The sequence below is a fragment of the Callorhinus ursinus genome, unplaced genomic scaffold (genome assembly GCF_003265705.2).
Source record: "Callorhinus ursinus isolate GAN/ISIS: 27379988/994484 unplaced genomic scaffold, GSC_fseal_2.0 scaffold20, whole genome shotgun sequence".
NCBI lineage: Eukaryota > Metazoa > Chordata > Mammalia > Carnivora > Otariidae > Callorhinus > Callorhinus ursinus.
In genome coordinates this window covers 33289234-33350636 of record NW_027397082.1, presented here as the reverse complement: position 1 = coordinate 33350636, position 61403 = coordinate 33289234, and the positions used below count along the sequence as shown (strand labels likewise).

Here is a 61403-nt window from a genome sequence, read left to right as displayed (position 1 = left end):
GGAGCAGTCTGTCCACTTCCTGCTTGTCCTGGAGTCAGGCATGAGAGTGCTGTCTCCATGCACTGACATCACCACTCTGTGGCTCCTGGCTTCTCTCCACGGATCTGAATGGCAGCTCTGGGCTACATATCCTGGGGCCCATCTCGTCCTAATGCTTAATCTCTCTTTGATGCTTCACCCTCTCTAAATTAGGTTTCAGTCATTTGTGTCCATGAGAATCTTAACCTTCATAATTTCCCACTTTCAGACCTTTGGGCAAACTGCTGGGCCCACCATGGCCTACCTAGGATGCAGGCATGTCATGCCTCCCTCAAACGCCTTATCCCAGCCTGTGTTCAGAACCCCACTCATGGGCTCCCTTGTCTCAGACCCAAAAGGAATCAAAATCCCCTCCACTGAAAACATCAATACTTCAATGCTGCCCATCCCTTCCTCCCTGGGACTGATCTGTCTCCCATCCACCCCTCCTCCCACACTGGACCAGGGCAGAGAGTGACACAAAACACAGGTCACTGTTCATAAAGGACCTGCACATCTGCTCCATACAATCCTGGGAGTCCTCACATATAGCCCATTCTAAGAAAATCAAAGAGTGTGGAGGGAAGAACTCAGGACAGCTGTAGGTCAGGGCTTAGAGGGGCGGAGATGGTCTAGCAGCATATAGTCTGCCAATGTCAGTGCAGCCAGGGCTCAGAGAGGGCTAGGGAGCCAGATCTGGGGGTCAGGGTGCACAATGAGTGGAGGTCAAGCCAGCTCAGCCTGCACTCCATTGGCCTTCCCAATGTGGTTTCAGGGAACTCTTCAGCTTCCTGGCTCTCCCTGAGACTTGGCTCTTCTGTGTCTGCCATGGGGGATCAAATCAGTGCTTACCTGTCTGAGGTGAGCTTCATAAGGGTGTGGCCCTGTGTGGAGTAGGTGATGAAGGACATCCGCATTTTTCAAGCTGGGGAGGGAGCACGTGCTTGTGAGAAGCCATCAACACAGGCTTAAAATGATGCCAATAAAGCTCAAAAAAACAGGGTTCACTGCAGCCAGTGAGGGGGGTCTATGTCATTTTCCACACTTTCCACTACAACTCTTCTACTTTCAGTCTCATTTCCCAAACACTGGAAGTTCCCATAAATGTAGTGAAAAATTCTGAGGCCTGTAAGATGTGTGACCTCCTTAGAATAGAAAGCCAAGATGGCATCCTGCTCCATTCTTTAATTCTTAAAGAATGCATTCCAAAAGATACACACACACACACACACACACACACACACACACACACACACACACAGAAACACACACAGAGGTATATGCACAGTACATCACAAAGAAATAAACACCTTCACATTCCTGTATGAGGGGCTCACCCCTGGCCTCTCTTCTACTGTAACATTCTTTGGACCTTCATTCCCTTTCCTCCTAAATCCTTCCTCACCTCATTCTCTTGTCAAAAAAATTATTCTCTTTCTTGGCAGCCATTTATATGTATCCCTTCCTTTCCATCCTCTGGCTACTGTCATCTGGTCTGCTGACCCTCAGTATCATTGAGATAAATTGTTACAATAGGTCCCTAGCTGAGCTCTTTGCTCTTGGCTCTTCCTCCAACTCATTTTATCCACTTATTAACAGACTTATTTTCCTGAAGCACATCCTTAATCATGTGAGACCCCTACTCAAGAATTCTATACCTCTTTATAGCTCCCAGTAGGAAATTCAAATCCTGTGGCCTGGCATTAAGAGCCCATATATTATTGGCTCCACGTTGACTTGTCCAGCCTCATCTCCCAGTCTTCTCCTGACTATACCCACTCTACCACCAAACAGACCATTCACTCCACAAGAAGTCTCTTTGATGGTTCCTGTTACCCTGTCTTTCCCCATTCTTCAAGGCCTAGTTCAAATTTCCACATCTTCTAGGTAATTATCCTTGACTTTTTCTCTAGGAATTCTTGTTTTTTCCTTTATATTGCCATGCAAGACTTTTGTCCCTTTCTCTTGGCCATTGGCATCATTTAACCAGGTGTTCAGTTACTGAGTTACTGGTCAGCATGCTTTAACTTCCTTTCCAAGCTGGTATGGTTCTCAGAAGCAGACTGTATCCCCTTTAATGTGGCCTGATTCTCAGGCAAGAGCCAGCAAATGCTGCTGAGAACCAATGGGACAATTTGACTTTCCTTCTTTCCTGCTTCAGAACACCATTGTGGGCACTGTGCTTCTGGCCTGAGGGACTCCCAGGCCCACTGAATCTAAGCAGCTGTGTATCTTCCTGTCAGAGGAAAACATCCTGTAGCATGGAGAGCCTTACTTTGGAAACTCCTTCACCACATCATCCACAAATGCGTAAATGTCCTTCCAATTGTTCACACTGTCTGACCTAAAACAAAGACTTGAGTCAGAGGGATGAGGCATATACACTGGGTGGGAAGTTTCTGCCCCCTACCTCCCATAGTCCCTTTAGCAAGCTCCTCCTTATCCCACATAACTGAAGTCTGCCACACACCCTCGGGTCACTCTGGTGGTGACTTTCATCAGTGTGAATGGTGGGAAGGTTGAATAACCAGACCCATATGCTTGGGACCAAGTGACTTCCAGGGAGGAAGGACTTTAAGTGGCAAACCAGGGTGGTTGGTTTGGTTATGGTGGGTGGTTATGGTAGGTGGACAAGAAATGAAGGAGGATGCATTTGTTGGAAAACACATTTTGATTCTGATATGTTGGCTCTCTTAGTCCTCCACTTTCCTTTGGAATAGCCATTAACAGCTGTCTGCTCCTCTTCTACTCTTTAAAGATGTATAGTGGAGTGCAAGACAGGGCTTTTGGCACCACATTCCATTACATACCTCTTGGAAGCAACAGATCCAGCCTCAGAGAGTGACCCAAGCCAGTCCTGTAATCTTCTGCTGAACTCTGGATTCTTAGGCATCAGACTATCCTGACATACCTCCTTAGGTTGGGATCCATTTGTAAGCCTAAGTCAGATCTGCCAACCATCCCTCATGACACACAAAAGTTCTGCTCACACCTTCATGTTTTCCAGCACTCACAGAGCAGGAAGAGACATTCCCAATAGGAGCCTGCACCTCAGGCCCGGAAGGATGTGCTACTCAGACTATTTTATTTCCCTTCATCCTTCAAAGCTGAGCCACTCTAGACATGAAAGGCCTATTCCAGCACCACTGCAAGGGGAGAGATAGGAACAGACCTGGGACACTGATGTTCTGTTGCCATCATGGCCTGACCAGCAAGGAAAGCCACAGATCCTTCCTCTCCCTATTTTTAGTTTCTTACTCATTGGCTCACTTTAGTTCCTGGATGGTAAAGATGCTGAAGGGGGCTGGAGGCTTATGATGTCCCCTTCTGTCTAGATGGGAAGCCCTTAAATGTGCCCTACCAATCCAGGGTTCAAAGATCTTTGCAATCCAACATCTCTATAGTTCTGTACTAATTCAAGTTTGTGATTGGCAAATGTGAGGTTCACTAAGTGTCTTGGTCAAGATCCTGCTGATGTTAGGGGTGAAACAGTCTGATGCCCTAGCCTGGACTCTTTTTCTGGATCTATGACAGTTCATGTCTTTCCTGTCTCATATGAATTTGAGGAACCCACAAAGAGGCCCTTCCTCTTTCCTCCAGTGATGATTATGTCAATAAACATCCTAAACATCATGTTTATATGTATGATTCTCACATACCCAAGAGCATCCTTCTCCTCTCTACCATTCTTACTGCCTCTTCTAAGTTTCATCTAAAATTATCAACAGATGGTAAGGAAATTAAGGATAGATGATTCCAACTATGTCAGGATTATCATTCATGGGGCACATATATATGAAGCACTTTATATGCATGATTTCCAATTCTGAATCAACCCAATGATATTAGCATTATTCCCATTTTACAGATGAAAAAGTAGGCTCTCACAGGTCAAGGAATTTGGCACAATTTTCATGGGTAGCATGGATCTGAACCCAAATCTAGCTGTAAATCCCATGCTCTCCCCATTGGACTTGGGGGACTGGGGTGATACTGCTGTGCCAACAATTGCTAGGAGTATAGCAATAGACTCTGACAACTTACCCACAATACCAACTTTCTCACAGAAGCGCCATGCTAAATTGCAAGGAAGACAATCCCTTTCTTAACTAATGGTAACACTTCCCACTTTCCTTCTCATTACTACTCTCCCCTGCTTTCCCCCAGAGTGAAGAGGATCTTCCAAAGAAGATTCACAGGAAACAAGAGTCTTCAACCCACCTTACCTGCCCTGGGAAAGTTTCTAGCTTATGATTATTTGAAGGAATGTCTAGCCTCTAGAACACAGAAGAATGTGAGTGCTTGTGGGCAGTGGGAAGAACCACAGGGACCTACAGGTCCTTAGGAGAGAGGCAGTATGGAACACGAGTATGGAACAACTACATGGAGTTCCAGCTCCAATCATGTTTTAGCATCCCACACTTAAATGAGAACGGAGAGATGGAAATCACCAGACATTTGAGGGCATCTCTACTGCTGAAGCTTGAGTCCAAAATATCTTAGTGATATCACTATGCTGGGGGAATGGAAAAGGTGGGCAAGATTCAAGTAGGACAGCTGAACTATAAGAAAGCTAAATTCTCTTCTTTCATAGTCAGAAGTCAATAGAAAATGAGGAAACCTCAAACAGCAAGAAGCAGCAACTGTATTAGCATGTTATTATAAATTAATTTATAACTAATTTAATTAACTAAATTAATTTAATTTAGAATTGATTTCTAATTAAAATGAGAAAAATCTGGAAGATTTGTAATGGCTGTTTCTGAGAAATGGGATCAAATGTGGGGAGGAGGGATGCAGGATCCTCAAGTTTTTGTTGTGAAGTTTGCAATATGTTTGGTTTTAAACTTATGTTCAAGAATTTCTTGACAAATGAAAAAAATGAAAGTACAAATAAAAACTAGTAGCATGGAGGATGTCAACAAAAGGGCAGATTCTGAAACTCCAAGCCTTCTTTGCCAGTAGTAACATCAAAACAAAACAAAACAACAGAAGCTTTCTGTACCAACTTTCTGCTCTGTAGGAGCTCTACAAAATAATCAAAGGTTTATAGCAATAAAGTAAATGCCCAATCAAGAAACAGCCATCTTCAAAATGATAGGTAAGGTTTGTGGCATTTTTAATCACACTTCCCTCACTCTCCTTCTAGCCTGGTGGCAGTTTTGGTCTTGATTAATAGCCCAGTTCCAAGCTGTCCTTGAACCAGAGAAAGCAGTGCAGACCTTACAATTATTGTGCACATCTCTTCTAACCTGTCTGGGTCAATCTGACCCCTGGCTGGGGTCAATTAGAGGGTTCAAAAACAGTTGTGGACACAGGTACATTTAAAAAGCCACAGGGGCACCTGAGTGGTGCAGTCAGTTTAGTGTCTGACTCTTGGTTTTGGCTCAGGTCATGATCTCAGGGTCGTGAGATCAAGCCCTGCGTTGGGTTCTGCACTCAGCATGGAGTTTGCTTGAGTTTCTCTCCCCTCTCCCTCTGCTCCTCCCCCACTGTGGTCTCTCCATCTCTCTCTCAAATAAATAATCTTAAAAAAAAAAAAAAGCCTGTCTGAAGCATGCTTAGAAAAATCCCCAAGAAACCTTAAGCTTTCACTTTGGACTGATCTCTAGGCTCTGAGCAAACCTAACTAAGTGGTAAAGGAATGCCCAGCAAAGAACCATTTGCAAACGCTGGTTGATGTGTTTGTTTTCTGTGTTTTGTTTTAAATTTTTGTGCTGTTTTATGTTTGTTCTAGCTCCTGGCATTCAAGGAAATCTCTGTCAAAACCTTAGCTGAATATAAGCTAAAGGAACAAAAATTCCAGTAATCACATACAACAAGGATATTCTTATATTCTTTGCAAAAAACTGTTTGTAAAGCCCTCAAAAGAAATGGAAATCTACACACTTCTACAATAGATAAAAAAAGCAAAAGCAGCCCAGTACCCATGGGGAATTCTGATTTCTAGACTATCACATTAAAATATCAAAACACCCAATTTTCAACAAAAGTAAATCACAAAACATACAAAAAACTAGGAGAACATGGGTCTTTCAAAGGAACTAAATATAAATTTACAGAAACCATTCCTGAGGAAGCCAGGGCATCAGACTGAGTAGACAAAGGCTTAAAGCGACTACCTTAAATATGCTCAGAGGTAAGAGAAAAATAAGGACTAAGAAATAAAGGGAATCAGGAAAATGATATATGAAAAAAATGAGGACACCAACAAAAAACTAATTATTAAAAACCCCCAGAAATCTGAAGGTGAAATGTGCAATAATTTTATTGAAAAATTTATTAGAGTGATTCAATAGCAGATTTGAGCATACACAGCAAAATGTCAGGGAAGCTGAGGATAGGATAATTAAAATTTTTAAGTGTCAGAAGTGGAAAGAAAAAAGAATGAAAAGTGATCAGCATCTTTGGGACCTATATGAAACCATCAAGCAGAACAACATATACATTGTGGGAATCCGAGAAAGAGCTAAGAGAAAAGAGCAGAAACATTTTTTGAAGAAATAGCAGCAACACATGTCCCAAATTGAATATTATTCAGCCATAAAAAACACTGAAATCTTGCCACTTGCAACAATATAGATAGATCTAGAGAGTATGATGCTAAGTGAAATAAGTCAGTCAGAGAAAGAAAAATAGCATATGATTTCATTCATATGTGGAATTGAAGAAACAAACAAACAAAGGAAAAGGAGAGTCAAACCAAAAAACAGAATCTTAACTATAGAGAATAAACAGATGATTACCAGAGGGGAGGTGGGTGGGGGTATGGGTGAAATAGGTGAAGGGGATTAAAAGTACACTTATTTTGATGAACACTGAATAAAGTATAGAATTGTTGAATCACTATATTGTACACCTGCATCTAATATAACACTGTATGTTAACTATACTGGAACTAAATTTTTTTTAAAATCCAAGATTAGATAAAATATATAAACCAACAAATCCAAGAACTTTGACTAACTTCAATTGTGATAAATTAAAGACCCATTCTAAGACACATTATAATAAAACTGTTGAAAGACAAAGACAACAAGAGAATCCTGAGCAGGAAGAAAGACTTGTAACATACAAGTAGTCTTCAGTAAGGTTGTTTCTCATCAGATACCTGTGAGGTCAGAAGGTAGTAGAGGAAATATTTAGAGTGCTGAAAGAAAAAGAAAGTCAAGTGAGAATGCCAAATTCTATAAAACTCCATAGGTGAGGGAGAAATTTAGACATTCACAGATAAACAAAAGCTAAGGGAGTTCATTTCCATTGAACCTGCCCCACACCTACAGTTAAAGGAGTCATACAAATTAAAATAGAAGGACACTAAATAATAACTTGAAGTCATATGAACATAAAAAGATCAAGATTTATCTTTCTGGTAAAGATAAATACAAGAGCAAATATAAAAGCTAGCATTATGAGTGAAATAAGTCAATCAGAGAAAGACATGTATCATATGACCTCGCTGATATGAGGAATTCTTAACCTCAGGAAACAAACTGAGGGTTGCTGGAGTGGTGGGGGGTGGGAGGGATGGGGTGGCTGGGTGATAGACATTGGGGAGGGTATGTGCTATGGTGAACGCTGTGAATTGTGCAAGACTGTTGAATCACAGATCGGTACTTCTGAAACAAAAATATTGCAATATATGTTAAGAAAAAAAAAAGAAGAAGATAGCAGGAGGGGAAGAATGAAGGGGAGTAAGTCGGAGGGGGAGACGAACCATAAGAGACGATGGACTCTGAAAAACAAACTGAGGTTTTTAGAGGGGAGGGGGTGGGGGGATGGGTTAGCCTGGTGATGGGTATTAAAGAGGGCATGTTCAGTGTGGAGCACTGGGTGTTATGCACAAACAATGAATCACGGAACACTACATCAAAAACTAATGATGTATGGTGATTAACATAACAATAAAAAATTAAAAAAAGAGAGAAAATAAAATTTTAAGAATGGTGAAAAAAATAAAAGCTAGCATTATTATAATCTTGGTTTGTAACTGAACATTTATTCTCTTCAGAATTCAAAAGAAATGCATTAAAGTCATGATAAATCTATGTTATTGGGCACACAATGTACAAAGATGCAATTTGTGACATTGACACAAGGGGGGGTTGCAGCAGTAAAGAAGCAGAGTTCTTGTGTGTGATTAAAGTTAAGATGGCATTAATTAGAATTAGATTGTTATAGCTTTAGCACGTTACAGTTAATGCTCATGTAATCATAGAGAAAATATCTATAATAGAATATTCACAAAGGAAATAAGAAGGGAATCAAAAATTGATTATTTTATTTTGTAGTAATAAGTTTTGGTTCCCTTCTCAGAAGTGGGCAGAAAAGGAGAAAATAAGAAGCAAAAATCTAGAAAACATACATAAAGTAAATAGCAAAATGGCAGAAGTCCTTCTATATAATAATTATTTTAAATGTAAATGGATTAAACTATCCAGACCAAAGGGATAGATTGGCAGAATAGATGAAAGAAAGATCTAAGTATATGCTGTCTACAAGAGACTCACTTTAGATGTAAGGACACAAACAGGTTGAAAGTGAAAGTACAGAAAGATATTCAAGGCAAACAGAAACCCAAAGAGAGCTAGAATAACTATATTAGACAAAAGAGACATTAAGTAAGAAACTGTTATAAATGGCAAAGAAGGACATTGTATATTCATAAAAGGGCAAAATATTCAAGAAAATAAAACATTTATAAACAGATATGCACAAAACATCAGAGCTCCAAAAGTTATGAGGCTAACACTGACAGAATTTAAGAGGGAATTAGAAATCTCTACAATAGAAGTTGAAGACTTCAATATTCTACTTTCAAAAATGGATAGAAAAACTGGACAAAATATAAGGAAATAGATAAATAAGGGAACCAAAGATGTGAACAACAGTGTAAACTAGTTGTACCTAACAGATATGTAGAGAACACTCTATGTGACAAGAGCAAAATGCATTTTCCTCAAGTGTTTGTGTAATATTCTCCAAGGCAGATTACATGTTAAGCCACAAAACAAGTCTTAACAAATTTAAAACGATGGAAATAATTCAACAAAGAAATAGAAACCATAAAAATATACAGAAATCCTAGAGCTAAAGAATACAATGACTGAACTGAAGTATTCAACAGAGGAGTTCAGTAACAGACTCAAAGAAGCAGAAAAAAACAGTCAGTGAACTAGAAGATAGGGCATTTGAAGTTATCCAGTCACAGGAGCAAAAAAAAAAAAAGAATGGAAATGCTCATAGAGGAGCAAGATGGCGGAGGAGTAGGAGACCTGGATTTTGTCTGGCCCCAGGAATTCAGCTGGATAGGGTTCAAACCATTCTGAACACCTACTAACTCGACAGATCGAAGAAAGGAATAGCAACAACTATCTGAACAGAAAACTGACCACTTTCTAAAAGGTCTTTTCTGATTTGTTTAATGTATTTTTTCTGGGGACATTGTTACCCCGTTAGCATTTTGTTCTCTCATTCATCTATTCTCCTCAGGACAAAATGACAAGATGGAAAAATTCACCTCAACAAAAAGAACAAGAGGCCAGTACCGACTGCCAGGGACCTAATCAATATGGACATTAGTAAGATGTCAGAACTAGAGTTCAGAATGATGATTTTAAAGATACTAGCTGGACTTGAAAAAAGCATGGAAGATATTAGAGAAACCCTTTCTGGAGAAATAAAAGAACTAAAATGTGACCAAGTCGAAATCAAAAAGGCTACTAATGAGGTGCAATCAAAAATGGAGGCTCTAACTGCTACAGTAAATGAGGCAGAAGAGGGAATTAGTGATATAGAAGACCAAATGATGGAAAATAAAGAAGCTGAGAAAAAGAGAGATAAACAACTACTGGATTACGAGGGCAGAATTTGAGAGATAGGCGATTCCATAAGATGAAACAATATTAGAATAATTGGGATCCCAGAGGAAGAAGAAAGAGAGAGAGGGGCAGAAGGTATATTGGAGCAAATTATAGCAGAGAACTTCACTAAAGTGGGGAAGGAAACAGGCATCAAAATCCAGGAGGCACAGAGAACCCCTCTCAAAATCAATAAAAATAGGTCAACTCCCTGACATCTAATAGTAAAACTTATGAGACTCAGAGACAAAGAGAAAATCCTGAAAGCAGCTCAGGAGAAGAGATCTGTAACCTACAATGGTAGAAACATTAGATTGGCAACAGACCTATCCACAGAGACCTGGCAGGTCAGAAAGGACTGGCAAGATCTATTCAGAGCAATAAATGAGAAAAATATGCAGCCAAGAATACTATATCCAGCTAGGCTCTCATGGAAAATAGAAGGAGACATAAAAAGCTTCCAGGACAAACAAAAACTAAAGGAATCTGCAAACACGAAACCAGCCCTCCAAGAAATATTGAAAGGGGTCCTCTAAGCAAAGAGAGAGCCTAAAAGTAACATAGACCAGAAAGGAACAAAGACAATATACAGTAACAGTCACCTGACAGGCAATACAATGGCACTAAATTCATATCTTTCAATAGTTACCCTGAATGTAAATGGGTTAAATGCCCCAATCAAAAGACACAGGCTATCAGACTGGAGAAAAAAACAAGACCCATCGATATGCTGTCTGCAAGAGACTTATTTTAGACCCAAAGACACCTCCACATTGAAAGTGAAGGGATGAAAAACCATTTACCGTGCTAACGGACACCAAAAGAAAGCTGGGGTGGCAATCCTTATATCAGACAAATTAGATTTTAAAACAAAGACTGTAATAAGAGATAAGGAAGGACACTATATCCTACTTAAAGGGTTTATTCAACAAGATCTAACAATTGTAAATATCTATGCCCCTAACATGGGAGCAGCCAATTAGATAAGGCAATTAATAACAAAAGGAAAGAAACACATTGACAACAATACAATAATAGTGGGGCACTTTAACACCCCCCTGACTGAAATGGACAGATAATCGAAGCAAAAGATCAACAAGGAAATAAAGACTTTAAATGATACACTGGACCAAATGGACTTCATAGACATATTCAGAACATTCCATCCCAAAGCAACGGAATACACATTCTTCTCTAGTGCTCATGGAACATTCTCCAGAATAGATCACATCCTAGGTCACAAATCAGGTCTCAACTGGTACCAAAAGATTGGGATTATTCTCTGCATATTTTCAGACCACAGTGCTTTGAAACTAGAACTCAATCACAAGTGGAAAGTCAGAAAGAACTCAAATACATGGAGGCTAAAGAGCATCCTACTAAAGAATGAATGGGTCAACCAGAAAATTAAAGGAGAATTAAAAATATTCATGGAAATCAATGAAAATGAAAACACAACTGTTCAAAATCTTAGGGATGCAGCAAAGGCAGTCCTGAGAGGAAAGTATATAGCAATACAAGCCTTTCTCAAGAAACAAGAGAGGTCTCAAATACACAACCTAACCCTACACCTAAAGGAGCTGGAGAAAGAACAGCAAAAAAAGCCTAAACCCAGCAAGAGAAGAGAAATAATAAAGATCAGAGCAGAAATCAATGAAATAGAAACCAAAAGAACAGTAGAACAGTTCAACGAAACAGGGAGTTGGTTCTTTGAAAGAATTAATAAGATTGATAAACCCCTGGCCAGACTGATCAAAAAGAAAAGAGAAATGACCCAAATCAACAAAATCATGAATGAAAGAGGAGAGATCACAACCAACACTAAGGAAATACAAACAATTATAAGAACATATTATGAGCAACTCTATGCCAGCAAATTAGATAATCTGGAAGAAATGGATGCTTTCCTAGAGATGTATCAACTACCAAAATTGAACCAAGAAGAAAAAGAAAACCTGAACAGACCTATAACCACTAAGGAAACTGAAGCAGTCATCAAAAATCTCCCAACAAACAAAAGCCCAGGGCCAGATGGCTTCCCAGGGGAATTCTACCAAACATTTAAACAAGAATTAATACTTATTCTCCTGAAACTGTTCCAAAAAATAGAAATGGAAGGAAAACTTCCAAACTCATTTTATGATGCCACCATTACCTTGATCTCCAAAACAAAGACCCCATCAAAAAGGAGAATTAGAGACCAATATCCTTGATGAACATGGATGCAAAAATTCTCATCAAAATACTAGCCAGTAGGATCCAACAGTACATTAAAAGCATTATTCATCATGACCAAGTGGGATTTATCCCTGGGCTGCAAGGTTGGTTCAACATCCGCAAATCAGTCAACGTGATACAATATATTAACAAAAGAAAGAACAAGAATCATATGATCCTCTCAACAGATGCAGAAAAAGGATTTGACAAAGTACAGCATCCTTTCTTGATCAAAACTCTTCAGAGTATAGGGATAGAGGGTACCTACCTCAATATCATAAAAGCCATCTATGAAAAACCTACAGCGAATATCCTTCTCAATGGGGAAAAACTGAGACCTTTCCCCCTAAGGTCAGGAACGCGGCAGGGATGTCCACTATCACCACTGCCATTCAACACAGTATTAGAAGTCCTAGCCACAGCAACCAGACAACAAAAAGAAATCAAAGGCATCCAAATCTGCAAGGAGGAAGTCAAACTCTCACTGTTTGCAGATGATATGATACTTTATGTGGAAAACCCAAAAGACTCCACCCCAAAACTGCTAGAACTCATACAGGAATTCAGTAAACTGGCAGGATATAAAATCAATGCACAGAAATCAGTGGCATTCATATACACCAACAACAAGACAGAAGAGAGGGAAATTAAGGAGTCGATGCCATTTACAATGCACCCAAAACCATAAGATGCCTAAGAATAAATCTAATCAAAGAGGGAAAGGATCTGTACTCAAAACTATAAAATACTTGTGAAAGAAATTGAGGAAGACACAAAGAAATGGAAAAATGTTCCATGCTCATGGATTGGAAGAACAAACATTGTGAAGATGTCAACGCTACCTAGAGCAATCTACACATTCAATGCAATCCCCATCAAAATACCATCCACTTTTTTCAAAGAAATGGAACAAATAATCCTAAAATTTGTATGGAACCAGAAAAGACCCTGAATAGCGGGAGAAATGTTGAAAAAGAAAAGCAAAGCTGGCGGCATCACAATTCCGGACTTCCAGCTCTATTACAAACCTGTCATCATCAAGACAGTATGGTACTGGCACAAAAACAGACACATAGATCAATGGAACAGAGTAGAGAGCCCAGAAATGTCCCCTCAACTCTCTGGTCAACTAGTCTTCGACAAAGCACATGGAGAAGAATCAAACTGGACCATTTCCTTACACCACACACAAAAATAGACTCCAATGGTTGAAAGACCTCAACGTGAGACAGGAGTCCACCAACATCCTAAAGGAGAACACAGGCAGCAACCTGTTCAACCTCAGCTGCAGCAACTTCTTCCTAGAAACATCGCCAAAGGCAAGGGAAGCCAGGGCAAAAATGAACTATTGGGACTTCATCAAGATAAAAAGCTTCTGCACAGCGAAAGAAACAGTCAACAAAACCAAAAGACAACAGACAGAATGGGAGAAGATATTTGCAAATGACATATCAGATAAAGGGCTAGTATCCAAAATCTATAAAGAACTTATCAAACTCAACACCCAAAGAACAAATGATCCAATCAAGAAATGGGCAGAAGACAAGAACAGAGATTTTTCCAAAGAAGACATCAAATGGCCAACAGACACATGAAAAAGTGCTCAACATTGCTCGGCATCAGGGAAATCCAAATCAAAACCTCAATGAGATATCACCTCACACCAGTCAGAATGGCTACAATTAACAAGTCAGGAAACGACAGATGTTGGCGGGGATGCGGAGAAAGGGGAACCCTCCTACACTGTTGGTGGGAATGCAAGCTGGTGCAACCACTGTGGAAAACAGTATGGAGGTTCCTTAAAAAGTTGAAAATAGAGCTACCATAGGACCTAACGTGCACTACTGGGTATTTACCCCAAAGATACAAATGTAGGGATCTGAAGGGGTATGTGCACCCTGATGTTTATAGCGGCAATGTCCACAATAGGTAAACTGTGAAAAGAGCCAAGATGTCCACTGACAGATGAATGGATAAAGAAGATATGGTATATATATACACAATGGAATATTATGCACCCATCAAAAGGAATGAGAGCTTGCCATTTGCAATGATGTGGATGGAACTGGAGGCTATTATTCTGAGCGAAATAAGTCAGAGAAAGACATGTATCATATGACCTCACTGATATGAGGAATTCTTAATCTTAGGAATCAAACTGAGGGTTGCTGCAGTGGTGGGTTGTGGGAGGGATGGGGTGTCTAGGTGATAGACATGGGGCAGGGTAGGTGCTATGGTGAGCGTTGTGAATTGTGTAAGACTGATGAATCACAGATCTGTACCTCTGATACAAATAATACATTATATGTTAAAAAAGAAAGAAGATAGCAGGAGGGGAAGAATGAAGGGGGGGACATCGGAGGGGAGACGAACCATGAGAGACTATGGACTCTGAGAAACAAACGGAGGGTTCTAGAGGGGAGGGGTGTGGGGGGATGGGTTAGCCTGGTGATGGGTATTAAAGAGGACATGTTCTGCATGGAGCACCTGGTGTTATACGCAAACAATGAATCATGGAACACTACATCACAAACTAATGATGTTTAAGATAACTAAAAAAAAGAGCTCCAGGGGGAGGTAATAATAATAATAATAAAAAGATTGGGAAGACTGCCTTGTTTTACAATCAATTTCATTAGAAGATTATCTATATTAATAATCTTAGAGCTTTTGGTTTTGTTTTACTACTTTACTATTTTTTTGTATTTATTATTTCTCTAAAATATTCTCCCTTTCATTTTCTTTGGGTTTCATTTTATTATTCTTTTAAAAATATTTTTAGGTTAATTATTAACTCATTTATTTTTACCAATTTTCCCCCATAAGATAACCATTTGTGGCCACAAATTTTCCTCTAATCTTCTCTTTCACTAAAGTTGTATAAATGCTCACATTAGGGATTTGATGTCTCATTTCCATATTCACCAAAAGAAAAGTTTTGCTTTGTGGATCTTCTAATGTATGTTCTGAATCAGCTTCTCCCCCCTCAGATTTGCCATAATTCTTTTTCTTTACAATCTTACTTGTGTAATAGATGCTCCAAAACCTGGGGAAAAGCACGGAGACTGTCACCTTCTGTCCCTGCATCCCCTGCCCCCCAAGGGCTGGTTTCCCTTTCAGTCCCTCAGGGATCTCCCTTCTTCAGTCTAATGGGCTCTGCACTCCCTCTGTGCTCCAACAATGTGACCCTCTCATCTGGCTGCCTTCGCAACAATTCTGGTGACCGGACCCACTTCTCCCATCTCTTCTCACCTGTCACTACGAGCTCATTCGAGTCCTGTCATGAATGTCGCCCACTCAGAAGCCATTCCCTCCCGCCGCTCAGCCCTTCTTCGGACCCTAGTCCGTCCCACTTTCCGTGGGTAGTTAGGTTCCCTGACACCTTTGCTTTCTGTGAGGTCACAGAACTCACCATGGTCTGGCGCAGTGCTGCCATCTCCCGGCTGAGGAGCCAGCGAGGCAGAGGGACAGTTCCACGGAAGTTTGGGCGATTGTCGCGGCGCCGCAAAGATGCAGTTTGCGCGGCGGCTCAGCGAGCAGGGGTAAGAACTGCCCGGACGCCGCGGGGATCTCGCACTAACACCCGGGCCTCGGCGAGAAGTCTCGGCGTCTAGGGCGGGTGAGCAGCGGCAGGGGCGCCTCCGCTGTGGCCCAGGCGCCACCTCCCAAGGCACGGGAGATTTTCGCCCGGTGGGGCGGCCAGCGCCGGGACGCTCCCCCTCAGCCCAGCTGCTGCGAGGCGCGGGGCAGAGGCCGAATCACCTGGCGGCGGGCCGGGGTTTGCCGAGCCGAGCGCGCCGGGTTTGCACCCAGCTCACCTCTGAGCAGGTCGCGTCGACGCGCAGGCCCCTCCCGGAAGGGGCCGTGGGGGTGGGCTGCCCGAGGCCCCGCCCCGGAGGTGGGAGCAGTCCGGGGGGGCGGGGCCCGGCCGGCCCCCGGGGTTCGCGCGCCAGGTTCCGACTCCTGTGCGGTGCGGTCGGACTTGGAAGCGGTCTGGGCTGCCAGCGCCTCTCCAGCGCCCAGCGCCGCGGGAGAGCCGAGGTGAGACGCACCGTCCTGCACCTGGGACAGGCGGCGAGTGGACGTGGGGGGCGCGATTCATCCCACTTCTGCTGGCCTTTCCCCAGGGCAGAGTGCGCAGTCCTGCCCTTGACTGCCCTGTTCTTTCCTCCCCTCGGGCGCCAGCTTCCTTCATCTCGCCCCCCTACCCCTTTTTTCTCCTCGTTCCCCCCAGTCCCTGCCTTCTGCCTCTGTCTTTTGTCTCCTTGTCTCTTCCTGTTTCTCTCCGTCGTCTATCTCACTTTTTCTTGTCTGCCTCTTCTTCATTACCTATTTTCCCTGCCCTACCCCTTCTCTTTTTCCTTCTCTCTCTTGGTCTTTCCCTTCGCCCCCCCCCCCACCCCCCGCCCCAGGAATTCTGCCTTTTGATGTTTTTTTCTTTCTCCTAGGATGACTCTCATTCTTCCATCTATCCATCCACCCATCCTCTCTCATCCTGTGCTGCTCTGTTATACTCAGCCGGAGCTTGTGCTCGGCACTAGGGTAATAATGGTGCATCTGTCCCAGATCCTTTCTCCAAAAGATTACATCCAAAGGGGGCATTCAAGTGCCTGTTTTGGGAAAAATACATAAATGATCTAGTTATAAATATCTGAGATTTAGGGTGAGCCGGAAGAAAATACTTGGTTTTAGAGACAAGGCATTGATTGAGTCGTTTTCTTGACATTTGCCTGTAGTAACAGGCACAGACAGCACACCAGGAAGCTAAATCCTGCAGAAACATTGAGGGGACACTGGGGCCCACACCATCCTTCCTTGGAAATAGTGTAAGGCCAGGTTGATAGGGAGGGAAGGGGTGGAATTCAGAGCTTACTTGTGGGAAGACAATAGAGAGGTCAGGGCTTTTCATGTGAAACCATTAAGTGAGAGTTAAAATATGAAATTAACTGTGTATTTCTAAAATAGATACTTGCCAGTGCTGCTGATGTGCAGAATTTAAGTTCCATAATTATGCTGAATCAGACAGGCATTTTATAGCAATTATTGTGGCATTTAAGATTAATGTTTTTGTGTACATTAGGTAGGACCACAGTTGAAAATACCCTCATCTTAGTATCAAGGATTGTCTTAGACACATACTAAGTGAAGAAATCTAGAAAAACAAATCCGATTAATTTGGGGGGAATAAAGTAGAAGTATTGCATATTAAAGCAATGTTTGCTTCTTGTTAAAAATGTGATTTTCCCAGTGAGACGTGATTTCATTGCTTTATGATATTTTTATGACATATAGCTGTATGTTCAAACACATACACACACACCATATATATATAAACTTGTTTGTTTTTAAAGCTATTAATTACCACCTAACACAGAAGTTTTTTTCTAATCAAGAATTTAACCTTTTGGTTTATTATGATTTTTAATGATATTTCAGTTCATTTGACTTTTCAGTTGTTATGGGAAAGGAAATGTGATATTACATAAATCACACAAACAAAAATGAAATATGACCGAAGAGGATTGCAATGTGTTTATTGAAAGAATTTTTTCATTTTAAATCAAAGAATGTTGGACAAATTCTTAAGTATATGCATGGAACTTTGATTCGGGAGGTTGTTTTCTGCATTTAAGAGTCAAATTGACTTTTAAATCATTGTACCGCTGACTTCCACTGTATCAGAACTCTGGAGGGGTGGGATGAAAGGGATGCTTTGCAAATGATTTAAAACCATCATGTCTGCTTTGCTTAGCAGATTTCTTTTTCAGAAAGCCAAGAAGTGACAACTTTTCTTTAAAACAGATAATCACAATAAAAAGATTTTTTCAAGGTTTTGTGTTGAGCTGCAATGCTTTTTAAATTTCCTTTCCTTCTTTGAGTAGGCTGTATCTCTCCTTTCTAGTAGATAATGATGCTATTATTGGCATCAGGTAGAGTCTGGCTGAGCAGTTTGATATACAAGCCATGGACTTTCCCCGGAAGGCTGCCACTGGGCTTGGTCTACATGGCCAAGTTGTGTTAGGACTCCAGCAGACTGCATTATGGGCCTGGTGTCTGTCTGCATTCTGGGAATCCTGCATTTGGTTTTGCTTGAACACAGGAGGCATTGCTGCTGAAGGGGTATAGGCGGACATAGAGCCTGTGGGGATTGGCTAGGAAGACCTCTTCTCTCCCAGCTCCATGGCATCACCAACCAGCCTCCAGGAAAGCCTGGATAGCTCTCCAGTTTTAATTTTCTCAGGGTTCCAGAGCTAGGAGGATGCATGTGTATTTCCCATTCAGGAAAACCCAGGATGTCACAATCCATATGTAGAAGAGGTGGATAGATAATTATCCCCTGGAACCTTCCAGAATGGTCTGAGAAGCATCTCCAAAGTCTAGGGAAACCAAAGGATTAGAGCACAGGAGATATTATCTGCTCTTGTTTGTTTTAGCTAAAGAGGAAGCCAGACACAGGAGACACTAGTTGGTGGTATGCATGGTATCACTGAATAAGATCCAGTTTCTGAGTAAGATGCAGCTTGGATAGGCTGGAGGCTGGCCAGCTGACAGAGGTTGGAGAGTACCTTCAGATACCTCAGGAAAAAGAGGTCACCTGGTTGTTGACTAAAAGTTCTTTCTTCTGTGAATGAAGGGGGAAGGAGGAAAACAGGCAGGCCATTTGGTCACTCATTACACACTACTGTGCACGGGTTCCTGGGAGCACATGAGTAGAGGAAAGTGAGCCAGGTGGTTGACTCTTGCCCTTTGCACTAGTGTGATACTAATGAATAAATTAATGCTACCTAACATTTATTGAGCCCGGCTCTTTAACACTTCAGATACCTTAATCCGTCTAATCTTTACCAACCACTGGATGAAGTAGGCATCAAGGTGATCCTTTTTTTTAGAAAGAAAGGGTCCTTTTTTGGATGAGGAAATAGGCAGAGAGAGGATCAACACCTTGCCCGTGGTCACAGGATTGGTAAGAGCAGAGTTGGGTTTGGTCGAGGCATCCGATGTGAGAGCCCACGCACTTATCCTCTATGTGATACACGGCTTGATGATAACATGAGATGGCCTGGCCATAGCATGAACAGAACGTGGCCAGGTGAAAGAATGATCAGAGTCTGCACTCGGTGCCCTGGAAATGGGTAATAAACAAAGATACATGTGCTTGTAACACTGTGAAGTGAGTAAGGCTTCATTTCCAAGAATGTAGCCCTTCTTGTGTTTGTTGGAGGAATCCTCACTGGTGGCCCAGGAAGGTTGAGAGCCTGAGGGAGAAGTATCCTAAATGATAAGGAAGGATGGATCTGGTCAGACACCACGTAAACTTGGGGAGCACAGACTCAGAAGGTCTCAAAGGTCACTTATAATCCCATGATCTAAGGGCTCAGAAATGTTGGAGAGTCTGGGATTGAAATCAGGTCCTTTAAATAGGAAGACCATGGGGTGTTACTGAAAGATGTCTGTGTGGCTCAGGGAGTTCCTTGCTAAGCTCAGACTGAAAAGATCCAAGGAGGATAAGAGAACCCTTATCAGGACACACACAACAGAGTGAGGAGGATGAGCAGATCGTGTCAGGGGGTGAGAGCTCAGAATGAATTGAGGCTATTGAGGAGAGTGGAGGGACAGCAAAGGGTCCCTTAACATTGCATGGGAGCAAGGAGAACAAGGGCTGCATAGATTCACCGGAATGTCTGGCAGAGAACCATCCTCCAATTGCAAAGGGCATTAGTCGGTCCACATAGGAAGAAGGAGCAAGGCAGCACCGAGCAGCTGTGCGTGCAGTCTCCTGACCCAGAACTCACTGGCCAGGGCATGATGTGACCCCAGAGATGACATCATGCATCTGCACAGGTCATCTGAGAGGTGGATCACAGGAGAGGTGCATGAAGCCTGGAGCTCAATGAGACCCAGAGTCTGATGTTGACCGTGGGTAAGGGCCTGTGAGTCGTTTGACAGGAAGAGATGGGCATCAGGAGCTGGCACAGGCTCACTTGGGACAGGCCACGTCAGACACACATCATTTTCCTCTTTGAGAGGCTTCCATCTGGCAATGTCACAGACAGAGTGGACCGGTTAGATGGAGCCCCAGACAGAGTGTTGTAGGACATTATTTGCACTTGCCTGAGTGACCTTAGCCCAGCAGTGCTGATGCATGGGAGAGAGGTGAGCCTCAGGGAGCTTGGTCATACCAAAGGTCCCCACTCAGTTCAGTACCCTCGTCACCTTCTTTTCTTCTCTTTCTCATTATTATTATTATTATTATTATTATTATTATTATTATTTTATTATTATTTTATCTCCCTTTCTTTCTCCTCCTCCTGTTGGTCCCATTATTATTATTAAGATTTGAATAATAAAATTGATGGAACATGGAGTTGGATGGATATCTAATATAGTGATTGGCAGAATTCAGACCCACAATGGTCTCAAGAAGCTGGAAGGCAGCGCTGCATTTAGCAATGTGGCATTTAGCAGGTTGGAGATGAACGCCCTTGGGTTGAATCGTGCGGCTTCCCTCGTGTGGTTACTGTGAAAATTCCACGCAATAAGGCATATGACGCCTCTGGCATCTCTGGCATGTGTTCACCTACATACTCTATAAACGGTCACTTCTATGTTTACGTGATGAAGCATCCCTGGTAGTAAAGATTTCATCCTGCAGTAAGATCCCATGTTCCAGATTTGAATGCTGAAAACAGAGTTGTCACATCTGTGGCTCAGGGCACTCTGGACATTTCTGATGACTGGGTCTACATGGCTGTGGTTGGCAGAGGTTGCCCGAGCTGAGAAGACAGCCCAGTGGGCCTGTCTGCAGAGGGGTGCAGGGTGCAGCAGGGCCCGGAGGGCAGTAGCATGGGTGCCTGCCCAGGCTTGGGAAAGACATCCTGTGGTTCTAAATTGTCATCTGGAGGGCTGCCTGAGGAAGAGCTGGGGGAGAAAGCGATGGATTGGGGGGAAATATGTGTGTGTGTGTGTGTGTGTGTATTTAAGTGTGAGTGTATGTGTGTGTATGAGTGTGTATATGTGAGTATATGTATGTGTGTCTATGTGTTTGTTTCTGTAAGTGTATGTGTATTTGAGTGGGTGAGCAAAGATGTGTGTGTATGTGTGCATGTGAGTCTGGTTCAGCCAGTGCTGCTCACCAGCTGGGGGAGAGTGGGCAGGGGGAGGCCTGAAGATGGGTGTCCTAGCTTCAAGAATTGGCTGGTGGAGTTGATTAGGGAAGGGCAGGGAGGAAAGCTTCCCCAGCAGGGCTGATGGCACTCTCTCCTCCTCAGTGCCACCTCACATATGGCCGTGAGTGTCTTTCCTCCAAGACTTGAGCACCTCCAGGGCAAAGTGGAGGCTGGTCTACCTGAGTAGGTCCAGCAGGTTGGCACAAGAGGACAGTTGACAGGTGAGCAGAGGAGAAGGAAATGGATTAATGTCTGAGGAGAACCAAGTGTGGGCACTCTGGTGAGTGGATGCGGGGCAGACCCACGCTTGCTCCAGGGGCAGGGCCAGGTGGAGAAGAGGGGGCTGCCCCCCAGGAGTGGGAGTGGGGCCCAGACCCACCCTGCCATGCCTGGGCATTTTATTGTCCAGCCTTTACCCTCTGGCCACCTGTGCTGCAGGAGCTCCGCTCCCAGGTGCTCGGTGTCCTGTCATGTCTGATTCTGTGGAAGAAAAATGGACACACTGAGCTGCAAGACTACTCTAAACAATGAAAACGTTCATAAATCAGGGTGCAAACACGTTAGATTTGTCAACTGGGTCGGAACGGCCTGGTGGACACGTCATGTGCTATGGGAACACAGCAGCTCCTGCCTCGATGCTGGCAGGTGCAGGGGCAGTGCTGAGCCTCACCCTTGGGTGGCAGGGTCACGTGGCATGGTCCTTCCTCCCTGATGGAGTCCTGGAGGTGAAAGCAGGTGGCACAGTGCTCCAAGTCAGGGTGAGCTGCTGCATCCGTAGTAGTCAGGCTTCTTTGGATGCACACAGCAAAGATGAGGAGCGCATGTCTCACTGCTGTTGCTTCCTCTCTGTGCAGTGTCCTGTGGTCCAAGTGTGCTGGCGCAGCCAACAGGGGAGCGCTCCAGTCTCACGGCTCCTCCCTGGGTCAAGCCCTCCGGAACACCAAAGCCCCTGAAGACTGACAGCTGTTGGAGCATCCACCTTGGCAGCTGGCTCACACCCTGCTGGTTAGCATGGCTGCTGGGAAGGGTGCTGTGCGGAGCTCTTCAGCTGAAAACAGTTGGCGGCTTAGTGAAGCCGACCATGGCAGGGGTTGCAAGCCAGTGCTGCTGGAGAAAACCAACCACCTGGGCTCTGAGGCTGCCACAGGTGGTGGGGGCCAGCATGAGGCCTGTGCTGAGCTGGTGCTGTCAGCAACCCCAGGCAAACTCAGACTGGGAAAGCCAATGGCCCAGAAGGTGTCCTGGGAACAGGGGCAGAGTGCCTTCACGGAGGTGCCTCAGCTCAAGAAGAGGCTGGAGGGTACACAGGCCAAGGAGAGGGAGCATGGTAACCCCACAGGACAGCCTGTCCCCCAGCAGCTGACACAGGAGATCCCCAGGGATCCAGCTGGCAGCAAGGTCTTCTCTTGGCCCAGCGGAGCCCAAGGGGAACCGAGAAGCGCCTTCAGCAAACCAGCCAGGTGTCCAACAGGGAGACCTGGGCCAACCTCTGTCTTCCAGGCAGAGGGACACGCAGATGCCCTTGGGGAGCTGTTGGGACTCATCAACACGGTAGATGTCCCTTGTTGGGGTCAACTTTCAAATTCTAAGTTTTTGGTGGGTGATTTCTGGAACCTGCAAATGTTGCCACAAAATGTTCCCATCTGTAGTGCTTTCATGGGTGCCCCCACACTGTGGCTAAAGCATGCCACTGGCCAGATACCCACACCCTCATCATCCTCCTCTCCTGCCTCCTGGGCTCTGCTGCGACCCACGTTCACCTCCCTGGGCCTGTCCACCCAGAACTGGTGTGCAAAGTGCAACCTGTCCTTTCGCCTGACCTCCGACCTGGTCTTCCACATGCGGTCCCACCACAAAAAGGAGCATGCAGGGCCTGACCTACATTCTAAGAAGCTGAGGGAAGAGGCCCTCACATGTCCCATTTGCCATGAATACTTCCGGGAGCGCCACCATCTGTCTCGGCACATGACTTCTCACAGTTAGCCGGTGACCGTGGAGCAAACCTGTAGGGGCAGCTTCTAAGATTTGGCAATGAGCCGGAGATGGCTTGCCGGTATTTCCTTTGAAAAAGCTGGTCAGAGTTGTCTGCAGGGCTGTCTGCATTGGAGTTCATACACGAGCACCTTGGTCATCATTTGAAAAAGAGAGCCCTCAGCTGTGATGTGTTTTGATGGAAATAAAGTCATGCAATAAAATGATATGCTTTGTTAACCTAGGGCATTGGGACTATGAAGCATGAAGTGGAGGCCCTGCTCCTGTCACCATTCTGTTTGTTCTTGTGGAGACAAGTTTGGCACACAGCATGAGCTTTGGAGGCAAACAAACCTGGATTCAAATCTTTCACATATTAGCCCTGACCTTGGACACATTGCTTTAATCGTCTGAGCACCAGTGTTCTTATCTGTAAATGGGGAAGGTGACACTTGTGTCTTAGGGATGTTGTCAGGGTTACGTGGGAAGGTGTGTGGAAAATAGCCAGCATAACACTTGGCACAGTGTGATCACTGAGGAAATGATATTATTGTCCAGATCAGTCAGGTGTTGTTAAATAACAAAATCTCAGTGGCAGACAACTCAAAGCATCTATTTCTCACTCGAGGGTCTATGGGTTGGCTGGGTTGAGTTGGTCTTGGCTGGGCTTGGCTCCGATCACAAACTATCTTTAAGTTCATCTTTTACTCTAGGACTGATGGGCTTCCCAGATAATACTTCTCTCATGTTTATGCCAAGAGCCCAAGAAGGAAAATCCAAATACACAAGCAAGCCTCAGGTTTCTGCTTGAGTCACTTTTTCTTTCTTTCTTTCTTTTTTTTTTTTTTGAGAGAGAGAGAGAGTGTGAGAGTGTGGGGGGAGGGGCAGAGAGAAAGAATCTTGAGCAGGTTCCATGCTCGGCGTGGAGCCCGACATGGGGCTTGATCTCAAGATCCTGAGATCATGGCCTGAGCTGATACCAAGAGCCAGATGCTTAACCGAATGAGCCATCCAGGCGTCCCTTGGGTCAATTCTACTAACATCCTCTCAGCCAAAGCAAGTCAATGGCCAAGCCCAAAGTAAATGGGTGATATGTGCATGCTGCCCACAGTGAAGCCATGATGAGGGAGCGAATGTGAAATCCTCCTGCAGGGGCATGAAGAATTGGGACCAATAATTCAACCAACACTTCTTCACATTCTGAATTCATGAAAGGGGGCAAAAGGAACAACACACCCACCCACCCACACACCCCTTAGCTCTCAGGAAGTGATCGTGTACAACGGCTTAGGCTTAAAACACTGTGAGAATTAAGAGAGTTCTGGCTACCAATATCTACTGCATGTTGTGTTTCTCTCAGTAACTGTTCTGTTTATCTGCATTTGTCCTTGCAAACCTCAGGTCATAAACTCTGATATAACTCAGGCCAGTTTGTGTGAAGGCCATCAGCTGGGAGTTCTTTCGAGTCAGTGAGTTCTTTTGACTGGTTTCCACTTCCCTTTCGGGACATGCTCATTTGATCTGCAATTTGGAACCCTCTGGTGGGGCCTCTGGCACAGAGCTCAGGCTGTGGTTGGGAAGGAGCTGGTGGGGGCGTTCAGACAGCGGCCAGTGAGCCATCCAAACAGCCCCCAAACTCGACCTCTTCTCTCCCTCTCCATGTGCCAACCTGGTGCAGGCAGCAGCAGGTCCCACCTGGCCCACCCTACCCCCATCCCCCTGATTCACCCTCCCCTCACCTTCCACCCACACACCCATCCATTCTCCACCCATAGCCAGCCATTTATTCACTCATTTATTAACCTCCCCAGGCACCCTGCTGTGTCAGGCTTGGTGCCAGGCCCTGGGGGGAGGCCCCTGAATTCTGCCCATGGTCCTTGTTCAGGGTACGCAGCCTAGCGTACAGTGTGACAGATGCCAAACAGAGGCCTGTGTGGGGCACCAGGCACATGGGACCAGGCCCACATCAGACCTGTGGGAGGGGAGGACAGTGCTCCCAGAGTCCTCCTGAGGAGTGGGGAGAAGAGCAGATCATCAAAGTCCAGCAGGTGCTGGAGGTTCAGATGGAGGGCGGTGGCTGGGGAGGAGGGGCCCAGAGCTACAGTGCTGTAGGATGCTACAAGGCCTGTGTGAGAACCGAGTGAGATGGTGGCCCTCTGAGATGGAGATGGAGGAAGGCTTCCAAGGACAGGAGTCTGGCCCAGGACACAGGAAGCCTGGGTCTGAGAGGCACTTTGAGGAATCCTCTGGCTGCAGAAGGCAGGGTGGGCTGGAGGAGAGGAGAGGACCCCCTGAAGGAGCCTCTGCATCTGGAAGGAGCCAGCAGTGCTCGCGGCAGGCACCAACAGAGCACCTCCATTCTTGCAGGGAGGTTTGGAAGCCCCCTCCCTGAGAGAGACATGGGACGCTTTGTAGGATGGTCCCTTTCCCCACAGAAGGGGGCTGAAGCTTTGAGGAGCCTCCTTCCCCTGCCATCCCACGTGGGTAAGGAAAGGGTGCTCCCTGGAGTGTGAACCTGAAGCTCCACATGATGCACTGACGTACATCGTTGAATCTGCCTGACGTGCACAGGAGGTAGATTTTTAATTCCCATGTTACTGCAGAAGAAACTAAGCTCCAAGAGGTGAAGCGTCTTTTCTAAGATCATAGGTTTAGGAGAAATGGTGCAAGAATAAGGTCCCAGGACCACCCAACTGTGAGCTCACATCCTTCCCAGCCTGCCATGCATTTGCTCAGCATGTGGTTACATGGCATCATGGATGGTTTAAAAATAGGATCTAGGGTCAGGCACTGACCCCTTCTAAAATTGCGCCTTGCATCCTGCATACACTCCCACATTTCCTATCACCCTTTCCTTGAACATTTTTCTATTATCTTGTATGCTACACCAGTTTACTGATTTGTCTTATTTACTGTGTCTCTCCCATTACTGGAGCATAAGCTCCACGAGGGATTTTTGGTTTTGTCCACTGCTGTATCCCCAGCAGGAAGAACAATGCAGGAATGTAGTAGATGTTAACAGACATTTGTTGAATGAAGGAATGAATGAATGAATGAGATGCCTGGTTCCAGTCTCACCCCTGACAAACCCTGAATCAGCTGCTCATAAGTGTTTTGACATCGATCAGATGGTGTGCACAGCTGTCCTCTTCTGGCTTATTGGATTGGTCCATATTTCTGTGAAATCACTTTGAAAGGCACAAGTGCACTATACTAAGAATTGAAATTTGGGATGGAAGGGGACTCTAGAGTTCTCCTGCATCCTCTCACTTTATAGCGATGAGCACTGAGGTCCACTGGTGATCAGACCTGCAAAGTGATGCAGGGCAAGTGGCAGTGAGGTCAAGGCCAGAACCCCTGAAATGTCAGCCTGGGCATCTTCCCTGACCTGCCCACACGCCTCTAAGACCATTGTCTGTAGCCACACGCAGAATTACTACTAGCAGTGACCCCATCATTTTCAAGCAAGAGAGACATTTTGAGAAATAATAAAGCTAACCAAATAAAAGTTATGAAGAAGTGTAATGGAACGTCTTACCCCAACTTTTTTATTTTAATAAAACTAATGGACATGCAAGTTGCTTGGCAGCCATTGAAATCGACAAACTCCAAGATGACTTATGGAAACGATGACTTACAGTTTATGAACATGGCAGCTCCTATTTGTCACCAGGCTGGGTTCCCAAAGTCCCCTTGGGGGTCAAATCCTGCCCCATCCTTTCTTCTCTCCTGCCCTTCCAGAGTAGTCACTCTGAATCATGACTTTGCCCAATCTCCGTCTGCCACCTTCCATACTAGTTAAGAGTTGGCTGGTGATGTCACCACAAAACATCAATCACATCAGCAGGTGAGAACTTTCCTCTTTAAGTCTGGGGTAAGAATGATCACATTCCTTAAATTCTCTATATCTAATTAAATCTACTCTGCACCCCGATCCTGTGGTTCTGGTAAGATATGCAGTCTGTCATTTTCAAATTCCTCCCCTGTCTTTCAAATTCACAGAAAGTTCCCCCAATGTGCCCTGCCTATGAAGGTGGCCTCCCTGAGAGTCACTTAGTCTCCCCATGGGGCACTGGTGTCTTTGTCTCTGTCCTCCAATGTGTTCAGGCTCCTCCCCTCTTCCAGATCTTGGGCCTTGGTGCTTTGCTGGCCACGTTGTCATTACAGATGTCACACAGAAACCACCGAGTCAATGAACAGAAAGGCTTGGCTAATTTCTTGGACTAGGCGAGGGAAAATCCCTTCTGGTGGCTGGGACAATGGCAATGTCTATCTTAATCTCCCAAGCAGCAGCCATTCAATTAAGATTTATAAGAGTCCCCAAAATGTGCTAATGAGGCTGAAATAAGACATTTTGAATTCAGGTCCATTTAGTTCTCAATTATAACCAAAATCTGCTCCCCCCCTCCCCCGCCACCCACTTTTATCTGGAGAAGTAAAACCCTAACAAGGCCAGGATCCTGGATTTCAGCTTCTGGCCAGTTCCTAAATCTTACACTGTAAAGACAGGGCATCCTACTCAAATGACTCTATAATTAGATTAATGAACGTGAGTGAAGTCCACTGGGCTTAGGGACAGGGAGAAGAGGAGGGAGGGTGGGTCTGACACCTAGAATTCCTGTGTCCTGGGTGAGGGAAGTCTCTTTAGTGCCAGGCTGAATGCAGGCCTCAAGAGAGGCTAGAAATTCTCAATGGGGAAAAGCTGAGAGCTTTTCCCCTAAGGTCAGGAACGCGGCAGGGATGTCCACTATCACCACTGCTATTCAACATAGTATAAAAAAAAAAAAAGAAACTGTAAAAAAGAAAAAGGGGGAGAGAGAGGCTAGAAATCAGTACTGTATGTGAAATTAGTGATTCAGTTGGTTTTTAAAAGCTGATGGCCAGAATAGCATGGACTTAAAGAAGCACATTAGTGGTGATGGTGATGGTGAGGGGGAGGAGCGACCCGCTGGAGACCCCTGAATCTATTATGTATCCAGACTTGGAAGAGGCTGGGTGCTGGGCCCAGCCCTGCTAACCTCACACAAACTGCCCTATTCTTCTGGGCACAAGAAGAGAACCTCCCACAGAGGGCTGAACCTCACCAGTTGTTCCAAGGTGAAGGGTGCATCCTCCTTTTCCTTGAAAGGTGCTGGCGCCCCCTGGAGGCAGCGGGCCTCCCCTGCAGGCCACTTCTCTTGAGAGAAGGTTTTATATACCCTGGTTAATTGCATAATTTTGTTTTTGTTTTTGTTTTTGTAGTAGAAGTCATGAGAGAGGACTAAAAATCATATAGTAAGAGATGAATCCCATAGGAAAAAAATGTTTTATTTTTTAAAATAAATTATGCTCCCCAGGGTAGCATTTTGATTTGCGCCACTTCCTAGGAGAGAATTTCCAGAAACCTATTTTGAATGGGGGCTGGGGAGGCAGTACATTCTGGGAGGAGGGTTGGGGTTCCTTAAATTTAACATTTTCTTCCCTGGCTGTCGTGTTTTCCTGGGGCAGGAGACAGGAAGTCAGTGGCCTCTGATACCCTTGCTATTCTAAGCCGCTTGCATTAGCAAGCTATTTTCACTGACAGCTACCCTCACCAGCAAGGAGGCAAGGAGGTCCTCAGGTCAGATGGCCGCTAATCCTATAGGACCCAGGAGGTGTGAGACGGGTGCCCTCCAGTGGGAATCACCTTAGGCAGGTTTCTTTGCCCACAAGTGTGATTGGGGTTGCATCCTTTTATTCTGAGCCTTGTTCTCTCATTGCATTCAAGCTGTGTGGATAACCAAGGCCCTCACTGACAGGCAAACATGCAAACACGGCTGCGTGTTGGGCTGTGTGGGCAAGCAGGAGGGTGAGATGGAAGGAGAGCTGGGGTCTTCCCCTCTGATGCTCCATTGTGGTCCCTGGCTCCTGCTGGACCTTGGACTTTGGACAAGTCTCCAGCAAGGATCCTGATGGTGAAGGTCCAGGCTGTTTGTGGGCTGGGATTACCTTGGGAGATGGGGAGGACAGGCTGGCCCCAGCACCTCTCACTGCAGGTCAGTGGGTGCCTTGGGGGCAGTGGGCCTCAAGCAGGGGGAGACCTGAGAAGGTTGCATGGCAGAGCAGTGGCCCTGACTCCAGGCTGGGCCACAGAAATGGGGGTAGGACTCTGTGGTGGGGATTTAAGAACCAAGCCAGGACCCCAAAATAAGGGAGGGGGAATGGCAGGTGGGCCCAGAGCAGAGTGCAATTAACTCAGACAACTCATTATCCTGGTGATTGTGTGGACACAGTGGGGTGGGGGTAGAGAGGAGGGATTTGGGGTTAGCTCTCAGATCTCTGCTCTAATTTCAGGAGGGAGGTGTGGCTTTGCACAAGATGGGGCCTTGGGGACAGAAGCAGGCCTTGGCCAGGCAAGGTGAGAGAAGGTAGAGGTGATGAGCTCATACTGGGACATCAAGAGCTCAAGGGGTCTGTAGTCTATTGGAGCAGAGGCTCCTAGGCAGCTGTGGGTCACCTGGCTCTGCCACCGGAAGAGAGACCTGGTGGGATTTTGTTTTCCTTTTCCTCTTTCTCCAGTCTTCTGTCTCCAAGCAGGTAACAATGCAAGGAAACCACCTCAGAAACACTGACCCTTTCTCTTTGGTCTGAACAGGACCCTTTTGGTCTACTTCTCCCACTTCAGGCCCTCTTCCCAGGGCCTCTTCATGATGTGGTAGAAACAGCAGGGTCTTTGGAGCCAGACAGATATGGGTTCAAAGCTCACCTGTCCCCTAGCCCAGCTGCAACAGACAGTGCAGTTTGTTGTAAAAAAAAAAAAAAAAAAAAAAAAGTCTGTGGTTGATGGAAGCAGAAGAGGATGACTTGAGAGGAGCCTGGCCTGCACCCAGCGTTGGATAGGCAGGCTGAGGGCTCAGGGTGGACAGTGGGCAGGAAAAACGAGCTACTCAGCAGGACCTCAGCCACGGTCAGGCAGGGGGACCGGCTCCGGAGGACGTTGCTGCCACCCCTGCTGAGTGGGGTCATGACTCCGCGGCCCTGCACACTAGGCATCTGACCACTGCTGCTGCCCAGCTCCCACTTGCTTAAACATTTAACTTGCTTAAACAGATGAAATATTCTGCACAGGAACCTCTGATTGGCCCAGGAAGGACATCGTGCCCATACCCTGGTGACCAGGGTGCTGGGAAAGTGAACTTCCGGTGTGTCCAGCTTGACGGCGGGGGAAACGGTGTCAGATGACATTGGCTGGACACTGGATTAGCTCATTTCATCTTCATAGCCCTGAAAGTGCTATTATGTCTCTCATTGTCCAGATGAAAAAACCAAGGCCCAGAGAGGTGAAGCAACTTGCCCAGGGTTGCGCAGCTGGGAAGTGGCTGGCCTGGCCTGGCCTTTCCCCCGGGACAGGTTCAAGATGGAACCTGGGCTCCCAAACACCTCACTGCTCTTAGTGAGTCTGTTTCCCACAGGTTCATATGGGGAGCGCTTCTCCGAACACTCAAAGGGGGTGCATATGTTGGGTGGCCTAAAGGAGGACACGTGTCCATTGTGCTACCTGTATGACCTCCTGTGAATTTGTGAGCTTAACTGAGTGTCAGCTGACTCCTGCAGAAATGGTAAGAATGGTTGTCCATTGTTCGTCTCGGCAGCACATCCACACAAATCACAGTGATACAGAGATTATCATGGCCCCTGCGCAAGGATGACACACAAATTCATGATGTGTTCCATTAAAAAAAAAATTGTTGTCCATGCACTGTGAGGCTCAGAAGAGAACTATGTATGTCATCCACCCTAAGAGCTGCCCCACCCCTTCCCCTATTTAAGACCCATGGAGATCTGTGCCGTCAGCTGACCCCCAGCACCTAGCCTGACACCTTAGACAAAATCAACTGTCAATAAATGTCAGTTGTGTAAATCAAGGAAATCCAAATGATATCAAAGGAAAACCCTTGGAAAAAAATAAGCAGTCACTAGTGATCACTAAGGTATGGTTAGTGACTCAAGATATAATTTGTTTTATTTATTTCATTTTTGGAATAATGACTGCTGCATTTGAAAATTATGATCTATGCTTATTATAAGGGTTTAAGAAAAAAAGAAAAGTATAAAGAGAAAAAAAAGTTAAAATATGACCCCTGATTCTACCACCTAGAGGAACCATTGTTTGATTTAGGTGATCATCAGATAGCTGTGTGTGGGGAAGGGTGGGAAGGAAGAGGGAGGAGAGAGAACCTCTAGAATGTAAGCATGTAGGGGCGTCACACATCTGCCCCGATGTTAATAGGTCTAATGAAGAAAAGGGTGAGATCCCAGTATCTGTGCCACTGCTAACATTCGATCGTCCACTTAATCTTAGTTGAATTTAGCAGAAGGAAGAGGAACTGGAAGGCTTTCTATCAGAGCTTTCCTATTTAGACAGGGTTGGTTCAAGGTTTTCCAGGTGGCGAAATCCCTAGATATTGCTGGTGACCCAGGGGTATGCTTAGTCTCCACAACTCTCTGGGACCGGGGGAGGGGGCTGGTGAAGTCAGGGTTGTGTAGTGAAGTCGGCCCGGTGCCCTGCGGGACGTCGCCTGTGGCAGCTCCAGGCCGGACCCCCCAGACATCAAGGCCAGATGGCACCAGGACTTCATCCTCACTCAGACATTTTGGGGCCCCGGGCCCGGAGAGCACTAACTGGGGGCTGTGCTCACTATTCCAGCTTCATCCCCACCATGACTTTGGGCAGGGGCCTGGAAGTCTCTCACTTTAGGGTCCCTGGTGATTTCCAGCAGAGTAAGTTTGCGTGGCTCCCAGGGCCAGCCAGGGGCCTCATTCCTCCAAGTCACCCCCAAGCTCCTCATCTCCTCCTAGGGCTTGCTCAGTTCTGGAGGAGGTCTTGGCGTCTGCCAGCTTCTCACCCTATTAGGGTTGGGCTTGGTACCGGAGCCAGCACAGTGATAGGCTGCACTAAGCCAAGAGGAGCAGGCACCCAGACCACCGTCCAGGGCCACTCTCCCCTCAAGTTGCAACCCTGTGTGTCCAAAGGCTGCACAGCACTAGAGCCCCCTTTTGGGTCCCTGACAGAAGCTGGAGAACAAGGCCAAGGGAGGAACATATGAAGGGAAGGCAGACTTGCCATATAGAATTGGACTGGGAGGATTCCAAGTGAAACTGGACCTGTCTTCAAGGTCCAGAAGGCCTAGAAGAAAACAGACTTGCTGCCAGTTACTCATGTGTGTTCCTTGGGCACCAGGTGCTGTGCTAAGTGGCGGGCAGTAGGAGACCAGGGTGAGTAGGATGGCTGTTGCTCCCGAGAAGCATGATGGGAACAGGAACCATCCCAGGGCAGGAGGGAGAGGTGCTTTAAGGGGGAAGATGCAGATGCAGGGAGGGCAGAGCGGGGACAGTGTGCTGGGGAATTGCGGTGCCCGGCCTCTGGGCCTGCGCTGTCCCACATGGGATCCACCAGCTGCGGGCAGCCACGAGCATGGGATGTGTGTGTGAGAAAGGGGATGCACTGTAAGTGCAGACTACATACCAGATTTCAAAGGCTCCCTGCAAAAACATCTCATTCATAATAATTTTTATACTGCTGAAATGATACTACTGTGGATATAGTTGGTTAACTAAATTACACTGTGAAAATAAATATTACCTGTTTCTTTTTACTACTAGAAGATGTCGAGTGGCGCATATGCTGGTATCTGCGGCTCGCGTCGTAACTCTATTGGATAGAGCTGCTCTTGGACCAGGGGTCGGCAATTAAGAAGCATGGGCGGGGGTGCCTCTGGACTTCACCTCCCCAAAAACCTACTATGGATGGGCTTGCCTCTGAGGGGTGAGCTCCCTGTCCCTAGATGTTCAAACAGAGATGTTGGCTGTGGTGAAGAGACCATTGGATGAACTCCAAGGGTACCACCAACTCTAACTCTATCGGAGCTCAGCAAGCCCCTTTGCTGCCCCTTGGGGCCTCAGGCAGGACCACGTGCTGGAGTGCCCTTTGTATGTGGCCTGGAGGTCCCGCCCATCCCGGGGCTCCTTCTCGCCCTCAGCAGAGTGTGCTGGAGCATCTCTTTGGCTCTGGCGAGGGCTGCCTCAGCAGGGACAGTCACATGGGGCATCACACCCACCCCTTCCCAGGAGCTGCCATCAGCAGCCCCCACTGAACGGGCCGTGGGGATGGTGATGTAGAGATGGGTGCCATCTACGTGATAGGTTTGCGGTGGCTGGCAGCCCCCACTGGTCACCTCCCCGATGACCAGTGCCCGGCCCAGCCTCTTCATGATGTAGGTAAATTCCTCCGCGGCACCGGCTGTCAGGGCGCTGGTCAGAATGGCCACATTTTTCTTGGAGCCATAGCGTTCACCTGGAAAATAGAAGGTCCTTCAAGATGGCAAGTCCAGCCCCCACCCCGGGACACCTGCCTTTTCCATACTGTCTGGCCCCACAAAGAGGAAGGCCTGGACTTTAGTTCTGTGGCCTTGTGTCCACATGCAAGTCACTCCTTCCTGAACCCCAGTTCTGCATCTATAAAATGGAGATAAGAATGTGCGCCCAGAAAAAGGATGCTCTTCCTCTTTGTGAATAATGAGAATGCCTAAACTGACCAGTCTCACTTTTCACTTTGGACCCCGGAAGGAGCCAAACGTGTGACTTCACAGCAACAACCCTCTAGGACAGCAACGTCTGATAGAAATGCAACAGGATGTGAGCCAGAATGTGAGCCTCAGGTGTCACTGTAAGCTTTCTAGGAGTCACGTTAAACAAGTAAAAAGGAACAGATGAAATGAATCCTAATAATGTTTTATTTAACTCAATATAGCTGAAAAATGTAATCAATAAAAATTATTGAGCAATTTTACATCCTTATCTTTCCATAAAAAAGCCTTCCAAATCTGGTGTGCACTTTATACACTTTTTACATCTCAGTTCATATGAGCCCCATTTCAATGCTTGGTGGCCACGTGTGGCGTGCAGCTCCCGGGTTAGACACCACAATTCTAGGATCCCATGATCTGCAGATTTGAGTCTATTTGTTCCTCTTGGTTTTGAATGTCTATTTGAATTTACAATTCACCTGGTTCTAATTTTTATTTACATTTTACAATATTTTTGCATGTATGTCTTGAAGCTCCCCTCAAATCCTCGTGTGATAAGGAAGTGTAAAAAGTGTGAATTGTGGGGTGATTTTCTGGTCATATGCACCCCCCCACCATTGGTCCCCCAGCCCCTCGTCAGATGGGAGTGTAGTTTCATTGGTTTGTTGTGCTGAGCAAGGGAGTCGGAGTGAGCCTGTCACCCACAATGGGGCCGTGAGAGCCCTGGGCCTGCATTTGCTCCTCAGGCCACTGCTCTGGGTCCAGAGCCACAAACTTTCTTCAAGCAAGTATGCTGAGCTGCTGCTGGGAGCTCAGGCAGGATGGGCGCCAGACACCCTGTGTGGTTTGGCGATGGGCAGGGGGATCCTTCTAGTTTTGCATTTGTCTTGTAGGCTGATGGTTGTAGTGGTGAGAATGGAGGGCATTTTGGTTTTAGACAAACCAGTGTTCAAATTCTGACTCTTTCACTTGCTAGTTGGGTGATGTTAGATATGATACTCAACCTAGTTAAGACTCATTTTTCTCCTCTAGAAATTAAGTATAATGGGGCGCCTGGGTAGCTCAGTTGGTTAAGCAACTGCCTTCGGCTCAGGTCATGATCCTGGAGTCCCGGGATCAAGTCCCGCATCGGGCTCCCTGCTCAGCAGGGAGTCTGCTTCTCCCTCTGACCCTCCCCTCTCTCATGCTCTCTCTCTCTCTCTCATTCTCTCTCTCAAATAAATAAAGTCTTAAAAAAAGAAATTATGTATAATGGTAGCATTTTGCAGGGATTAAGGATCATCTGTAAAAACGCACAGCATAGGGCAGGGTCTTTACATTCCCATTTACTATTATTTTTCCCAGAACCCAAGCTATCTTTCCTTTCCCTGATTTTCCAGAAGCTTCTAGAATGAGAACAGGAAAGGGAAGGCTTCTGCACATACCTGCAAGCCGGGAGTGGGTCCAGAGCTCACTGACAGAGTCATTGGGCCGGCTGTAGATTTTGTCCAGCAGAATTGGAGGGCCTTCATCGAAGAAGTAGGAGCACAAGGCAGAGATGGAGGAGGTGGGGCCGCCAATGTTGAACCTGAGGGAAGGGAAGTGGGAGCCACTGGGAAGGAGTTCACAGGGAGGCCCTCTGTTCCCCTCTGGGAGCCTGGGACATTTGTCCTGAGGAGGACACTAATTCCAGGCAGCCTCAGTGCCTCATCCTAGTGCTCCATCTTCCTCCTGCAGAATTCCTTATTTGGCATTTCCCAGCATACAAGTCTCTTGAGAACAAGAGACTTTATGGTCAAATTTGTGTAGAAAATATTCAATGCCATACCTGCCCCTTCTGATCACATATTAATACATTATGTGATACGTATTGTATAAATTACATTAAAGGCTCTAACAAGTCCTGTAGTCATGAAATTGTTGATAAATTTTCCCCACTTACTCACCATGGACTTCTCTCCTGCACCCCTACTGCCTGATAGTTCACTGCCTTCCCCAGCTGCATTCTCCATGATCCCATAAAACCCACTGGACATTTTTGTTGGTGTGTCCTCATGGGGAACTTAGTGTAGCAGAGTGCTCAGAATTGTGGAACTACATTGGGTGGGGGGTGGGGGAGACACGGGAGGAGTGGAGAGCCTGTGCCTGTCCTAGGACAGGCACAGGGTAAACTACTTGGGCCCCTGTCTCCTTATCTGTGAACAAGAAGTGTGGGCTGGTGATATGTGAGGAGTGTCTTCTGGTTGATGGTCTAGGATGGCCCAACGGGGTTTAGGGCTTGTGACCTCAGCGTCTGAACCTCCCCCAGCCTCTGGTTGGAAGGGTCTTTAAGCAAAGCATACCTATACGCTGGGCCAATTCCTCTTACAAATGTGGCTACATGGTTAAGTAGAAAGGGACTTAGCATGAGCATCATCTGCACTGTTCAATAAGTGTTTGAAGGATAAAATCTTCAGGGGTATGACAGGAGCCCTCAAGCACAAGTTCTGGCAACACACACACACACACACACACCCCTGGGAGATGTTTCCTCTTCCAGGGAGAACAAGCCTCTGAGATCCAGACCGCCCCCCCTTGTGAGGACCAAGAACTATGGCTGAGCTGCAGGTCATGACTTGGCCAATTCTGGCAGCCTCTCTCCTGCAGCTGGGGGGTTGGGGTTCCGCCTCCGGGGGGGGGGCAGCCTGCCCCTCTCTGTGCCCACGCAGGGTGCCCAGAGCAGTCAGGGGTTCCTGGGCCTGGTCGCTGCAGGCGGGGAAGTTGCTCTTCCACCCTTCTCCAGGAGGGAGGTCTCTAGCTGAAAGCATCCCGCCAACAGTCTTTTTGCGAGGCAAAGAATTCTTTTTGCAACAATAGTGGCTAATTTGCAAATTCTCTCTGGAACTCTGGCTTTCTTTCTTTTTTTTCTTTTCTTTCTTTCTTTCTTTCTTTCTTTCTTTCTTTCTTTCTTTCTTTCTTTCTTTCTTTCTTTCTTTCTCTTTCTCTTTCTTTCTTTTTTGAAAATTTTATTTAAATTCAATTAGCCAGCCAACATATGGGCCTCTGGCTTTCTAATTCTTATGGCCGGAGTGGTCATGGGCTGATTTTGTATAACGTGAGATTGATTGATGGTCAGAATCACCTGGGATGATGCCTTTCAAGTACACAGATGACAAAGCCTCACCCCTGGAGCTCTGGATTCAGTAGGGTGCCCTGGAATCTGTTCTTAATGTCTCCCTTTCCCCCTCTCTCTCCACTGAATCCTATGACCAGGCAAGTTTGGGAGCCAAGGAGTAGCCCAGTGATTCTCAGCCTGGAATAAACACTGGGATCATCTGATGAGCTTAAAAAGACCACCAGTGCTGGGGCTCCCTGCAGCCGATCAAGCCAGAACCCCCAGGGCCAGAGACCTCTGTCCGCCCCCTCCCCTCCTCCCCTGACCACTGACCTCATGTCGATAATCATGGCGTCCGTGTGCACGATCTTCTTCCAGACATGCTCCACCAGCAGCTCTGACACCTGGGTGAGCAGCTCACAGTCCCCAAACATGTCAAACCTCAGGTAGCCAAGGTTGTCCTCAAACACATTAGTATGAAAGGAGAACTTGATCAGGTCCTCAAAGACTTCAGGGGAAGGGATCTGAAAGATGGGGGAGGGGTCCAGCTCAGTGTCAGCAAAGGAGCAGATTAGCAGATTTTACAGCTCAGGAAAGTGGTCACCGTAGTTCTCCTTTACACATGAACAATACTGAGGGATGGGAGGGGACTAACGTTTCTGAAGGAGGTAGTAGGTGCCAGGACCTTTTCCAGTGGAGCATCTAGGAGGTTATGTGGGTGGTGGGCCTGGGATGTGGACCCAAGGTTGGCAAGATGTGGTTGGCAGACTCCTTACAGAGAACACTCATGTGTGCCAAACCCACACCATGGGCCATGGGGTCCAGAGCTGCAAGGCCCAGGTGTGGTCTCCACTCTGACTCCTCCCCTCCCCTCCCCCACATCACCAGACCCTTCCTGATGTCTCTGCGTTCATCTTCCTTTCCTTCCCTGGGGCACAGAGGGAAGACATTAGCTAGCTACTGGGCCTCTACGTCTTCAGTAGGGGTTTGGCCCTGTGCTGAGCACATTGCAGCCCTTACCATCACCCTCAGGGCACCCCGTAGCATCCCCCTCCTTTCAGTGAGGAAACTGAAGCACAGAGTGATTCAGTAACTTGCTCACGGTCACACAGTCAGTAAGTGCTGGAGCCAGAAGCTGAATCCACATGTGACTCCAAATTCATGAACCCTGGCTACCCTAGAAAGGAGTGAGTCTTCAGTTTGGAATCTGGTGGCCCTGTGAGCCTAGCGCAGTGCTGGCACATCTGAGGCTCCCCCAACATGCCTTGTGCCTCCTCTTCTCTCTTCAAGACTGCTAGAAGGACACGGGCTCTGTGGGCTGGAATGAGAACAAGCTGCGCGCAGGGAGTTAACTGGGACGCCCGGCCTCCAGGGCCTGCCCTGCCCTCAGTCACAAGCTCTTTGGCCATTGGCCACTCTCCTCTACACCCCTCTGGGCTTCCATTTATTTTTTTGTAAAACGGGGATGGCGATTCTGCAGTAGATGCTTCTCGTGCCCTTAGCCCTCCTCTGACTCTGGCTGCCATGGACCTTGGCTGCCAGGGCCTGCCTCCAGCACACCCCACGTCTTTCCACCCGCTCCTTTAGGACCTTCTCCAAGCTGCCTCAGAGTCTGAGAGAGTTCATGTCCACAGAGGGACCTTCAGCCAATGAAGGACAGGAGCTGCCGGGTCCCATCTGCAGATGGACAGCTCTGGGAGGCATTCCCCTCACTTGTTAGGGTCCCACTGGAATCTTCAGAAGCAACAGCCTCAATAATGCACCCACCTGTCCCCACCTGTCCACTTCCCTCCTTCCCTCGTTCCCACTCTCTCTGCTCCTGCACTCCTGCTTCAGAGATTGCCTCCCCCATGAACTGCCTGCATCCAAGACCTGCTTTCCAGGGAACCGGAGACAAATGCTGCCCTGCCTACTCAAGACTACACAGTGAAATAATGGATGATAAACCACGTGGAGAGATGTTGTAAATGCTGCATTTTGATGAGGCTCCTAGCTGATGGGAGTGCTTGGTGAACCCTTGGCTTTATCAGGGCCACGGGTCTGGAGAACTTTCTCCTCAACCACCCAGCAGCAGAACTCTTAAACCTTGATTTACCTTTTCAGTGTTTCCCCAAACATCACTGCTGGCTTCAAATAAACTGACCACAGTCGCCTTGCTCAGAATTTCCCATCCAACTGGCCCTCGGTTCAGAGCACACCCACTGAGTGAGCGCCTTCTGGACGCAGTAGAAGTACAATGACATGCATGGTGGGAGGGGAGGAGAAGGCAGGGGGGCCTCACCACTGCCGTGGTCCTCTGGGCTGTGCGCGGCACCCCTGACCACACCCCAGCCCGTGTCCAGGCTCCATGCTTTAGCTCTGAGGCAACTGTGAGGTTGAGACCTCTGCCTGCTTCTCTCTTCGCACCCCCTCAACTCATTCACACAAACTGCAGCGCCCCACCCCCCTCCAGGCGGGCAGGTGGTGAGAATGAACACAAACCCCATGTTGCCAGAGGAGGAAACCATCGTGACTTCTCGTGACCTGACCTTTTCTTCACCACTGACTACAAGAAGCGCTGCAAACATTTGCCTTCCGCCCCACCAAGAGTGAAACTCCTTCTCTACCAGGGCTTTTCAAACTGAGTTCCTCTGGGTACCACTATTCTACAGAGGTGCTCAGGGACCCCAAGGACATGAGAAGGGGAAGGGATGACAGGAGGAGAGGAAGGAAAAGATGTGACTGGTGAGAACTTGAACACAGAAACAAGTCTGGAGGCCATTGTCTTGCACCATGCACTGAGCCCTGGGTGTGCAGGCAAGTGGTCGGCTCATTCCTGGGGCTGCGCTAGGCTAAGATCCCTTATATCTCACCTGCATGGGCACAATCCCGGGAATGCGGTCCTTGGCATCCTCAGGGATATGGGCTGTCTTCAGGTGTGGGTCTCCGGACAGCATCTGCAGATCAGCCCCCAGCATCTCAGCCAGGGCCCCTTCGGAGGTCACCCTGGAATAGCGGCTCTGCAGACCGCTCAGCTTGACAGCCATCTTGGCCCCCAGTTCTGGAGAGGCATAGTTATCTGCTACCAGTTTCCCGGTTGTCTGTAGCACGGTGGACACCTTGGCACGCAGGGCCACTATGTCCCGGGCTGTGGAGAGGGCCTCACTCATGGGCACGGCGATGTCCGGCTCCACCCCAGCCAGGTCCCAGGCCTCGCCTGTGCTGGCACTCAGGGCCATCTGCGTGGGCATGGAGGCATATAAGGGGCTGCTGCCCACCTGGTAGATGCCCACAGAGAGGGCCCCTCCAGCTGTGGGCTCCCCAATGACTGTGGCCCGCTGCAGATCCTGCATGGTGTGGGCAAAAGCCTCGGCTGCCGATCCACTGATGTGGCTCATCAGGATGTAGAGGTCCTTGTGGGGGCCATAGCGCTGACCGGCCACCTGCGGCAGGGTCCACACCTCCGTGACCCTCGAGGTGGCCCTGTCAAAGACAGAGTAGAGGTGCTGGCGGGGCTCTGCCTCAAAGAAGTAGGAGCAGAGCAGCGGCACAGCAGTGGAGTAGCTCCCAGGGTTGTACCTCAGGTCGACGACCAGTGCGGCTGTGTCCACCAGCCCCTGCCAGACCAGCTGCACCAACTGTGGCCCGATGGCCTTCACTGTCTCCAGCTCAGCCATGGCGTCAAAGCGCAGGTAACCCAGTCGGCCAGGCAGCACCTCTGTTTTAAAAAGGGCTTCAATGAGGTAGGAGACCTCCTCTGGGGAGGGGACAGCGGGGGGTGGTGGGGGCACCTCCTCAGCCACCATCTCACCAGGGCTGTGGAACACCAGCAGACGGTGGTCCCCAGACATCTCCTGCAGGTCGGCCGTGAGCTGGGAGGCCAGTGACTCCAGGTCCACAGCCGTGCGGTAGGCCCCCTGGGCCAGCTTGGCTCTCAGCAGGGCACTGGTCTGCCCGACGACCTCTGGCTGTGCGTAGTGTGCCTCCACCAGGTGCCCTGTACCCTCCACCAAGGCCTCCAGGCTGCGGTGGAACTCCAGCACCTCTTGGGCCCTGTCTAGGGCCTCCTCGGCCAGCACGATGGCATCGGGCACCACGCCACCCCCCAGCCAGCACTCGCCATGGTTGTCAATGAAGGTGAGCACAGGCACCGTGAGCACCAGGTCCCCCTCGGGCATCTCCAGCAGGGGCACCGTGCGGGTGTGCAGCAGGCTGCCCGCGGTGATCTCGCCCACCAGCGTGGCCCAGCCCAGTGACTGCATGAGGAAGGCCAGCTCCTCGGCGGCGGTGGCGGTGCGGTGGCTGGTGAGCAGGTATACCCCGCGCTGGGTGGGGTAGCGTTGGCCCAGCAGCTCCATGCGGCTGAAGTGTTCCTGTGTGACATTGGTACGGCGGTCATAGGTGGTGAAGAGGCGCACGGAGCCAGCGTCCGGGCCCTGGAAGTAAGAGAGTAGCAGGGGCACAGCAGAGGATGGCCCCCCAGGGTTCTGGCGCAGGTCCATGATGAGGTGCTCCGTGTCCCGCAGGGGCTCCCACACCTGGCGCACGATGTATGGGCTCAGCACCTCCAGCACGGAGGCGTCGGCAAAGCTGTCAAAGCGGAGGTAGCCCACGTTGCCCGGCAGCACGGACACCTGGAACATAGAGTCCACCAGGGCCCGCCGGACAGCCTCATCCTCGGCCACTGTGGGGACCACCTCCGGAGGGTCATCGTCTCCAACCTCAGGCCCAGAAAGGGTTTCCTTGGGCCTGACGGCCCGCACCAGGAGCCTGGGGTCCTCAGACGCAGTCTGTAGACCAGCGTTGAGCTTCGTGACCAGGTCCTCCTCGGAGACCACCGTAGAGAAGTCCATGTTGGCCAGGTGGTGCAGCAGGGTGGGCACGCGGTCCACCAGCGTGTAGTAGGCCTGCAGTGCCTCCTGCAGGCGCTGCACAACTCCTGGCAGGGCCCGGCGCAGAGTGAGGATGGCCAGGGCTTTCTCGAGCGCCTGCTCTGCTGGTGTCCCCACACAGGGCAGCACTCCACTGCCCTCCCATGTCTGGCTGCCCCCTCCCAGGGGCCCTAGGGACCTGGACACGGGCACAGTGAGGAAGAAGTCGGACTGGCCTATCCGCAGCTTCTGGAGGTCCAGGGCACCCCCCACAGTCCGCTCACCCACCACGATGGCCCTGCGCATCTGTTTGAGGATGTAAGTGATGTCCTCAGCCACGCCCCCCGTGTGGCCGCTGGTGAGGACCACCACATCCTTGTCGGCACTGTACCTTTCTCCTAGGACCTGGGGCAGGGTCCAGATCTCAGTGGTTGTATTGGAGGGGCGGTTGTAGATGGTATCTACGTGCAGGACCGTGTTCCCTGGGTGTAGGTAGGAGATGACGTAGGGGATGCCGGAAATGTGGCCCCCAGTGCAGTGCCGGAGGTCTAGCACCAAGGCAGAGGTGCCCATGAGCTTCCTCCAGACGCTGGCCACCAGGAAGCCCCCCAGCTTGCTCACCACCTCCTGGCCTGGGATGTCGTCCATACGCAGGTAGCCCACATTGCCCTCCAGAACCTCATGGCGGATGCCCTTCTGCAACCGGGCAAGCTGTTCCTCTTGTGTGAGGTTGGTGAGTGCTGGGGCTTGCCGGGGAGCCTCAAGAGTGCTGGGCTCATATGAGATGACCAGGCGAGGGTCGTTCAAGGAGCTCTGCACCCCGGTGGTCAGCACATGGGCCAGAGTCTGAGGGTCTGAGATGGCGAGGATCTCACGACTCTTGATGGCCTGCTCGATGGCTTCCTGCATCCCCATCAGGTTCTCTGGGAAGCAGTAGTTATCCAGAAGGACCTTGGCCATGTCTAGCACCAGGCTTGGCTGGAACAAGTGCGTGGGGCCAACCAGGCCACAGAGCAACGTGGACAAGATCAGGGCCCATTCTCTCGTCATGAGGATCCAGCAGGAGAGCTGGCTCCTGCACAAAAGCTCCCTTGACTGTGTGTCAGGCACTGCCCTGTGTGGTGGCTGCCTTCCTCCCTCGTCCTTCTCAGCGGGCGGACAGAAGGTCTGGGGCTAAACTGGGGAGTTGGGGTGTGGCTTCTAGCTCCAGTAAGCCTTTAATCCTGTCTAATTCAAGCGCATCAGCCCTGGGGACTGGGGAGCAGGGGCCGAAGTGGTTTGACCCAGAAGGTATGTTGGATCTCATCTTGCTGTGCCACCTCTGTGTGTAGTAATCTGAATAACTACCGTTTATTTTGAGTTCCTGCCACATGCCAGGTACTGCGCCGCACGCTTCACAAGGTGACAGTTTTCACCAGAACCTAGCAAAATAAGAGCTATTAACCTGCGGTCAGTGGCATTTCCCCACCACACCAAGTGACCCACAGTCTCTGGAATTAGGCAGAACTCATTGGAGGCCTGGCTCTGTGACTCTCTACTCTGTGGCCTTAGGGAAGTATCTTATTTATTGTGTCGGTTAAGTAAGAAACTATGCGTAAAGCATCTCACGGTTTCAGGCAAGGAGGGAGCATTCCATTACTGATAAGTTCTCCATGGTAGAAATGATCTCTGCCGTACAGCTGAGGAAATAGAGCTCAGTATCTCACTGCAGCCCATCATTGAGAGGCAAGGGGTCATTGAAAAGAAGTCTTGGGGGGTGGGGCTGCAGTCAGCTCTGACAGTGCAGAGGCTGAGGCTGAGGCTGCTATCCACTTCAGGGCTGGAAGTTGATTTTTATGTCTTGCTAATGCATCCAGGGAATTGGAGAGGGCCCCCCCCAACATCTTCCAAACAGTAAGAATACAATGTCTGGACCTCAATGCGGTATGTGGTGAGTGGGCGCCGTGTCCGCCTTCCAGACACCACGGGATCCGTGATTCCAGGTCAGATGAGGTTGTCTCTGCGACTTAACAAGTGTCCATGCTCCTGGCTGAAGAAGGCCCCTGCTGGTTGAGGGCTCGGGCCGTGGCCCGATGTTTGCAGGGAGAACCCAGTTGTAGAACTTGAGTCTCTAGGGTCCCAGACCTCACAGGCATCCAGATCATTCCCCCACCTGCACAGAGCACACCGGCCTGTCTCAGGTGAATGCTCCTTCATGCTTGCAGCTGACCTGCCACAGATCTCCAAGGAGCCTAGAGTCCAGAATCCCTGCTTTGTCTCTGTATCTCTCTGAGGGCGGGCACTTCCCATATTTAACAGACAACCACGGCTCAGAGTGCGCACAGCCAGGGAGAGCACTGGGAGAGCGGCCTGCCTCCCCTCTCCTCACTTGGCCCTGTTCGCATCACACACACCCCTTGGGTCATGCAAGCAGTAGGCAGGTGCACACGTGTGCCTCAGCAGGCAGCTGCAGGAGCTGTTCCCGGGGACAGGGGGCCTTTCTCGGCACCCTCGAGAACCACAATCCGCTCTCTGGAAATCATTATCTGAGGATGTTTACCAAGGGGTTTATGAAGGCCGAAGAGGTCAATTAGCTAAAACAAACATATTTTTAGCTCATTAGGATTTGTTTAATGCCCAAGTGACATATGGTCACATCACTCCACTGTTTGCAGCCAATGAGGTGAGCCCGATTTATTATAACAATAAGACCTCCTTAGTCCCCACTGGTAAGACTGGGCCTTCCACCCTGCCTCTACTTGGGGAATCACATGTCAGAGTTATGTCCTCCTGGGCCTCCGAGGGCACTTCTCCATCCTTGCTTGAGCTCAGGCAAAGCCTCCAGACCCGGAAGGGCAGAGGATAATGACGACCAGGGAAAAGTCCTTCTCTGGGGAAAGCACTTCTCCTGGACTCTTTTTTTTTTTTTAAGATTTATTTATTTATTTATTTGAGAGAGAGAGAGAGAGAGAGAGACAGTGAGAGAGGGAACACAAGCAGGGGGAGTGGGAGAGGGAGAAGCAGGCTTCCTGCCAAGCAGGGAGCCCGATGCGGGGCTCGATCCCAGGACCCTGGGATCATGACCTGAGCCGAAGGCAGACGCTTAACGACTGAGCCACCCAGGCGCCCCATCTCCTGGACTCTTCTTAAAATGCAGTTACAGGATGGGATGCCTGGAGCCATTGTTGGGCCCTGATTTGTGGGGATGGATGGCCCAGAGCCTCACAGAAGATGTGGAAAACAGAATGTGGGTCCATTGCAAGTCACCAGGCAGGCAGTTAGTGTCTACAAGGAGACATAATGTGTCCTCCTGTGGGTGTGGCCAGAGGCCAGCGGGAGAAAATTCTGTCCCCAGAGATCATCTTTCCCTCAATGTTCTTTACGGACATTTTCAAGCAGTACAGCAAATATTCATGTCCTTAGATTTTAACATTGACATTTTCTTACCCTTTCTTTATCTCACCTCTGTCTCTCTGACTCTTTTTTAAACCTTACACCAGCATGTTTTTTGGATGCATTTCAAAGCAAGTTGAATCCTGTCTTTATTTTATTTTAATCCTTTTTCTTTTTACTTTTTACTTTTTTAAAAATAGGAGTAAAACATACTCATTTTTTCAAGTTAAATAATTCATAAATGTGTGAACAATCTTTTTCCAAAGCCATTCCAATCCAGCCAATAATAATGTGTATTATACATACATAAATAATGTTTAATGTGTGGCTGTCCTCCCTTTTCTCTGGGTTCACACACGAACGCACATATGTAGGACATGTACTGTCTATTCATCTATGGATGCCCATTCATCCTTCTATCCATCTATTATCATCATTTATGTACACATAGGGTCCATACTGTGTATACATGGTAATTTGCCTTTTATTTTACTTACTTAAACATATAGCAGAAACAATCCTCACTGTTGAAGCATATACATAAAGTTCATCCTTGTAATGGCTGCATTGTAGTCCTTGATAATTTAATGATCTGTTCTCCTAGTGAGATATATTTTAAGTTGTTTTTGTTTTTGTTTTTGTTTCTATAAACAATATCATTAATAAATGTTCTCGAACGCATGATCTAAAGGACTAGTGCTTCTTGTTTCTGTAAATTCCTAAAACTGGACTCAGTTTTATCATATTTTCAGTAACTTTTAAATTATCTAATAAATGTGTATTTTTTCTGTTTTTTTTTTAAACAACTAAATTGATGTATAACTGACATACATTGAATTGACCATATTTGAAATGTACAATCTGGTTGGTTTTGACACGTGTATTCGCCTATGGAAATATCATCCAGATCAAGATAATGTGTATCACCCTCACCCTCAAATTTTTCTCATGCCTCATTGTTATCCAACCCCCGCTTCCATCTCCATCTCCAAGCAAACTCTGATCCGCCTTCTGTCACCACTGTGGATTTGTTCTCATTTTCCAGAATTTTAAATGGAATTATACCATGTGTACTGGTTTTTTTCTTCCTGTCTTCCTTTATTCAGCACAATGATTTTGAGACATACCTATGTTGTTGAGTGCACTGTTTATTTATTTCATAGCTGAGTAGTACTCCACGGCGTAGATCTACCACGATCTACCGTCCACTCACGGGTTGATGGACCTGCAGCTTGCTTTCATATATAACGGTTACAAATGCAGCCGCAGTGAATGTTTAAGTATAGGTCTCTGCATGGATATATGGTTTTATTTTCACTAGGACAGGAATGCATGTTTAGCATTTTAAGAAATAACCTGTTTTCCAAAATTTAAATTTATACCAGCAACATATGAGACTTCAATTCCTCCACACCAATGCCAACAATTGGTGTGTATGGTCAGACTTTAATCTTAGCCATTCTAATGGATATAGAGTGGCTTCTCATGATTTTAGTTGACACTTCTTTGATGACTAATGGTGTTGAGCATCTTTTAATATATTTGTTGGCTATTTGTATGTATTCCAAGATGAACTATCTGTTTAGACCTTTTGGGCATTCGTTGGGGCTGAGGGGGATGTCTAGGAGTGGAATTGCTGGGTCATGCGGTAATTCTCTGTTTAACTTTTTGAGGAATCGCCAAACTCTTTTCCCCTTGCAGTTGCACCATTTTGCATTCCTGCCAGCATGTATGATGGTTTTGATTTCTCCACATCCTCATCAACACTCGTTATCGTCTGGTTTTTTGATACTAGCCATCCTCATGAGTGTGAAGTAGCTTTGATTTGCATTTCCCTAGTGACTAGCAATGCCAACTATTTTTTTATGTGCTTATTGGCCATTTGCAGTCCTCCCTAGTGAACTATCTATTCAGGTTCTTTGCACCATTTTTAAATTAGGTCATTGGCCTCTTTATTATTGAGTTATAAGCATTTTTTGTATGTTCTAGGAAAAAGTCCCTTATCAGATACATGATTTGCAAATATTCCCTCCTATTCTGTGGGTTATCTTTTGTAACTCTTGGTTTCAGCTCAGGGCATGATCTCAGGGTCTTGAGATTGAGCCCCATGTCAGGCTCTGCACTGGGCATGGAACCTGCTTAAGAGGCTATCTCTCCTTCTCCCTAGGCCCCTTCCTGCCTCCCCGCTCACATGTGCTCTCTCTCTCTCTCTCTCTTTTTAAATTTTGTTGATGACCAGTTTACCTAATTTTTATTTTCTTGCTCTTGATTTTGATGTCATACCTAAGAATCCTTTGCCAAACTCAAGGTCATGAAGACTTATCTTTATGTTTTCTTTAAGAGTTTTATAGTTTAACTCCTTTATTTAGGTCTTTGATCCATTCTGAGTTAATCTTTATATGTGATGTGAGGTAAGGGTACATTTATTCTTTTGCTTATGAAAATCCAGGAGTCCCAGCATTTTCTCATTTGATCTTCAGTAGCGGACCCAAGGAACAAGACACAGAGTTGATAGATGATAGATAGATAGAGAGATAGATAGATAGATAGATAGATAGATATAGCTAATAAAGATGATTTATATTTAGGAAATTGGCTGGCTCATGCAATTGTGTGCAATCACAAGTCTGGAATTTGTAGTGCCAGCTCCAGCAGGCTGGAAACTCAGGCATGATTTCTATGTTGCAGTCTTGAGGCAGAATTTCTTATCCTCAGGAAACCTCAGTCTTTCCTCTTAAGGCCTTCAACTCATTGGATGGGGCCTATTCACATTATAGAGGATAATCTGCTTTACCTTAAGTCAACTGATAGTAAATGTTAATCACGTTCACTAATCCCTCCACAGCAGCATCTAAACTAGTGTTTGACCAAACAACTTTGCACCAAGCTTTCTTGACATAAAAATTAACCATCACAGGTAATATTGTTCCCATTTTATAGGTGAAGAAACTGAGTCCTGGAGAGGTCAGAATTCTCCTCCAAGGGCATAGTAAGTAGCCAAGTGGAAACTTGAACTGAAAACTAGCTCCAAAAAGGCATTCAGTCCTCACATCCACACGAAGCCTTTCTGTTTGTTCTGAGAACATTCTAGGCTCAGAGAACACTTGAGTATTCTGCAAACAGGTTTCAGAAAAAAATAGTTTCATTGACCACAAATTCATGCTGTAAATGACTTGAATTTCTCTAAAACGTAAATTCCTCATCCCATTGTCCTTAAATTTTTAGCCCCAACATTTTTCCCCGATGTCTCACCAAACATGAAGTTAGACCCAGACTTTCTCAGCCTACTTTCTCCACATGTCCAGAATGGCTCGGACTCACTCCTCCATCTGCTCTGCCATGGCCTCCAAGAACTGTGCTTGGGTTAGCACAGCTTCCCCTCATTGGTGATCCTGTGAGAGTTTGCTTCATCATCTTCTATCCTCAGCTTTTAGTAATGTACTGTGCTGTCCTCTTTCTGCAGGCTTCGGCAGTTCTGGGGTTCGGTCCAGAGCATGAGCTAGGCTAACTAGTGAGGACGGCCCATCTCTGCTGGGCATTGTGGGTGTACGTCTGTGTACATGGATACGCATGTGTGTGTACACGGATATGTGCGTACATTTGTGGGCTCGCATTTGTGTGCATTTCAGATCACGCTCTGCTTTTGAGCCTACACTCCCTGCCTAGGAGCATACTCAGCCCTGCAGTCTGACTGCATGGCCTGCGAACAAGCAGGAGGCAAGTCCACACAAGTCTAGTCCACAAGGCCACCAGGGCAGGGCCACTCACTGTACTGGTTTTCTGTGGCTCCTGTCACAAATGACCACAAACCGCGGGGCTTAAAACAAACAAAATTTACTCCCTCTCAGTTTTGGAGGCCAGAAGTCTGAGATAAAAGTGTTGAGAGGGCCGCAGTCCCTCTGGGGCCTCTAGGGGACAATGTGTCCTTCACCTTTTCCAGCGTCTGGGGCTGTGCCCTTCCAATCTCCGTCTCTGTAGTCACATGGCCTCCTCTTCTTTTGTCAACCCTCTTCCTTATCTCATCAGGATACACATGATTGCAGTTAGGGCCCACCTGGGTAATGCAGGGTATGGTCCTCCTCTCAAAATCCTTCATCGCATCTTTTGCCACTAAAGCGACAGTCACCCTTTGTGCCATATGAGGCTACACTCAGGTTCTGGGGACTAGGTCATGGCCATGTTTTGGGGTCCATACCCACCACAGGCCTGAGCCAGGCTTGAGATCCTGTTAAAGGATGCCAACAGCCCTTATGCCCTGTGTCCTCTGGGTTCCGGACAAGGTGTCTCACTAAAGTCCCAGGTCTGTCTAAAGGACCCCTCTGCCTTCCATCTTCTATCGGCCCCGGCTGCTGCAGTCTCCTGGGTGATGCCACTTGCCTCCTCCAAATCCCCTGTCTTTTTACATTTAATTTAAATCTCCCCAAACAAATGATGCTTATTGTAAAACAAAGAGAAAGGGAGAGACAAAAATGGTCAGAGGCAGAACACGGGAAGTGAAGAATTCAAAAGCAGCTCACATTCTGCCTTAATGGCAGCACAGTTAACAAGAATGAGGGTCGTTGTTGCCTGCAGCTGGAGGGTAATTTTGCAGAGCTGATGATCAAATTCATAGTCTGAAGAAAGAATGCTTGATGGATCTTCATGGGGACTGACTACCAGTGTTATGGCCGTGCATTCCCTGGGTGGTCTGGCAGAACAAGAAACTTCTAACTTCTAACTTGGGAACCCCCTCGGGGGGCTGGGAGCTGGCTCTTCTGCCTGTGTCTGCAATTTCAGACCAACAGATTTTTTTCCAGTATAGCCAACATGCTGTGCATAATCCATCCTGCGTCTTAGGAGGGCCCCAGGACTGCCCCTGGACAGACTGCGTAGCGTAGTAACTCTCACAGGCCCTTCCCTTCTGGGATCCTGGGTTGGTGGGTGGCCCCGGGGCCCCACCCTCAGGGCCAGCAGCACTGTGGCTGCTGGACATGTGTTTGGCATTTAGCTGGTAAGTTGGGACATATGCTTGTCTCAGTTTATTCTCCTCTTCCACTGCTTCTCGCTATTTGTGTGGTGCGTAGTTCCCCATGTAGAACACTGTTCATTGATGCTAGTACACAATTTCCAAGAGAGGAGGTCTTGGTCAAATATGTTGTTAGAGTCTTGCCATGTCTTTTCAATACCTCTTCAAGGTTATCCTGCCATTGTGTGTGTGTGTGTGTGTTTGTGTGTGTGTGTGTGTGTGTACGTGACAGCTTCTCCCAGTGGCATTGAGGCACCGCCCTGCTCAGTCCTGGGTTGCTGTCAGAGCCCCCCCCCCAACCCACATGCCAGCCCCCTGAGCTGCTGCCTGGCCGGAGCCTTGTCCAACAAAGGAAGGAGAGTCCAGCATTGACATGGAAGACCCTGAGGGCTCTGGGAGGTGGGGCTCAGCACGGCCTCCAGAATGTGAGCATGACACTGGAGTCCTGCAATGGCCACAGAGCTCACACACTCACCGTCCCGCTCTGCAGACCCAGGAATGCTCTCTGGCTCCCACGGGGAGGTTGCACCTCGGACGTCGTATTTTAACCACCCTAAACCAACACTCTCAACACTGGTTTATTTACTGCCTTTCTTGTTCCTCTTTATGTATCTTTTAAAAAAAAAATCACAGGAGAAAAAGACCTTTATGGATAAAGCAAGATGTCTTTTTGATACTCTTCACCTTCCTGCTATTTGCTGTATGTCCTCCTCGCCCTTTTATAAACTACTTCCGTGTGTGTCTGCATGTCCCTCGGCGGGTTTTTGTTGATGTAACTACTATCACCCTGCACATCTCACTCTGCATCTTGCCCTTTTCCACTCCATGGTATTTTTGATATCTAGCCATCCTGGCACACATCAGCTAGTTGGCTTTTTAATTGCCCTATCTCATTTCACCATATGTGTGTGCCATCCCTTTGTCGATGATTCCCCACTGACGGATATTTGTTCTGTTGCAGGTCAAGTTCCCAGAGAAACAGAATGAGCAGGAGGCACATGGGTAGGAGCTGTGCCTGTCAGGGAGGGGAGAATGTTGGACTGGACAGAGAGAGAAGTTGAATGTGATACAGCTGTCATCGGGACCTCAGCCAACTTCGAGGGGCTCTGGAGTGGGGATGGCCCTTTAAGAATTACCACAAAGTGGGGACCCCTGGGTGGCTCAGCGGTTGAGTGTCCGACTCTTGATCTCAGCTCAAGTCTTGATCTCAGGGTTGTGAGTTTGAGCTCCACGTTGGGCTCCATACTGGGCGTGGAAGCTACTTAAAAAAATAAGTTACCCCAAATCAAAGCCAGGGGTCAGGCCTTCATACCCCACACAATCAGTCATTGGATGAAGGTTGTCCCTGTGGAGGGAACATAATCTGGGCGAGTTATTCCTTGTAGGCAGCCAAGAACAACTCCTGGGAAGAGGTGAGCTGTCAGCTGACAGTCCTGAAGGGCTCTGTGGCGCACAGGTGCTAAGAGCTAGTGTACAAAGCCTAGAGTTTGTAAACTCCAGTTTCCACATTAAGGCAAGTCTGGAAAAAGCCAGACCCCTTCGTGTCAGGCTGCTCCAAACCTTCTCAGCAACCTTGGTCCCCCAAGGAGCTGCCATAAGGATATAATAAGCTCGCCTTTGAGAGCCTTTGGTCACAAGCTGGAGAAGCCTTTGGGCCTCCTCAGTGTGCACCAGGGAGAAGGGGACATGGCCGGTCCTTTCACTCAGACCCCGGGGCAAGCTCTCAGCTACAAAGCTTAGACTCCTTGGCACATTGGGATCCTGTCAATATTGAGGCCTGAAGTAGCCTCCAGGGGGGCCCTGGGACTTGGGAAACCAAGATGCTGACTGCACACATGCATTCAGTGTCAGCTACACTGATGTGTGAGGCCAAATGCAGAATGAAAATGCAGGACCCTTGTTCAAAAATCATTGTGAATTTCAAGATGGCGACAGCAGACCATGAAACCAAGGGGGCCCCATGCTACTGCCCAGGCCACGCCGCACACCTGTGTGCCTTCTAGAGAGCAGGCAGTGCAGGTTCCCTGTAGGGAAGAGGCCAGTAGGGGCCTCTCCTCATGTTGCTCAGTGCCATCTAAAGGCTGGAGTCTGCTGAGGGCCGCACCCACGGAGGTAGGCTCATCCCGGACTCCTCACCACGCCCTGGGGAGGAACTGATGTCCAAGACAGAGGGTGCTGATCAGACAAGCTAGATATGTAATCACAGCCTTCGAACATGGGAAAGAAGATGTGACCTCCCATACCCACCTATGTTGGCCCCGCTCACATGGGAATTCAGCTGGGTTTGGAAAGAGAAAGCTGCAAGGAAGGATTGACCCAGGGATTCCTGCTTTCTCCCAATTTTGATAGAATTCTGGAAGAGGTAAAAGCCACAGTGTTTCTGTTACCAGTAGGAGAGTCTGTGTTGTGTGAATGGAGGTCTCAGTTCTTGGATTTGCCATGAAAGATTTACATGAGATCCATACTCCAGTAAGGACAGCCAGAAGGGAAGGAGCAAGCACAAAGCAGTTTATTAAGGATAATACACCCTTAAGGTGGGAGAGTGGGCAGGCCCAGAGGCGGCATCTACCCTGAGGCTACAGGGGTCCTTTCTTTTTTGTGTGAGCTGGGTCTTGGGTCATGGACAGACGGGGTGGTCTCTAATGGAGGATGCTTCTAATCATTTGGGAAACTCCTCCAGCAGGTTGGGAGGGGGAGTTTTTGACCCTACAAGGTTTGTACCAGAACTATCGTGACAGCCTTCCACATGGGGGAGGGGGCTAAAACCGTAATGCAGATGCATAATAATGAGTCTAGGGGTTACCCTGGGGCAGAGGTGGAAGAGGAGAGTGCCTATTTCGCACCAGTGGCTCTTTGTCTGTCAGCCCCCAGGGTCCTGGGAGCCACGAGGCCAGGATGTTGAGGGGTCTTGGAGGCCAGTGTCAGGATGTTGGGCGTGGAAGCATCTACTGTGTAAAGTATTTATCACTGTCCTTGCCTCCAGCTCAGGTCTAACTAACTGCCTACTCTATCACTTCGTGACCATGCCAACAGAACGTTAATCAAAGGGGAGAAGGGTGTCCTTCTCCACCTTCTCCTGTGAATTGGTGTCTGGCTGACCAGAGATGTGACCTCCCACACCTCCCTAAGTGGGGCAAGAGAGGCAGTGACCAAGGAAGGCAGAGTCCACAGGAAGGTGGCACTTGTCCAAGAGAGCACAGGCTTTGTCTTTGATTCTTCCTGCTCATGTGTCTTTACCTTGAAGAAGGTCATCAGGACAGAGGCCAGTGCAGCAGAGAGAACTTGGGGTTAGCATCACAACCGGGGTTCAAATCCTGGCTCCAGCAGTTCCTGGCTAGTGGCTCTGAGCAAAGTGTGAAGCCTCCAAAACCTCCATCTCCTCTTCATTTGCAAAAGTCAGGATAAAAATGTCTTTTATTCTATGGTTGTTTATTGAGCTACCGAGTGCAAGTTCCCAGCCTGGCCTGCTGCTTGGGGAGCCACCCAGCTTTCCTCCCTGGCTCTTCTCATGATCTCTCCACACCAACCCCATCTCACTGACTCTCTGTGTCTGCCTGTGGCTTTCTGCTTGCCATCCCTGAGCCTTTCACTCTCTTCTTGCTCCTCGCCCAGAAGGGAGGTCACACGAAGAACAGGGTACAGCCGATCCGCCCTACCAAACTGTTCACTTTGCTGGGCTTCAGCTTCTTCATACGTGTGATAGTGATAATATCACCGCCCTGATATGACAAAAATGAAACGCTCTAGGAAATATTACACAAGCCATAGTAAAATCGGTCATTAGGCAGAGGGCTAACTAGCCATGTAACAGAGTGTCCAGAGGATGGCGCTGTTGCATTTCGTTCTGGGGGTGAAAAGCTTTGGGGAACCTGGTGGGAAGAATAACCAGTGAAATGGAAGCCAGACAGCATTTTTGGGGGCGCTCCTTGCAAGTTCATTTCCCAGCACATCTGTCCAAGTCAGTCTGCACTGAACCACAGCCCATGGCAGTCTTCTGAGAGTGACCCAGGCCAGAGGCTTTCAGGCCTTGTCCCCAGAGGACGTGGCACCACAGATGGCTTAGGACAAGAGGTGAGCAGGTCCCTACGCCGAGCCCATAGCAGCCACAAGACAGAAGCACTGTAGTGCTCCTCAGAGTGGGAAGATCAGAGCAGGCACATCAGGAGAGGGGCCAGAGGGGTGGCGCTAGAGTCGGGCCTTCACAGAAGGTGACTTGGCCTGGGCAGCTGGGAGTGGGGTGGCCAGGGCAGTTGCCTGAGACTGAGGGGTGGCCCTGAGGCTGGAGCTGGGCCTTGAGCGGGAGCGTAGTGGAAGCTGGTGCTGGAATAGTGGAGCAGGCCCCAGGCCATTGGGCAGGGGTGACTCATGACCCAGACCTCCCTCCCCTGGCATGAGGGAGGTCAGGGAAGGCATGGGGCTGACTGTGGCCTGAGGGGAGGGGTAGGCAGGCTGCCGCATTGAGGGGCCATCAGGCCCAGAGCTGACGTTCAGGAAAAGTCCACAGTTTAGACATTTGACTTTATTTACAAATGAAACTTTGATGCAGGCACAGAAGTACACCACCAGGACTAAAAGAGGTTCCCCGTCCATCTTTATGATTGAGCGACATTGTTGTACCAGGAATTAGTATTTTCTACAACTCCAGTAATTAAAAATTATATTTAAATTAATTAATTTGTATTAATTGTGTTAAAGCTGGTTCATTGTTTCCATGTAAACATTTAACACAAACCACTATTTAAAAAAATATATACTGGGAGCTTCAACCAGTGGGAAAGGCCCGGGTCTCTCTAGGCCTCTCAGAGGCTCTGCTCTGGCCAGTGGTCAGAAAGGCCATGGAGTGGAATTTTCACCACTTCCAGACTCTTCCTCATTCCCCCCTCCCCATTCCATGTGTGGCTTCTAGAGTCAGAGGAGGAATGGAACGCAGAGGAAATGGAAACTCTGCCCTCTCTTGGGGTCAGTGGGGGCTGAATCCAGTCCTGAGGCCCAAACCCAGGACAAAGCTGAACACACACAGCTCAAGGAAGCCAGCAGGTGCGGGCAGAGTTGGTTGTGGCCAGTAAGGACCTGAGCTCCTCAGGGACGGGGAACCCTTACCCAGGAAGGCTGGACATCATCACTTGAGTCACCAAGGAGTAAAAATAGGGCCATTGCAAGTACCAAAGCAAGAGCACATTTATTCCAACAAATTCAACTCCAGGTCCTGTCTCCCATGGAGTCCTGGTGGGAGGGAAGCCCACGGACGTGTCATGTGGGTGAGCTGGTTATGCTGAGTCAATTAGCACAGCCATGCGAGCCGTAGGCTGCCCCATCCCTCAGGGGAGATTGTGCCTGCTCCTCCCAAACTGTCTCAGAGTTTGAGGCCACGGGCAGCTGGTGGCCCCGTGTGAGCCGCTGGTGGGACAAGCACAGTACCATCGGGTCCAAGTACCTCCAGCCCCAGCGCATACTGCAAGCCGGGGGCTCCCGTCACGCACTCTCTCCATCCTGCAATCCTGCAGTTGGTTTGGGGGGTAGTTTTTCAAGAGTCAAGCATCATCTTAAAAAGCACTAGGCCACTGAAGCAGCACAGGCACTGAGCAATCAGATTGTGTCCTGGATGCTCCAAGCAGCCCAGTCATACTGGTGGGTACTGGCTAGGGCTGAGTCCAGCTTGCCCCACGCTCCCCGCCTCCCAGAATCTAACTGTTCTTTCGCGCAAGGTGACCTGATAAATTTGGATGGGGTATTTGAGAAGCTCCTGGGCTTCGGTGGTCGACGGACCTATGCAGACCTACGGGTTGGAATCATGGTGTTATTTGAACTGCCTGCGTTTTGGTTTCTGCATGTATAAATTGGGACTCATAACACCCATCTCACTGGGTTGTGGGAATCCGTGAAATGATGGGTGTAGAGCACATGGCTGTCCCTGTCCCCTTCACTCCCTGAGGTTATTGGAATGCGCCCTGTCCTTCTCGCCTCCTTTAATTCCCATAAATCTCTGCACCTCTTTTGTCCTTACTCCCCTGCCTCGTTTCTGCTATTTTCTCCTGACTCTGGATTATTTTTCTCTTGTCCTCTTTTCATTGTCACCCCTTGCACCCCAACAATCCTTCTAGGCTTTCTTCTTCTCCCCAATTCCCCCCCCCCCCACCCCCAGCCGTTGCCTTCCCCTATGGTTGGACCCAATGGTGTACGCTCAGGGTGGGCAGGCCTTTACCTCCAGGATGTGGCAACTCCCTTTCCTCCTCCAGGCTGGCATGCAGGCAGACTTAGTCCCCATCATGCCCAGAGGGACACGGGAGACCTCCACCCTGTTTCCCCCTGCCCGCAGGCCGGCACTACCTGCACCCACACTCTGCCACGCTCATCCCTTCATAGTGGTACTTGAGGGTGGGGACTCCCATGTCATCCTTGTAGAGGATGGAGATGGGGCTCAGTTTGGTGGGCACACAGCAGGCCTTGCCCACCTTCATGGGGAACTTGAGATGCACCAGGGTCTGCACAATGGCGTGCTTCGTTGGCGTCACGTCATCAGCCAAGGGGAAGAAGCAGCCACCTTTACATTCGAAAGCATCGTACTCCTTGGGTGCGATGATCCAGCTGTCCCAGCCGATGTCCTCGAAGTTCACCCGCAGGGAGGTCTTCTGACAGTGGTTGTTGGCCCCAGCACTCCTCTTCCGTCTGGCTAAAGATGACCCTGTGGCCGTGTGACCTTCCCCGTGCTCATCCTTATTATCACCTGCCTCTGCTGGACCATTCTTGGACAACTTCTTGAGCATACTGTCCTGTTCATGGCTGATCATCTCCCGGAGCTCCCTCCTGGTCTCCTTGGTCCCATTGCTGCGGTCGTTGGAGAAGACAACGAAGAAGGGCAGGTTTTTGGAGCCTGGGGGGACACTGATATCCAGCTTGTCACAGCCCTTCCTGTGACTCTCCACAGTCACTTCCAGTTTATTTTTGCTCTTGGTAGAGTCTGCTCTGACCCACCGCTTCACAGCACTGGAGACCTCAAAGGTCTCCCAGCCCTCATCCAAAATATCCTGGGACACGAGGAATGTCTTGGTTCCTGCAGAAGCATCCCAGGCATCTGCTCCATCCAAGACGTCATAAATGGCCATGTTGCCTCTCAGCTCATGGGAAGCGTCTACATGACTTTGGCAGGAGACATAGAGTCGGAGCTCGGCCCTGGTGATCTGCTCATGCCTAGGAATCGAGATGTTGAAGAGCAAGATGTGCTTCTGGAAGGGGAAGTCTTCTGTGGCTGTGATAGAGACAGCATCTGAAATGCAAGCACATAGTGATGGTCATTCTTTCATGACACCAAAACTGGGACTCATGACTTGGGTCCGAGGGCATCCAGGATGACATTGACCTACTCTATAAGGTCTTTACTTGGTTTCACTTAAGCCCTTAATGTAGAAGAGAATTTCAAAAGGTATATTTGGGATCCTCCAAAAAAAAAAAAAAAAAAAAAAAAACAGAAGCAGGAGATGCCTTGCTTTGGAGTTGTCAGGTCCAGCTCTTTAGTGAGCTTCTACTCTGCTCAGCATTGCACTAGAAGCTTTGCATTCTGTATTTCACTTTGTTCTTCACAGTGGCCCTGGGAGGATCTAATTATTATTCCACTTTTACAGGTGTGGAGATGGGATTTAGGCTGTTTAACTGCCAAGTGCACACATCCTATAAAGCTCTTCACATTAAAAAAAAAAAGAGTCAAATAAACAACATAGCAAAGCATATTGTCAACCTCAGAGTGTAGATCTCGAGTGTGTGATGTTAAAGCAGATACCCTGGGAGGGGATGGTGAATGTCCAACATTAAGACAATGTTAAAAATCTCAGCAACTTAGGGGTGCCTGGGTGGCTCAGTCGTCAAGCGTCTGCCTTCGGCTCAGGTCATGATCCCAGGGTCCTGGGATCGAGCCCTGCATCGGGTTCCCTGCTCCGCGGGAAGCCTGCTTCTCCCTCTCTCATTCCCCTTGCTTGTGTTCCCTCTCTTGCTGTGTTTCTTTCTGTCAAATAAATAAATAAAATCATTAAAAAAATCTCAGCAACTTAAAGGGCACAGAAATCATTCAGAATCCTTATTTCTGAGTGAAGTGAAAGTGGATTTTTTTTTAATCTTTGAGGAAAAAAATAAAACAAATTAGCCTCGATTGCTTTGTCATGGTAGGCAAAAATGCGGCTTAGCTTTTAGCTACACAATTTTCTCAGTTTCCAACTTCTCCTGGCTGGTACACAGCCGTCAGGATATCTCTGTTATGCGATGGCTCGGTCACAGATATGAAGTCACAACATGAGGGGAGTCTGCGCGCTGCTGTGAAGTCCAGCAGTGTCTGACAGACTGCAGTGCTAATGTGGACTCGGCCCTTTCCTAGGCTTGTGACCTTGGAGAAGTCCTGAGTCTCTCCTTGCCTTGGTTTCCTCATCTATACAGTGGGGCTCATCCTACCTGCCTTCCAAGGTTAGTGTGAGACTTCTACAAGGTGGCACATAGAACTTACTAACACTGTCCCTGGCTCATAGTTGATGCTCAATCAATATTTCTGTGTTCTCTCCAGGTCCTCCTCCCCAACATGCACGCCCCCCTCAAAGCACATGGCCCTCACCCAGTGTGGATGTGCCTGCCATTCTAGCTCCGGCAGAACATGTGTGCATAGCGAATGGGGTCTATGAGCATTAATGGCCTACTGTGCTCTTACTGTGCCATGCTTTGAAAATCGCTGTGGGACCACATCCCACATCGAGAAAACAAACAGCCTCCCTACCTGAGCTGCACTTGCACGATCTATGGAGGGAAGCATAAGCTGGCCTTCACAGGAGTGCGGGCCACAGGCAGAGCTAGGATTGAGTCAGAAAACTTGTTCTGGGGACATGGACAATGCTGGGTAAGGGAGGGGATGATCATCGAGACGGCGCCAAATGCTGGACTCCCAGACTATGGGATTTGGTGAGTAGGTCCAGACAATGAAGCTCAGCCTTTTCCTAAAGCACAGGCTACAGTCATGCCCTGTGGGCATGGTGAGATGTTGGCAGCATCTGGGTAATCTTCAGATTGCATTTTTTTAAATTAAGCTAATATTTTACAAATCAGGCAAGTTCACATAAAATCCAGAGAAATCCGGGTTTTTCTTCCTCTTCTGGGCAATCAGAAAATTCAGCACTGCTGGGCATCCATCATGACTATGGCATCCTTCAGACGGGGCATGTGCTCTGCAGGCTGGGCAGCTCTGGCCTGCGGTGGCACTGTGCCAGGCCTGTTAGGGGTTTGCAGGTGTCAAGCCCAGGAGGAGAGAGGCCCCATGTGCCTGGGTGTTCAGAGAGACAGCAGCAGCAGGAAAAGCCCGAGCTTTGTAGGCATGCGGGGCCTCTGTCGGAATCCAACTGCCAAACCACTGTGTGACCTGGGCAAGTTCCCTCAGCACCTGCGAGGCTTGGCTTCCACGCCCACAAAATCATTTCACCTACGTCGTGTGAATTAGAGGACGTAAGCCCTAAATTGACGTTTGTTGTCTTCCAGCCCTTTCAAATCAGGTAAATCATTTTATATTTAGAAAATCACTAAATTGTCCTCCACTGTTTCTCTCTCAGAAAAATTTATCAGACTTGTAGATACTTTCTGATGGGAGAGAAACAGACATTCTTTCAAAGTTAAAAAATACACCAATTGATTGAAAGCTAAATGAGTTGTCTGTTTCAAAGTAGGGAAGGGGATGAAGAGAAGGGATGGATGAAAGGGAGCTGGCATTCTTGTGGCACCTAATGTGTAAAACTGGCACTGGGCCCAGGGCAGGAGAACCTTCCACAGCAGAGCTGTCCAGTAGAACTTCCTGCCATGATGGAAATGTGCTATACTCTGCACTATCCTATAAGGCAGCCATTAGCCACACATGACCGTGGAGCACCGGAACCGAAGCCAGTGAACTGAGTTATTAATTTTATTTCATTTCAATTCATTTAAATTAAAACTTAAAGAGCCGCATATGTGCAGTGGCTGCCGGACAGGGCAGTGCAGCCCTGACCCCTGCGCCCCTCCCCCCCAACCCGGGGGTGCCCTGGTGGAGCCGACTCTACCTTCCACGCTGAAGCTGCGCACGATGTTGGACGCGGGGGTCGTGGACTTGTCGGTGGTGTATCTGTTGTACAGGTCGATCATGTACTGGGGTGGCTCCGCTCGGGTTTTGTCCTGGGAAGGGACACCGCTGAGATTGAGGCTGCGCAGGAAATCCACCTTCATGTTCTCCAGGAACATCCTCAGGTCGAAGGTGCCCCCCTCCCGCTCACCTCCGGGCCCCCCGAGAAAGCGGTGGGCATCTCCCCCCGCCGCCGCGCGCCCCCGGCTCTCCAGGGGCTTCCCTGGCGCACAGCCCGCCAGCAGGGAGAGCACAGGCAGGACCGCCCAGAGCGCCCTGCAGCACATCTTGGGACGGCGCCGTCGCCCTGGACAGGAGACTGCGGGTGGCGGCCGCGGGTGTGTTAGCGGGCGCAGGGAGGAGCCCGGAAGGAGCGGGCCCGCATTTTCCTGCCCGTGGCTCTGCACGAGCCCCCGGGCCAGTTCACAGGCTCTCACCCGCAGGCCCCGGAGTGGCCTCCCCTTGCTCTTATCTGGCCCTCGATGCCGTGCTCCCACCTCTTATCTAAGGGAGCTCTCTTGTTAATGAAGGCTCTATAAACATCTGACAAACACACAGGGCTTGTGGGAAGGACACGGCCTGCTGCAGAGAATCCAGATTTCTCTGTGGGGTTATCACCCCCTAATTAGGATCCTCTCTCATTTCCTTGCCAGCTCCGTTCTGAAGAATCTTGAGACAGGGTGACACATGCTCTATCTCCTGGGCCATACAAACAGAGAATCCAGGAAACAGACAAGACCAAAAAGTCCTCCAAATATAGAAACAACACAAAACTCTCAGGAGACCGTGGCAAACGGTGGGTGGGGTGGGTGACGGGCAGGGTCCCCTGGGGTGAGTGGGAGGCCCGAGAGGAGGGTTCAAATCCTGGCTCCCTCATCTACTGCCCACAAGTGTCGCCTCACCTCTCTGAGCTTCGGGTTTAGCAAAGACGTGTGAGAAATCAAAGATGATCGCGTGCTGAACATCACGGCGGTCTCCACAAGCCTGGGTCAGCTGGGTGGGCGCATTCTGACTGTGCCCTGCGCCTCCCCAGCCCGCTTTCCAGAGGACACCACACCCTCCCTGAGACCTGCTGCCCAGTCCCCAGAAGAGCTCTGTCCCTCGTGTCAGCTGGGTGGCCGCTTGGGCCACACTTGTCATCCAGGAGAAGCAAGCAGTCTGGGGAAAGGAAGGAAGGGGAACGGGGAAGGCCCGAGACCAGCACATGCC

The 61403-nt window shown here is 48.2% G+C and overlaps 3 protein-coding genes, 1 long non-coding RNA gene and 1 other non-coding gene across 6 annotated transcripts; 2 read left to right on the top strand and 3 right to left on the bottom strand.

Moving 5' to 3' along the window:
* Nucleotides 1-879: 879 nt before the first annotated feature.
* LOC141374703 (uncharacterized) lies at nucleotides 880-15915 on the bottom strand. Its single transcript, XR_012381787.1, has 3 exons — nucleotides 15508-15915; nucleotides 2294-2362; nucleotides 880-943 (listed from the first exon to the last, which is right to left on the bottom strand). It is a non-coding gene; the product is annotated as an uncharacterized lncRNA (long non-coding RNA).
* A 95-nt stretch (nucleotides 15916-16010) lies between these two features.
* Nucleotides 16011-23969, top strand: ZNF488 (zinc finger protein 488). 2 transcript variants are annotated; one of them, XM_073904557.1, is made up of 2 exons: nucleotides 16011-16136; nucleotides 22117-23969. In XM_073904557.1, exon 2 carries the CDS (start codon nucleotides 22274-22276, stop codon nucleotides 23243-23245), a length of 972 nt encoding a protein of 323 aa, XP_073760658.1. In that variant the 5' UTR covers nucleotides 16011-16136; nucleotides 22117-22273; the 3' UTR covers nucleotides 23246-23969. The 2 variants fall into 2 exon arrangements, with proteins under 2 accessions (XP_073760658.1, XP_073760659.1); XM_073904558.1 differs by lacking the exon at nucleotides 16011-16136 and adding an exon at nucleotides 21364-21483.
* Nucleotides 23970-30829: 6860 nt separating this feature from the next.
* Nucleotides 30830-30931, top strand: LOC112831004 (U6 spliceosomal RNA). Its single transcript, XR_003210051.1, has one exon. It is a non-coding gene; the product is annotated as a U6 spliceosomal RNA (small nuclear RNA).
* A 2219-nt stretch (nucleotides 30932-33150) lies between these two features.
* Nucleotides 33151-42750, bottom strand: RBP3 (retinol binding protein 3). Its single transcript, XM_025880483.2, has 4 exons — nucleotides 39703-42750; nucleotides 37184-37374; nucleotides 35202-35344; nucleotides 33151-33545 (listed from the first exon to the last, which is right to left on the bottom strand). The coding sequence occupies exons 1-4, from the start codon at nucleotides 42748-42750 to the stop codon at nucleotides 33151-33153; spliced, it is 3777 nt and encodes a 1258-aa protein (XP_025736268.1).
* A 13540-nt stretch (nucleotides 42751-56290) lies between these two features.
* On the bottom strand, nucleotides 56291-60481 carry GDF2 (growth differentiation factor 2). Its single transcript, XM_025881058.1, has 2 exons — nucleotides 60136-60481; nucleotides 56291-57341 (listed from the first exon to the last, which is right to left on the bottom strand). The coding sequence occupies exons 1-2, from the start codon at nucleotides 60479-60481 to the stop codon at nucleotides 56401-56403; spliced, it is 1287 nt and encodes a 428-aa protein (XP_025736843.1). The 3' UTR covers nucleotides 56291-56400.
* Nucleotides 60482-61403: the final 922 nt, after the last annotated feature.

Coding starts and splice junctions, on each gene's coding strand:
- ZNF488 (XM_073904557.1), top strand. CDS start 22,274: ATGGCTGCTGGGAAGGGTGCTGTGCGGAGCTCTTCAGCTGAAAACAGT.
- RBP3 (XM_025880483.2), bottom strand. CDS start 42,750: ATGACGAGAGAATGGGCCCTGATCTTGTCCACGTTGCTCTGTGGCCTG. Junction 37,375..39,702: donor CCGGGATTGTGCCCATGCAG/GTGAGATATAAG, acceptor CCCATCTTTCAG/ATCCCTTCCCCTGAAGTCTT. Junction 35,345..37,183: donor GCCATGATTATCGACATGAG/GTCAGTGGTCAG, acceptor CCCTTCCCTCAG/GTTCAACATTGGCGGCCCCA.
- GDF2 (XM_025881058.1), bottom strand. CDS start 60,481: ATGTGCTGCAGGGCGCTCTGGGCGGTCCTGCCTGTGCTCTCCCTGCTG. Junction 57,342..60,135: donor GCGCAGCTTCAGCGTGGAAG/GTAGAGTCGGCT, acceptor CTTGCATTTCAG/ATGCTGTCTCTATCACAGCC.